Here is a 60948-nt window from a genome sequence, read left to right as displayed (position 1 = left end):
CACAGCTACATTCTGAATTCTCACTAAAGGATTTGGGCTCTCTTAATTATTTTCTTGGTATTCAGGTTACACGTGATTCTACCGGCTTACATATTCGCCAATCAAAATATATTATGGATGTTTTGGATCGCGCACACATGCTTGGCGCCAAGCCATATTTGGCTCCTTGTACTTCTAACTCCAAACTCTCAACTACTAGTGGTGATCCTCTCCCTAATGCTACCAAATATCGTCAAATTGTTGGGGCCCTTCAATATTGCACTCTTACACGTCCTGAAATTGCATTCTCCGTAAATCATCTTTGTCAACATCTCCACTCTCCTACTACTACTCATTGGACGGTTGCTAAACGTGTTCTTCGATATCTCAAGGGTACCATTGATCATGGTTTAAAATTTTCTAAAGGGAGTCTTCGTCTACAAGCTTTTAGTGACTCTGATTGGACTGATGATCCCGATGATTGTCACTCTACTACAGGTTTTGGAATTTTCTTGGGTCCCTGCCTTATCTCTTGGTGTGCCAAGAAGCAGCTTGTCATCGCTCGAGCCAGCACGGAGGCCGAATATAGAGCTTTGGCTATGATTGTGGCTGAATTGTATTGGATTCGTATGGTGTTAAAGGATCTATCTAACCCCCTCTCTCATGTTCTTACTATTTGGTGTGATAACTTAGGTGCTATTGTTCTTGCTTCGAATCCCGTCTTTCATGCACGGACCAAACATGTAGAAGTTGATGTCTATTTTATTCGTGAGAAGGTGGTTAACAAGGACGTTGCTGTTCAGTTCATTCCTACTTAGGATCAGATTGCCGACATCTTCACCAAGGGTCTTACTTCCGCTTATTTTCTCTTTCTCAAGGACAAGCTTTTGGTCAGCCTCCCTCCCATTAGCTTGCAGGGGGATGTTAGTGAGAAGAGTTAAAGCCCTCCTTTGGACACGCATTCAAGGCTTAATATTACCTGATTTGATTTTTTTCTGCTCTTTCTAATTGTCTCCTGTATATTTAGCTACCTTTCTTTGTTGTCTGATTTTATTTCCTTGTACAGCTTTTAGCTTCTAGTCTGATTTTCTTTCCTTGTACATCTTTTAGCTTCCAAACTCTGTAATGTAAACTCTGTATATAATGAGAATCAGCACATGGTATTGTATCATTGAACAATAGCTTTCATAATCTACGATGGAAACGTGTTGTACTCTTTGTTTTGACCTAGGGCCTGATGTGTAAGGAAGAAATTGTTGATATTATTCCACGTCGATTGTGAAAGAGATTGGTGGTTAGTTTATAAGTCTAAGGAAAAATCAGACCGTTAAACTAACTTTTGAAATTAAGAGAGGACCATGCAACACCTTTCATAAAATGCCATAGAAGAATCAAGTTGCAGCGTCCAACTGGTCAGATGTTTCGGCAGTGTTTGTTTGCCACGTACGAGGTCTAGATGAGTATTAATAGGTGTATCACTTGATAATGAGGGATCATTAGGTAGCTCTTCGATCGGTCAACACTGCTGCCGTTTAACAATTTACGTACACCTATGTTGTTTGTCAATTTTTCCAGTAATAATTATCAAGAATTTGTTGCCTCCAAGACGTGACTGTCGTACTAATTTTCTTCCTCAAACCTTTTGGACTCAAATGAAGGAGCCCTGCACCTATAAATTTATACTAATAATTCCTTCACCAAGAGCAGAACCTGACTAACAAGATCATGGCTGCTCAGAAACAAGCATCCATCTGCCTACTATTCTCCCTCTTAATCATCTCCCCATGCAAAACCTCACAAGCTGTTGGTATTGCCATTTATGGGGCCCATACACCGATGAAGGCTCTTTGGCTGACACTTGTGCCACGGGAACTACCAATATGTGAATATAGCCTTCCTATATATATATATATATATATCCGCATTCGGTAATGGCAAACCCCTGTACTAAACCTAGCCGGGCACCGTAATCCCAGTGCCAATGGTTGCGCCGGTCTAAGCATAGATATCAAAGCTTGCCAAGCGAGAGGCATCAAAGTCCTCCTTTCCATTGGCGGCAGTGCCGGTAGTTACTCTCTATCTTCAGCCGACTGTGCAAAGCAAGTGGCCAACTACGTTTGGAACAACTTCCTTGGTCGTCAGTCCAATTCACGTCCCTTAGGCGATGCAGTTGTGGATGGAATTGATTTCGATATCGAGGCCGATTCAGGCCAACCGTGGGATGAGCTCGCTCGGTCTCTAAACATATTCAGCCAACAGAAAAAAAGTTTACTTGGCCGCAGCTCCGCAGTGTCCGTTCCTGGATGCTCATCTCGATACGGCCGTCAAACCGGGCTATTTGATTATGTTTGGGGTTCAATTCTACAATAATGCTCAATGCCAATACGCAGACAATGCTAACAATTTTTTAAGTGCTTAGAATCAATGTACCACGGTTCAAGCTAGCCAAGTGTTCTTAGGGCTTCCAGCTGCTCCAAGCGGCGGATTTATTACTGCGGAAGTGCTCAAGTCTCATGTTCTTCCACCAATTAAGAGTTCCGCCATGTAGGAGGAATTATGCTATGGAACAAAAGGTTTGATAGTGGCTATAGTTCAGCCATAAAGGACAGTGTCTATCAAGGAAGACAACTCACAAACAACTCAGACTCAATCAACAAGATTTGTGCACGCATGATTCTAGGATCAGTTTTTGATTTGGTTGTAATGTTTTAATTTTATGTAATTATTTACATATAAATGCTTCAGATTTATGTTACCACCTTCCATAGATAGAATATTCAAATTCTTGTATAAAAAACTTACCTTGTACATCAATAAGATTTGAGTTCAGAATTCTTCCAATAGCAGTGTTATTCCTTTTTATGGTATCAAGAGAGTCGGTCTCTAACGAGATTTAATTTTTTTTTCGGAAAAATGGCTGCAATTCTTGGGTCCTCTACTCATTCGATTATCAGCATCAATGCTTCCACTACCATCAATGAAAAACTCACTCCATCTACCTTTCCTCAATGGAGAGCCCAATTCGAAGCACTGTTGATTGGATACGATCTCATTGACTTTGTTACTTGTGAGCGTATATGCCTTGCCATCGATGCCGAAAATTCTGCAACCTCCAAAGCAGCGAATTCCCACTGGATTCGACAAGATAAACTCATCCTTCATGCTCTCCTTGCCTTGACTTCCACCGCCATTACTCCTCTTCTTGCATCCTGCAAAACATCTCACCAAGCTTGGACTGCACTCACCTATCTCTATGTGGGAAAATCTCGAACACATGAATGCAACTCAAAGAAGACCTCACATTGCAAACTCGCGGCAGCCGTTCAGTCACTGAGTTCCTCAATGCAATTAAGATAATTGCAGAAGAACTTGCCCTAATCAATCATCCTATCTCGGATGACGATTTGACCCTATACATCTTAAATGGGTTGGGTCCAGAATTTTGGGAGATAGCTGCTCCAATCCATGCTCGAGAAACCTCATTAAAATTTGAGGAACTTCATGACCTTCTTGTTGACCATGAAAACTATATTCGGAGGATGGAAACCAACTTTGCACAACACTTAATTGCCACTGCAAATTACTCGCATCGCCATGGAGGATTGAGCAATAATGACAACCAGAGCTCTTCTTCTTCTTCAAGCAAACGCCGTGACACCAAAAAGAAGTGGGCTTCCAATTTCAGGCCTCGAAAATTCAAACCCAAATGCCAACTATGTGACCAGCTGGGCCACATAGCAAAATGTTGCTCCAAACTCGGGTCCAGTGAAGTTATAGCCAACTGTGCAGCGTCTTCCAAAACCAGTGATAAAAAATGGCTTGTTGATTCAACAGCATCACATAACATGACGACTGATCTTTCCAATCTTTCAATACACTATGAATATGATGGTACTGATGAAGTGGTAATTGGAGATGGATCAGGTTTGCCTGTATCTCATGTTGGTTCATTATCTTCTAAATCATCGAATCGTATCTTTGATCTTAAAGATACCTTATGCATTCCAACAATTAAAAAAAATTTGATTTCTGTTCATCATTTCTCCAAGCAAAATGATGTTTATCTTGAATTTCATCCATCTTATTTTTTGGTAAAAGATCGGATCACGAGGGCGACGCTCCTCAAAGGCGCATGTGAAGATGGTGTGTACCCTTTGCCGGAGAAGTTAGCTATGGCTTCCAAAAATGTCGTTGCTTATGTTCATGAACGTATCTCCAAAGATGGATGGCACAAAAGACTTGGTCATCCATCTTCCAAAATTTTCAATTATTTAATTCGTGTTTTTTCATTACCTACCAATAAAATTGACAATAATGCTTTATGCAATGCATGTTCTCAAAATAAAGCTCATTGTCAACCCTTTCATTCTCATGATTTGACTAGCAAAGCACCTCTTGAGTTAATTTATACTGATGTTTGGGGTCCCTCGCATAATGTTGGTATCGATGGTTCAAAATATTATATCATTTTTATTGACCATCATACTAAATATATTTGGCTCTATCCAATGTCTCACAAATCAAATGGTCAAATCATTTTTCCTCAATTTCGAAATCTTGTGGAAAATAGATTTAACACTCGAATCAAGAGTATTTACTCTGACAACAAAGGTGAATACATTGATCTTAAATCATATTTCTCGGTTCATGGCATTGGCCTCACGCACCCCAGCAAAATGGCATGTCTGAACGACGACATCGCCATCTTGTTGAAACAAGGCTCACGCTTCTCTTAGATGCAAATCTTCCACTTTCATTTTGGCCCTACGCTTTTCAAATGGCTGTATATCTAATAAATAGAATGCCAACCGTCACATTGCAAAATAAAACACCATTTGAAAAGCTCTTCCATCAGACTCCTAACTATCTCAAACTCAAACTTTTTTGATGCATTTGCTATCCTTTGACAAGGCCATATGACAAGCACAAGCTTGAGCCCAAAGCTAAACCGTGCATCTTTGTGGGCTATTCCCTCTCTCAAAATACATATTTGTGCTTTGAGCCCAAAGCCCATTGTGTCTTCCACTCAAGACATGTTTTGTTTGATGAAGGGAAATTTTCCTTTTCTGAATTGTGCCCTAAACCGAGTGCGAACCCAGATGCTATCTCCTCTTCTCCCATTGAACCTCTCATGCAACTCACTCTGCCGACATCCTCAGCTTAGTCTGTGCCAACAGCTATTTCTCAAGCATTGGGTACTCATTCTCCGGCATCCTTGATGGAGACTTCTCCTCCACCGATTCCTCACCAAGTATGTGTTTCTCAACCATCCTCTTCGGTTTTGAATGATGTCTCTCTCCCAAATGTGCCATCAAATTCTGATTCTCTTGTGCCCCAATCACATAATATGGTGACTTGGTCTATGAATGATATCTATAGACCGAAAAAATCATTTCTTGTTACAAAGCATTCAATTCCACCGTCCCTGGAACCCAATACTATGAGTGAAGCTCTTTCTGAACCTTGTTGGCGAGATGCTACGTCCTCAGAGCTAACAGCTCTCATGCGCCATGGTACATGGCAGTTAGTAATTCCTTCAAAAGGATGTAACATTATTGGGTGCAAATGAGTTTTTCGGATCAAAAGATTGGTTGATGGGTCTATAGACCGGTATAAAGCACGGTTAGTTGCAAAAAGGTTTAATCAAAGACTAGGTCTGGACTACAAAGAGACTTTTAGTCCCGTAGTGAAACTTGTTACCATTCGCACTGTGTTGTCTCTTGCTGTTATGCAGGGCTGGTCACTGAGACAATTGGATGTGAATAATGCATTTTTGCATAGATCTCTTACAAAAATAGTCTACATGAAACAACCACCTGGATTTCGAGATCCCGAAAAACCAAACCATGTTTGTTGTCTTAAAAAGGCTATATATGATCTTAAACAGGCACCACGTGCTTGGTATTCAGCCTTTAAACAAGCACTGGTTGTGTTTGGCTTCTTAAATACTAAATCTGATTCTTCATTGTTTGTGTACAGTGCTTATTCCATAATAGTCTACTGCTTGGTATATGTAGGTGACTTGGTTGTTACAGGAAATGATTCAAAATTTGTAGCCAGTATTATTACTCAACTTGGACAACAGTTCTCCATCAAGGACATGGGACCCCTGCACTTCTTCCTTGGCATTGAGGTTATTCTTCCAATAGCAGTGTTATTCAACTAGTATATGGGTTTTTCCCTGCCTATCCTATATATATATATATGGGGTTTGGTATGTACTTTAACTAGCTTATCCCTTCACGACTTTTTACCATCGGGCCTGGATTTTTTGTTGCTCGACTATAAATATATATATATTTATATATATATATATATATATGATGGTTCTCATGTAAAAATTGAACGATAATATTTGATGTAACACTACAGAAAATTATTAAAATCTTCCAAAACAGTGTGACATCGGCCGGATCATATAATCTATATATCTCAAGAGAAGTCACGTACTCTGACAAGGTTGCTTCCAAACCAAAAAAAAAAAAAAAAAAAAAAAAAGAAAAAAAAAAAAAGAGGTTAACGTGGCATGAAGATCAAGCTCAAGAAATATATTCCGGCCTTCTCCTAGCTTTTGCTTGAGCAGATTTTGTTTTTCCTTTTTGTCCTTGAACAAGCCTCAAATTAAATGAAGGTTTTATTTATTTATATAGATAAATGATTTTCATGGGTTCGGGGGAGATCATCGCTAGCTTCAGTCGACAAAATGGCTGAAAACAGAGATCAGCTAATGCCCGATCGATCAGACTTTGTTAACCCAATGCCGCATTAATTAGACCGTCAGCTATCCTAGATCACTTCCTCAATCATGTATATGTGGTTGATGTTCAGATTCTGAAAAAGTTGATCTTAAACTGATCATCAGTTTTTAGCTGCATGCGTGCGTGCATGCCTACTTCTTGATCAAGTAACTTTAGAGGATAAGATAAGAGTAAGAGTAAGAGTAGAGAGTCCAGGATATGTGACTTTTCTTAGCCAGTCGCCGTTAATGTAAGTCATCATTTTCCGGCCCAAAATCATGTTGTTGCAAGCAAATGATATGGTTGCATTATTATTCAGTATATATAATCATGCTAGCTGATTAGACTGTCGAGTAATATCTGTGGATCAAGCGCCATCTGGTATTAGTTATATATATCTTGTATATTAAGTCAAGATTATATATATAGAAAAATAGTTCGAAGAACGTTCACCGTTCACGAGCAAAGCGATAAGGATGCATGCAATTACTTAATTGGTTTTGATTGAGATGAGATTATGGCTTTAAGCAAGCAATTATAACTTATTTTAGTAGTGTTGTTAGCCAGGCCGGTGCATTAATATTGGTCAATAGTACTGATCAAGCCTAGCTAGCTTGATAAAATTTTGAGCTAGCTAGCCAGCAGCATGGAGTATGGCGCAAACATTGCAACTTCTACGCCTTATGTTCATACATGATTACTTATATCTTTCACATAATTTCGTCTCATGAGCTACGATTGCTAGTGATGATCTGTCAATGGTAATTAAGCAAAAGTAACACTCCAAAACAGCAGTACCACTATTACTACGTACGCAACATATATGATCTATTTATAGATATATAATACATCATGATCATGTCTATCCGAGCCACGACATTTGCCCTGATTACACTTCTTTTTTTCTAGATTAATGTGATATCGAAAAAAAAAGGAATTGTTAATTTGATATTACGGTAATTTGGCTCGAGAAGGGCATGCATGTGTTTGCACGTTCTTAAGAATAATTGGTCAAACCTGATCTACTGCTCCATATGCACCCTGAACCCTATAAAAGGACCCTCCTCTCAACATTATGAAAGCACGAAACACCAAAGAGGTTAGTAAAAAAAATGGCTTCCAACGTCCTTCGAGTTACACCTCTACTCCTCTTTGCCATCTTATTCCTAACACTAATCGAAACCTCTCATGCCGGTGGCATCGCCATCTACTGGGGTCAGAACGGCAACGAGGGAACCTTAACCCAAACCTGTGCCACCGGAAGATACAAATATGTAAACATAGCCTTCCTCACCACATTCGGCAATGGCCGAAAACCAGTGATCAACCTTGCAGGTCATTGCAACCCAGCATCCAATGGATGCAAGATAGTCAGCAATGGCATTAGAAACTGCCAAAAGCGAGGAGTGAAGGTAATGCTCTCCCTTGGAGGTGGTGTTGGAAGCTACTCCCTAGCTTCTGTTGCAGACGCAAGAAATGTAGCACGCTATCTGTGGAATAATTTCTTGGGTGGAAAGTCATCCTCACGTCCATTAGGGGATGCCGTTTTGGATGGCATAGACTTTGACATAGAACTTGGATCCACAAAGTATTGGAACGATCTTGCACGGTACCTAAAGTCCTACAGCAGGCCACGAAGAAAGGTGTACTTAAGCGCAGCTCCCCAATGTCCATTTCCTGATAGATTCCTTGGTAAAGCTCTAAACACAGGCCTTTTTGACTATGTTTGGGTTCAATTCTACAACAATCCCCAATGCCAATATAGTTCAGGTAACATCAACAAATTAGTAAGTTCGTGGAAACAATGGACTAGGTCAATAAAGGCTGGGAAGATATTTTTGGGTTTGCCTGCAGCTCCTAATGCAGCCGGAAGTGGATATGTTCCACCCAATGTGCTGATTTCTCGAATTCTTCCTGTCATTAAGAAGTCACCAAAGTATGGAGGTGTGATGCTGTGGTCTAAGTATTTTGATGATAGGACTGGATATAGTTCCAAAATTGTGAAAAAGGTGTGAAATTGTGCTTGTAGTTTGAATAATGAGGAGCTGGATATCCTCGATCGTATGCTTCTAATTATTATAATTATCAATAAATGAAATTAGTTGATATCCTTGCATGTACGGCTTTGAGCCGAATGAAAATAAATGAATAAATGAATAATCTTTATTATGCGTTGTTGGAAAAGCACTTGATCATCTCTCCATCTCCACTTTCTGTCTATAAGTTTGTAGATATCACTATGTATGTGAACTCATTTATAACACCTCATTAAAAATAAAATCACTTATAAAAATTTTCAGAAAAGTTGGAGTGCTATCACTAACTGAGCTTGATTTAAAAATATTTTCTTTTATATATTCTGAAGAAAGCGTCAAGTACAAAATTCTTTGTAAATTTGTAATCATTGAAGCTATATATTGAGGCATACTGTAATCACTTATTCACTTTGCTGATGATAGTACTGCTCACAAATCAGAAATCAGGAATGATGCTTCAGGTTGTTCTCAGTTTTGCAGAAGATAATTTTCTTGTGTCTTGAATATTGAAGTTTTAATAGTAGTATATATTCATGGGGAGATTTTGAAAAGTGAAAAGACTGTGCAGTGTGCATATATTTCCTTGTATTTTGAAAAGTGAAAAGACTGTGTGTATGAGTGCGCGCGCATGCATTTCCTTGTCATCCAAAAACAGGGGTGCAAGTGAATGTTGTTAAATAGTTCAACATTTTCTCATTTATGTAACATATATGTATTACATATTTGTCTTATGTATATACTTATGTAGTAAAAGAAACTGAATACGTCTTCATGGTAGAAATACTAGTAAAAGAAGTAGAAAAATTATAAACTTAACTTGTTTATCAACAATCTGCACAATGTATCCCCTTCTTTATAAATATATCCTCACAAACCAGAAAATTATATGCCAACGTTAACAGTAAGATCAAAGGTCTCATCCTTTCTTTGTGATAAACTAATGGTCCGATGCATTTCCATTAGTTGGGGGGGGGGGGGGGGGGGGGGGGGGGGGGGGGGGGGGGGGGGGGGGGGGGGGGGGTGTGGTGGGGGAGTTGTTAAGCATAGTATACTCAAGAATACAACATAGACAACAAGCAAAAAAGATAGCAAACAAGACCAAGCCTTAGTAAGAGAATATCAAGAGATCACCATGATTAGGGCCAAATCTTGCTCAACTCCTGTTGCATCTAGTTCCAAGCTTTCTCAACATGAGGGAGAGCCGACAGTACTTGCTGATACTACTGAATACCGACAAATTATTGGTGTTCTACAATATTGAACCTTGACTAGACTTGATATAGCTTACTCCCTTAATCGATTGTGCCAATTTCTTCATGCTCCTATTGCCACTTATTGGACTACAACCAAGAGGGTTCTAAGGTATCTCAAAGGGTCGCTCACACATGGTCTCCATCTTAGCCAGCTTGGTCCTCTTTCACTAAATGTTTTTTGTGACTCAGATTGGGCTGGATCTGTTGATAATAGACAAAGCAACAGCAGCTTTGGCATCTATCTATGCCCCTCTCCTGTCTCATGGAATTCCAAGAAGCAAGTTGTGGTTTCTAGAAGTAGTACATAGGCTTAATACAGGTCCTTCCCTTGTGACTGTTATCAGACCCCTCAAGTCCAATGGGGTATTAATTACATTGAAACTCGACTGAAATGTATAAAATTTTTCAGCAACCAATGGTTTAGTAAAAACGTCCGCAAGTTGGTCTTTGGAATTGATGAAAGAAACAACAAGAGTCTTAGCTGCAACTCGATCTCTCACAAAGTGGAAATCAATGTCAATATGTTTGGTTCGGGAATGATATAGACAAAGCACCAGCAGCTTTGGCATCTATCTAGGCCCCTCTCCTATCTCATGGAATTCCAAGAAGCAAGCTGTGGTTTCTAGAAGTAGTACAAAGCTTAATACAGGTCCTTCCCTTGTGACTGTTATCAGACCCCTCAAGTCCAATGGGGTATCAATTACATTGAAACTCGACTGAAATGTATAAAATTTTTTAGCAACCAATGGTTTAGTAAAAACATCTGCAAGTTGGTCTTTGAAATTGATGAAAGAGACAACAAGAGTCTTAGCTGCAACTCGATCTCTCACAAAGTGGAAATCAATGTAAATATGTTTGGTTCGGGAATGATATATTAGATTGGTAGCCAAGTAAGTTGCTCCAATGTTGTCACACCATAAGGTGGGAGCTTGAGAAAGTGGAAGATCTCACTACAAGAAATTTGACTTTTAGGGACGAAATTTGTTAGGACCTAAAAGTCATTTTTGGAGACGAAATTACTCTGAATTGAAGTAATAATATTATTGAATCATTAGAACTATTTCCATATTTCTTTTTTAGTTTCTAGTCACATAATTTTTTTGAATCCTTATGACTTTTTTTCTTCCATTTCTTTCTTTTTTCAAAAACATTCCTATTTTTAGTTTTTTTTTTTCTTGATTGAATCTATTTATTCATTCAATATTCAATTTATTCATTGAATAAATATTTCATTCACAATTACAAATGAATTTCGTCTCCAAAAATGCCTGAGCTACTAAATTCATTCGAACAGAAAAATATCCATTCGAACAAGATATTTTGTGACGAACAAAATCGTTTCAAAAAAGGAAAACCGTTCGAACGGAACAAAATATATTCGAATATGGAATTATTATCCGTTCGAACAGTATATAATCTGTTCAAATAATAATATTGGCCGAAAATTAATTTATTTTTCCTGAGGTAAGTTAATAACCGTTCGAACTTAAATTTCTTTGTTCGAACGGATAGAGATTCAATTAATTTTTTTATTAGTATGGATTTGTGCATATATTTTTTCATTAAAGTAATAAATATTTTTTCCATTAATTTGTTATCATTTTCAAAATATAAAAATGTATATATATTATATATTATGATTTGCGGTGAGTTAAAATATTTATAAATTCGTAAATTACTTTTATGTAATTAACTTCAAAACTTTATAATGATTTCTTTTATGTTAAATTTATATAAATATAACTTTAAAGATAGTATCATTTTTTATATTATCATGAACGGCAAGTAAAATTAAAAAAATAAACAAAGTAGTAAACACGAGAAATAAAAACCATACATTAATTACATCTCAAATATATAATGTTCAATACAACATAAAAATATAAAATAATAACTAAAACAATCATAATTATTGATTCCAGATCCCTAAGCTTCTCCATGATGAGCTCAACAAACTCCACAAATAGAGCTCGTACCTGATCTAAAGTAGCCCCAGGAGGCTGTCTCTCAACAGCGGCAACACTACTAGAAGCTGGATTTGTGAAAGGATCATTAGGCTGTTCTGGTGCAGTCTTCCAAAAGTGCCCCTGGCTCTTACTGAATGTGATCTTGTTAAGGGGCCCCATCTCTGGCGACCTCCACTCAGTGGCCGACACTGTAACCCGCGATCGGAATAAGAGGTTAGATATCAGCAATGCAAATGGTAGACTACCTCCACTGGAAAAGCGTAACTCCGATCGAATGCAGAGGAATAAATACAATGCCAGATCAATGGGATCCCCCATGCTATCCGCAGCAAAAATCTGGCTCGATCGATCCCGAAATCAGTCTTGTATTTTTTCGGATCGATGTTATAGCCAACAATCAAATTAAGCATTCTAAAAAATCCTATACAATCGGCCTGTCGGATCACCTTGCTCCCATCATATGGAAGAGCCGATGGGTCTCGCACTAGCTGACGCACCTGATCGTCTGTGAGACCATCATCAGGTAGATCCTCATCCTCACTACCATTCTAAGTAGCATCCGAATCTACATTTGGGGCTAGCGTGGAGGATGCGGTCGGTGTGTCGGAATCAGATGGTGCAGCTGCTGGTCCCTGTGTAGCCGCTGCAGGATATGCGTCTGCTATACTGGGGAATGTCAAGGAACTCAGCAATAATGCGAGGAGAGAAATTAATACTCACTCCCCGGACTGATATGGTGTAGAACAGAGCATCAGCGCTAAGTTCTCCCATGGCAAGGTAGAACTCACTGACCATCTCTGGATATGCAGTCCCCCGCTGCTCACAGATCGGTATCCATCCCCGCTCGGTGAAGATGGACTGTATGCTTTGTCCCTCCCATGAAAGATTGGAAAAGTCAGACAAAATGACTGGACGCTCGACAAGTGTAGACCTCGTCTCCAGAGCATGAGCTGCTGATCCACTACTTTGACTGGGCTGATCTCTTGCATGTTTTCTTCTGCTGGATGCCATTGATATACTGTTTAACCATAATGAAAGTAAGAATATAATTAACCATAATATTTAAATTATATTATTGAAGAATTATAATATATTGAACTGAATTGAAATAATTCGTTCGAACAAAACATAGTCTGTTCGAACTACAAAACTCTATTCGAATGGACTGTTCTGTTCATTCGAATAGAGTTTCTTTGTTCATTCGAACGAACTTATTTTGTTCGAACAGAAATAATGCTGTTTGGCAACTAGGAGTTCGAACGGACTAGAGTTTGTTCAAACGGAAGAAGCCAAACAGCTATGGCTGAGTCGACTCAGCCCCGAACTGAAAAACTTCCTATCTAGATGTTATCTTTTGTTTTAATTGGTAGAAATGATTAAGGAGTGAAGTCCAATTATTTCTACCGATTATTTTGATGTTATTTCCACGGAATACACCAAAATAGGTGGATTTCGGATTCGAAATCCATACCTCCTAAACATATCACATTCGTGCAAAAAACTAAACAATAGAGGTGAAGAGTTGACCTATACCTCTTAGAAGTTCAAATGTGGGGTTCCTAAGGCGGTTGAGTGGTGGTTTTCGCGGTGGAGTTAAGGGGCGAACTCGGAGGCTCTCGGTGGTTGCTGGTTCGAATGAGGGAGTTTTGTTTCATTGTATTCAAATTGGGTCTGTAATGACCATTGCGTCTCGTTCGAACTGGATAAATATCCGTTCGAACGGTTATTATATTAATATATTTATAATTATATTACTAATAATAATATATAATAATAATAATATTACAAAGTATAAAAGTATAAAAATGAAACTAATAATAGTATTATAATACTTTTAATTAATATATTTAGTATATTATTTTTAAATATATTGTTTCTATTATGCTAAGTACATACTAAGAGCATTAATATTGGATCCATCATTTTCATCTTCAAAATTTGGTGAAAAGTACATATTTTCCATAAACTCAAAACCTCCCTATCCATAACCCCACGTTGAATTAGCCATTGGATTCATCAAAATAATAATATAATATGGTTTTTTTAATAATAATATTTTTAATTTATTTTTTTCATATTTTACAATAACTATATGTTAATTAATAATTTAATTTGATACTTAAATTATTGTTTCCCAACTTAAATATATTGTGGCTTAAAATTAGGAAACAATAATTTAAGTAAATAAAATAATAGTTATAGAGTGTGAATGATGACTCTTCAAATTTGAAAATGAATTGGAATGCACAATTCGTCAAAGTTTCGGATTTTAATGTTTGGTGAATCCAATGCAATGTTTTTAAACATGAATTCATCAAATTTTGAAGATTGAACTCATTTGATGAGTCCAATGCCAATGCTCTAAGTACTTAGTATAATTACAATGGCTGAATTATATAGGTACTATATATAAGTTATGATAACTATACTCCTATAGTTTATATAATATTATAACACTAACTATAGTTTCTAGTTATATAACTGTAGTGTAAGTATTATATATAGTTATTATACGGCTATAGTAGTGATTAACCATAGTAGCTATACCTTATATGGCTACTACAGTGTAAGTATTATATATAGTTACTATATAGCTATAACTATTATAAGTTATGATAACTATACAAGTTAATATAATTAATATAAATATAGATATACTGGATATTAGCTATATAGCTACTATAATGTAAGTATTATATAGTTACTATATATATATAGTAGCTATTAGTTATGTAGCTACTACAGTGTAAGTATTATAAGTTATAATAACTATACAAGTTAAAATAATTAATATATATAGTAGTTATTAGTTATATAGCTACTACAATGTAAGTATTATAAGTTTTGATAATTATACAAGTTATCATAAGTACTATAGTTAAAATAGTTACTATAGCTACTTCAGTGCAAGTATTTTAAGATATGATAACTATACAAGTTATCATAACTATAGTAACTAGTTACTATTATAAGTTACCATAACTATAGTTATTATAGATTATATCACAAGATAGTAAGTTATATAATATATAGTGCAAAATTAGAAGACCAAAAGTATATATATATATATATATATATATATATATTAATAAGTACTATATATTAATAGTTAGTATATAGTATAAGTATTATATTAACTACTAGACTTGTAGTACATTATATATTATCAATTATAATATAAAATAGTTGGTAAAATATATAGTTATTGTATAGTATATAATATTAAAATATTTTGTGATTGGTTCGAACCCAAAAACGTCCCGTTCGAATGGTGTTATCTCGTGGAATATGTTTGGAGGGAAATTTCGCGTCAAATACTCTGAATGTAAAATTATTTTTGTATCATCTATGCTAATAACTGTAAAATTATTTTTGTTGCGTGCAGTTCTCGGCCATGGCCTAAAAATCCCACTCCTTTCGGCTCCTAGTTTTTGGTGTGATAGTCTGAGTGCCATAGCTCTTGCCTCTAACCCCATCTTTCGTACTTCTAGCAAACATGTTGGAGTAGATTGCCACTTCATTAGAAAAAGGAGCGTATAACACATGGGTCGATTGGGTCATTGATAGCATTAGGTCCTGTTTGGATGTTGAGTTGAGTTGAAATAATTTGAATTTTTTATAAATAATAGTGAGTTGAAATGTTGGAGTGAGTTTTGTAGGGTCTACTTAAAATGAGTTTAAATGTGGTTGGATGTTAAGATGAGTTTAGATATATTTATGGGAAGTTAGAAAAAGATTGTGAGTCTTGCGTGTAAATAGGTGTTGAGTCGAAAAAGGTTGTGGGTTCCACATGTAAAAATATTTTGAGTTGGATATTTGGATGTTAGACTTTATTTAAAATTAATCAGCTTAAAATTAGACTGTTATTTAGACTCAACTTAGTGATTTGAGAGTTGGATGTTTGAGACAGATAATGAATATTGCTATTTTGAAACATTGCACTTACATAACAACACTCTTACTAGAGAGCTGCCCAAGTCATTGATGAAATGTGTTGTTTTGACGGTGTTAGATGTTGGAGAAAACAAATTGACTGGGAGAATACCAACATGGATACGGACAAGCCTATCAAGTTTAGTGCTTCTTTGTGTACCATTAAACTTGTTCATTGGTAGAATTCCTTGGCAATTATGTCTTCTAAAATCTCTCCAGATCCTAGGCCTGTCTCACAATTTTATTGTAGATATTTTACCACGATGCTTTGATAACTTCGAAGCCACGGCTCAAAAACAAAGTCCAAATACTTCATGTTCCTTTCTCTGATTATTCTCTTCTTTCAAATACTTTTGTTTTTAAGATTAATCAATGTCTTTTGTAATTGTAGCTGATTTTTGTCATACTATTTACTTCTGCCTCTACTTTTTATTTACCCTAAACAAGATATATATAGATAGAATAAAAGGAGCAGCTAATACAGAGCTAATACAGAGTACAAGAGAAATCTATAGGGGATCAAATCCTGTGTAGGTCCAATACAATGAGTCATATGTGACAGGATCTGGATCTTGAGTAATGCTATTATACCAGAGTGAGTTAGCAATCTTTTAATCAAACTCGATGAACTGACTGTTTAACACCCAGGTCCAGTACCAAGACATTTTCTAAAATTTTTTATTTTATTTTTAGAATAAGGGATTTATATGTATGAAGAACCCAATTAATTTTCAAGTGTTAGTTTTTTATATTGATTGCGGGTCCAAAATGTAATTTGGCGGATATCGAATACATTTTTTTAATAGGCTTACTATTTTAGTAATTTCCTTTAATATTTTTGGGTCGGATGGAAAATTTTTTTATGGGTCAAGAAAATTGTGAAATAAGTGTGTGTATATATATATATATATATATATATATATATATATATATATATTTTTAAAGGATGAGTCGAGGCCCATAACTCACGGAAGACCCAAACCACGTACGTCCAAAACCCAAGTTGTGAGAACCAATTTCAAATTCCACGCCCATGCACGTTTCTCCCTTCCCTTTCTCCTCTTGGGTTTCCAATTTTCTATATTTATACACAAGTTACAAATTCCTCTTCCGTTGACCCCTACGAATTTCTCTTCCACGTACAAACATATATATCTCCCTCATTCCCATGTACATACATATCTATCAAATCGTGGCAAACCTTCCATGACAGCCTTCATCCATGCACAACAGCCAACCCTTTCCTTTCACAAATCACCGTGAACCACCCATGTCCCCACGTCCCCATGTCTAGGAAACAAGCACGGCAACATATCAGTGGCTCTCTCTCATAATCATGGCAACAAACTTGTACTACCTTTCACGTCCAACATAGGCCAAGGTTGCACCGTTGCCTCCTAGCATAAGGAAGCTGCATGCCTTTCTTGAACCGTTGGTAGCAACCTCCACGATAGCTCCTCTAATCGCGCACTACCATGGCACACTAGGGCCAAACCGAGAGCCACCCCACTACCGAAACTCCTCCACACCGTGAGCCCTCCCCCCACTCAAAACCACTGTGTGATAGCTCACTGCCCGACCCACGTTAAACTGAGAAGCACCAAACTTTGCACTGTCCAAAACTCAACCCGCTTCCCCCATACAAAATCGATGCAACCCATGTATGAAGGCCCCCTATTTTTATACAACAAAAACAGAGCAAGTTTTCTTGCTCAGCCCTCCACCGTGCATGACTGCAGCGCCACCATTGGAAGGTTCCCACGTTACTAAGTGTTTCAAGGATACACACAGATGAACCATCATAGCCCCTCACCTCCACACTTCACACTCAATAGCGACATGGACGAGCTGACGTCAAGCTCTCTTCCTCATTGTTGCTCTCTCTCTCTCTCTCTCTCTCTCTCTCTCTCTCTCTCTCTCTCTCCCAGTGCCTTGCCGCCGCCCTCACCACGTCGACCAATGCCCAGCTCGCTACCCCGTCGCGCCTTTCCATCCCTCATGGTGAGTTTGTCACGTTGCACCCATGTCGACTGTTATCTTCATCCAAGTATTTTTGGTCGTGTTTTGTAAAAATTATTTGGGTTGAGCTTATCTTAGATCATTGGCTTGTTTATGTACTGCTTTATTGTTGGAGTGGGTTATGTTAAATTATTACGAAGTTAAACATGTGTGTTATTGGGTTGGACTCGGGATCTAAATTATTTTGGGCCGGATGATAATACTTTTATTTATTTATTACGATGACTGTTTCATTATTTAAGTGGGTTGGGTTGGATTTCTTAAATAGACTGGTGATTGAGTTGAAATTAGGTTAAGTAAATTAAGTGGATATTGATGGATTTGGAAAATGATGATATTTTAGGATTATGAGAATTTTAGATATTGAGGAATTGAAATAGGTTAGTTTTTAGCATTTTTGGTTTAAATATCGAGATATGTGTTTGACCGGAAATTTACGAAAATTTACATGATTTATATTTTCGGCATTGTTGAGGAAAATTTCTAAAAAGCCAATAAGTCTAGGTAAGCGGAGTTCCTACACTAGTCTTTACATTAAAGAAAATGACTGAGGTTAATTTGAAAATATGCATGTTTGTTTTGAAAATAAATCTAAAAAACAACCTCAGATATGTGTTCTGCATACGCATGAGATCTATTTAAGCATGAAGTATTTTCTATCATGACTGATGTAGACATGAACAATATCTTGACATGTTGTTGTCTGAAATACGTAAAAAGAGCGAATATGAAATTTATAAAAATTTGTGCATGTGAGGCTTCCGAATTGGTTTTTGAATATTTGAAATGATTTGAATCTGTCCAGTACTCTGTTTTAATATGATGTACTATCTGAAAAACCTTGGCATGAATTTCTGATTCTGTATCTAAATATGATCTGTTCCGATATTGCCTTTGTTCTATCTTTGTTAAGGTCTCGCCATGGGCATAATGATGGTTTATAACCCTACCACGAGAGTTAAATATGATATACGGCCCCGCCATGGGTATAATAGTGGTATATGGCCTCGTCATGGGTATAATGGTAGTTTATAATCCTACCACGGGGGTTAAATATGATGTACGATCTCGCCACATGTATAATGATGATTTATAACCCTATCACGGAGGTTAAATATGTCATCTATTCCAATGTGATGGTTTGATATGATATGAAGATAATGCTTTAGATTTTAATATGCCAAAGGATTTTATTTTTGAATAAGAATGTTTATGAAAGTTTCGCTCTAATAGTTTTGACAACTTGTTTTGATTACACATTCTGAAAGCAAATATTCTAATTCTGCATTCTGAAAGAAAATGTTTTGTTCTGCATTCTGAATTTTGTAAATGCTCATATTTATATACTTGTATATGTTCTCTATTTACTGAATTATTGATAACTCACCCTTTATCTCCACAATATTTTTCAGATAATTTGAATATTTGAATTGAGGTGATTTAATCATAATGGATTAAGCACAAAAGGTTCCTATGAATATTAGTGATTTTTATTAAGAAATTTTATCCTGATCTGATGACTTGATATTTTGGAGGTTTGATTATATTGAGGTAGTTGGTTTGAAACAATAATTTTTATATGACATTGAGAATTTGGGAGTTTATAAATATATTGTTGGAATGAGAGTTTAAGTGTAAGGAAGTAGCTCTCCGACCCCAGCGGGACCGGGGCATTACAGACTGAGATGTTGACGACAATCCTCAATGATGCTTTGGGTAGACCAATCTATATTGATTGCTTTGTGGACTAGTTGTGAATCGCCTTCTAGGTAGATGAATTGAGCTTTGAGTGCCAGAGTTTCTTTGATAGCAAGCAAAGCTGCTTGTGCTTTACCATAGAGAGGGGTAGATGCTTGGATACTTTTTTCCCATGACTTAAGGATTTCTCCTCTAGATTTGTCGCACATGCCTACAATAATGATGAAGTTTTTCCAGATAGTTGGCATCGTAATTTACCTTTATAAAACCAATTGGATGTGCTGTCCAGCTAGCAAGATGGGGGGTCTTCGATTTTTGCTGCAAGGCTATGTCATGTTCTTTGGAAAGGCAATTGGCTAGATTTGAAATATCTACAGCGGAATGGATGGTTTGTTCTAGGTTGGCTTTGTGTTGGAACATCTAAGTTTGATCCATAGCTACGGAGGAAAAGATTTGGAATTGATGGATTTGGTTTGGAGAGAGGTTTAGAGTGGGATTAGGGGAGATGACGATGTTGATTCATTTTTTAATGGGCTATAATGAGAAAGTTTCTATATTGAGTGGCCATGAAGATTTGCACCAAATAACACGAGATAAATGGTAGCTGAGGAAGGTATGCTTTAAGGTGTCAGGGGTGGTATGGCAAAGTGAGCAAGAGATGTCAATTGTGGTTGGAAAGTGAAGGCGAGAGGCTATAATGCTTTTTGTGGGAAGGGAGTTTTAGTTGATTTTTCATAATAAGAGTTTGAGATAGTGTTTTTAATTTCGTACCGGCCATCCGGCCGGTATAGGTACTATATCTGTTTTGTACCGGTCAAAATACAGGTCGTACTGGCCTCAATTTCGGCCAGTACCGGCCGATATTTCGACCTGTGTGTTTTTTTTTTTTCATTTTTTCAAACTACAAACTTATTTTTTAACCCTCAATTTAGACTAGACTATTTATAATTTATATATATATGTATTTATATATAATTTATTTATATATAGACTACTATTTTGGAATATAATTTTTATATATATAATTTATTTATATATCGACTATCTCGAAACGTTATCCCGAAACGCTATCCCAAAACGGTACTAGTACCGAAATATTTCATTCCAGTATATTGACCGATACGGTATTCAAAATATTGATTTGAGACAAGCTTGTAGTTAGAGTTATTAACCACTTTTGCCTCCACTTAGTAAGTACAGAAGTTATTTTATTTTTTGTGGCAGAAGCTCATGTGCCATCGTATACTGCATCAATTTCTGCCGTTGTGCTGCCGTCTGTCATGTGTTGAACCCTAATTCAGTTTTGGTATGCACTGTAATACGTACCGGGCCTAGTAGGGATGGGCTGCTTCTTAATTTTGGATTACACACGCACTGGTTTCGGCCCATTAAATACTATATCTGTGGCACAATATTAATTTTTAGAATAATGCTACGTACAGTTGTGTAGTGTGTAAACGTTATGTAGTTATTTAAAAAAAAAATAGAATTTATTATTAAAAAATTAATTTCTTTTCATGTAAATCTCATATTTATTTTTTATTTTTTCAAAATAATTACACGATGTTTATGCACTCACGACTGCAACTATTATTTCTTTAATTTTTATTCACTTCAACCGCACCATTTCTATTGTGATCTCCTCTTTCGTTAGATTTTATGGATTTTTTTTAAATTTTTTTTTAATTTTAAGCTTCGTGATATGATCATGAGCAATCTTTCACTAATAACAACCTTGTTTTGACCTCTTTCCTAATTCGCTTTGTACGTAGTCGACCATCCCATGTAACAACTGTTATGCATGCTAGCTTTTGGAATATGCTGGCAGGCATTCAGCGACCTTTCATTAGAACAGACAGATCATGATACTCCTTGTATTATATATTCATGAATGAGTTGCATATTCATTTCCTTCCGCTTCCGGTAGTAAGAGCTAAAAGAATTTTTAAATTATTTATGATAATGATGATGAAGTCAGATCTTGGCCCCCATCAACCTTGAAATCTTTGAAAATGCTGTATCGCCGCCGCCGGTAGAGAAACTGGACGGAGAATTTGTGCAGTATTACATGGGCAAATTTTAAAATGGCCCTTTTCCCTTCCTTCATGATATTTTAGAATGGGTTATATATTGTGTTGAAGGGGAAGGGGCACATGATCAGAGGGGACCAGTTCACTCCAAGTCACTCTCTATCTCTGGATTTTGTCACAAAAGCCTTGTTCTGTGTTCATTTCTTTCTCCGACAACTCCGGGACCAGTGTCTGCAATATTATTTCTCTATTTTTATTAACCTTTTTTAAATACACTATAATACTTAATTCAATTGTGTATAAAATTAAGGACATGATAACTCTCTCTAACATTTATAAGCTTGAGGATGTTCGAACCGAACACAACCAACATTTGATCTCTCGGGATCAGAATCTGTTCTTTTTTTTTTTAGTTTACTATACATGTAGAGTAGTCTCTTATTCATTACCTTAGTTCGTGATATGTTTTATTCTAAAGCAAATGAATTTAATTTCGAATATAATATAGAAAAATTCCTATATTTTGTTCCTAAGAAAAAAATTTGTTACAAAGGTCTAATTATTAAGTAGGTCTAGTTATATCTGGACTCCCCACCTGTGCATCATTCAGACTCCAATCCCCTAGCTCCATCCACATCGACGCATGTAGCACATATGCCAGCTCCGCCGCGAATCCCTCTAAAAGATCAGCAGCGATTCGGACTATTCGATTCTAGCTATCTGACTATGTTACTATTTTTCCTAACTGAGAATCTAGGAAAAAAGGATATGAAGACCTTCGTCAATGACTCCGGATCAAATGGTTGCAATACTGCTTTCACGAATGCGGATCACAATCACATTTAACAAATCCACCAGTTGGATTTTAAAATAGCTATTGCAAGAGTCCCCTAAGTTTGGGTCCAATTTATTAGTCTCATCGACCGTTTTTATTTTGTTTACTATTGTATGCACTGTGTTTTTTGTGAAGGGATTTTTGTCAGGGTCCCTAGGCCTCTCCTCTTAACATTTTCTTTTTTACTTCAATGCAAGTTTGATTAAAAAAAAAACCAGGGCATTCATCGGCAACTTACCAACTTAATACAATCAAATTAATATCATATCATTGAGGTTGAGCCTTGTCCTGAAGTCGCTAGGATGTAAGCATCATCATATTGGTGAAATCGTCCTTTCAAAATGGTCATACCCACTCCAAAGTTTGGCACAAAAATAACATGAAAAGATGAGGACAAAAGAGAGCAAGCTAAGATAGCCTCATCCAATGGTCGAGAATGAATATAATATTAGGATTACTAGAGGAAAAAAAATTAAATTAATAAAACTGATTGTGCTCTGTTTATTTTCTATTTTAGAGCAGTTAGGAAAATTAATGCAACAAGCATCATGAACCTGCTTCCAATGAACACTGATTTCCTTCTAATTACTTTACTCCTATGAATTATATATAGGTTTATAAGAATTTAAAAGCACGACACTTGATCAATCTCTTCTTATTTTAATTTCTAAGGGTCATGCATGGAGCTGATTCTGTTTCTCATCTCATCTTCATAGTGAAGTTACAAGGAAAAAAACAACGATAAATTGAAAGGAAAAAAAAAAAAAAAAAAAAACAGTGGGGTTAACTATTGATGCAACAGTACATTGACGGGGGGCTCACATTTCTGTTTCTTTTCTCTTTTCTCTTTTTCAATTATTAAAACCCCTTGTCTCTAAGCAAGACATTAGACAACCACACAATCAATTTCGTGGAGAAATAGGAGATGAAATTATTCATATCAAAGATATGTTACATAATACATGATATATAAACGGTAGGAGGGGCCTTTGCTTGCTATAAACCAGCTTGTTCATTTTTCCCTTGCTTGTAGTGTTTATATTTGTTCTTGTTCTTGTTCTTCCTTCCTCGTATTCCTTACATACCTTAATAGGCCGACGACATTCATGGAAGCTTCACATCCTCTTTCAATTGAAAGCTTTTCGTACAGTTGGTTGGTGAACCTGAAACCATCTCTAGATTTAAGCCTAGATAACTCCTTCAGATCTTCACTGGACGCCTCCGATGAAGCTTCTTTCATCGAGATGGACCCAACAATGACAGCCTCCAAGAGATTCTTCAGAAACTCTCAAGATTTCAAGTTTGACTTCCCTATTTCGCAGTCTCCTCTCGCTCTTGTTCATGCAGATGAGCTCTTCTCCGATGGCTATCTTATGCCTCTTTTTGTGGACACCTTGAAGATGGATGCATATTGCGAGGCCAGCTCAGATCATTCCACTTCTGCTCTGCCATCGGCCTATTCCCTGCATGCACCAAAACTCCTTGTTCCTGCAGCTGAAAATAATCCTTACTGCTCTTCCCTTAGAAGGTCATGTCGAAGAATGTCAAAGCACATCTTTCAAAAGTACTTGGATTTTCTTAGGCCATTGCTTCGAAGACTCGGTGGAAACAAATCAAGAAGTTCTAAAGCTGAAGTTGTTGGTAAGAGAGTTAAGAACTGGGCATACTCGTCCAGAACATCTCCTCGAATTAGTGTAGCTTATCCATCGGATCATCGACGCAGATCTTGTGACTCTGAGAGTTCAATTTACGAGGCAGTTCTCCATTGCAAAAGATCCATAGGTATATATAAAACCATATATGTCTTCCTTTCATTCCATAATCATTCAGCAAACATTTTTGGGCACCATTTTAAAATCTTTCTAAACTTTTTCTTTTCAGGAAAATAAATGGTGGGTGTCTTACAAAACAAAGGAATGAAGACCACAAAAGGTATGAAGGGAAGAGGAGGAAGTGGGAAGAAATTATGGGAGCAATCCAAGATACACATGGAAAGAGACCAGAAAATCATCGGCTACTTGTTCTTTGTCCCTTGCCACCATATTTTTGGGATGATAATGCAATGGTTTTGTCCTCCAAGCTGGGATCGAGAAGAGAAGCTGTGTGATGGTCGGCAATGGAAATTCTGGCCTTGAGGTAGAGGAAGGCCGGTACGGTAGATGAGGGCGGGGGTGAGGGAGTGAAAGTTGAAACATTATCATTTTGTACGTATTTTTAATTAATTATGGATGTACGTAGCTTACTACTGCAAATTAACCATTTTTCCTGCCTGGTGTAATCGAGTGGACTTTGATTGAGTGGGAGGTTAATTTCTATTTGTTGTAAGTTTTATTCGAATAAAAGTTAAATTCGTGTTTAATTTCGAGTTATATTTTATATTAAAAAATAATTTATGGAAGCACGAGTTATTTAATTATTTTTACTAATAAAAAAATAATTTATACTTTATCTATATGTTTCTTAATCTGAAACTAGAAAGATTAACCCACTTTACCACTATTCAATGTATAATATTATTGTATCGTTGGTTTTTGTTTTCCCATAAGCTAGACATTTTGACATGATCGATGCTTATTTCTACGCATCGGGCACCATGGTCTCTCTCTCTCGCTCTCTCTTCCTTGTGATCTAAGGAAAAGCTTGCCCATTTTGCAATGCAACAATAATGCTAATAAAAGTTGGAAAAATTAGCTTCGTGATTATATTAAATAATTAATTTTATTAATTGATTAATTAAAAGAAGAGGATGAAGTCATGCGAACAGCTGACCTACTCTCGGAAAAGAAGATAAAAGTACTATAATCTCAGCATTATTACTCTTGTATAAAATGAAAAACTGAACTCTCGTCGTTCCAGAAAAATCATGCATGCATCTTATTAATTACATTTTCCTATGTTTTTTTATTTTTTTTTTATTTTTTTTATTTTTTTATTTTTTAACTAAAAGATCGAATCATCTGACTTTTTCCCCTCCTTTTAAAAAATGGCTCTCCAAATTAAGTTGAACTAGCACTACAAAAAAAACAAGGATTGCCGGCGTTCCATAAGCGCCGGCACTTTGTCATTTACTCAATTCTAATAATCCAACCTTTCAGGTAATGAAAATGGATGACAATGGAAGAAGTGAATTGGGCCATAAAGTCGTAATGCATTCTAAAGGTCCCATGCAAGTTGCCAAAGAATTTAAGCGAATTGTCATCAATGGCACAAAATATCGCACTAGGAATTACGAAAATGGGAAGAAAACTCAGAATTGTGGTGTTAGTGTGTGTACTGAAGATGGCCCTGCTTGGTATGGCCAATTAACACGCATGATTGAGATTATGTATTATGATGGATCTCGATATGTGTTATTCAAATGTGATTGGGCAGACGTTACTAGGGGTAAAGGTTTCAAGGAGGACGAGTTTGGGTTTAGTCTTGTAAATTTTTCTCACCTAGTGCATACTGGTAATCGGATAACTGATGATCCGTTTGTTTTATCTTCCCAAGTATCTCAAGTATATTATGTGGCAGATGAAAGATGTCCAAATTGGGTTGTTGTCGTTAAGACAAAACCAAGAGACGTGTATGACACTGGTGAAGAGGAAGTGACTGACGAGGATGAGGATGAATATTTAGTCAATGAATGTTGTAACACTTCCAACGATGAAGCTATTGAACCTGCTACTGACGATGTTGTGTGGATGCGAAATGACATAGACGGAATGACGATCGAAGCTACTCAATAGTGTTGAGTAAGAAATATATATTTAGACTTTTTAACATGATATCTCTTATAACTTTACTTCTATCTCATATCATGCTCTAAATATTATTATTTCTATTAATTTGCATATATGTAATCTTGTTTTTGTATAGGTACAATGGGTCCAAAAAAGAAGGCAAAGACTATCAGGCCACACTTGCGAAGACAATCTACTTCAATACCAGCTGTTCATAGTGAGACGCAATCATACCCATCTCTTGATAGGGCGGCCCATTCATTACCTTTTGTCGATAGGCCTCCCCCTTCCGTTGATAGGATGGTGGAGTCATCACCTTCTGTAGATTGTCCTTCCCAGCCATCATTATCTTCACAGAAGGGGACCTAACCTTCTACATCGATACAAATGGGAGGCCAACTACCCAGACGTATAGAGATTAACAGAGAGACCCAATCATGCACACTTGTACCAATAGAACCACATTCGGAAGCAGAAAATGTCGACTTGTTTTCCGACATTGGAGATCGTTTTGTTGTCATTGTTGGTATGTTTTTATTTTTCTTACTTCTTATTTATTTTACTATGAATGCACATTTACAAAATAGTAATAATGTCATTAAATCCATTTTTGCAGATAGTAATGGAGGTAGAGTAAAAAGACCATTGCACTCGATTCATGACATTTGGCATCTTCCAGAAGGGGAACGAATTGATATGGAGCTCAATAATCTTGGTCAACCCATCAAAAAGCAAGACTCAAAGGTGGTAAGGTTTGGTGGCCTGATACCGAGAACTAATAAGTTGGTTCCAATAATTTACAAGGATTGGAGGTCGGTGCCTAAAACCATAAAGGAGGAAGCGTGGAGTCTTATAATGGTATAAAACTTGTATTAAACTATTATTATTAATTAAATAGGTATATTTTGAAAATTTTGTTAGAAATCAAGACATATACTTGTGTAAATTTATTTTGACTGTAGGGCAAGTTTAAAGTTCCTGATGACAAATTGGATGCATTCAAAAAATGGATACTGAAGGACCTGGGGAAGAAATGGAAAGACTACAAACACGAATTGAAGAAAAAGTTACTTCATGAAAAAGACACATATGCAGCACAAGTTGTGGCAAGGGCAAGTCCCGATATGGTGGATTTATCGCAACTAGCGGAGTTGGCCAATCTTTGGTTCGATCCAGAATATAAGGTAAAAACGCGCGCATTTCTCTTATTGATTAGAAAGTCAACCAACTAGTTATTCTAATCATAATTCTCATAATTTTTGTGATGTTGTAGTCAAAATGTAATAAAAATAAGGAGTGTCGTAAGAAGCAGTTGGTTGTTCACAGCGGAGGATCAAAAAGTTATGCAAGATATGCCCATGATGCGGTATTTATTTAATTAGTATTTATTTACTATTGAATATTTGTTAGTTATTTGTTTTCAATATATGTGTTTAATATAAAATTTTGGACGCAAAAAAATCAACTGGGACATTGCCAAGTCGAGCCCAGTTGTTTGTCACGACACATAAGAGAAAGGATGGCACCCACTACAATGATGAGACGAGGAAGAAAGTTGTATGTTTTTCAAATTTATTACTTTTTAATTTTAATGGATTTATAAGATGAAGAATGTGTATTTTTTATTATCTATTACAGGCTGAGATGGAGGAACTTTTAACACAGGACATAAGGCCGATAGAAATGGGGTCTGGAGAAACCATGACTTGGGCAACAGATGATGTTTATTCTAAAGTTATGGGCCCAGAACGGCCTGGACGTGTGCGTGGTTTGGGGTTTGGGCCAACTCCTACAAGGCAAACTTGTCAACATTCATTACCAACTTCAACGCAAGAAGATGGTAAATTAAAGGAAGAGCTTGATAAAATGCGGAACGAATTAACTGAATTGCGAAATTTCGTAAACACATTCGTGCATGCACAGGTGAGCACCTCACATATATTTAGTTGATATCAATCAATCTTATTTTGAAAATTTTGAACTCTCATTTGAATTTATTTTCAGGCTTCAAGACAAAATCAAATAGAGAATGAAATGGAAGATAAAGATGAAGAAGAGGAGAATGATGAAGAGGAAGACGAAGAAGAGGAAGATGAAGAAGAGGAAGAGAACGACGAGGACGAGGATTGAGGGGATTATAAGTGAAGAATCTCAAATTATATTAATATTTTAATATTTTAGTTTAATGGTATTTGCAACTTTTTTAATTGAGATAATACTAATGGTTATGTCATATATCTACGTTTGCTCTGTTTTGCTAAGTTGGAATTGGAACGAATTATAAAAGTTTTGAAATCAGGTGTTAGGTGAAGTGGTGAATTATGCATTAGTTTTACTACTCTTTTTGTAAGTTGTGAATCTTAGCAAGATGCCCTTTACTAGTTTGGTTCATGACCCATTCTTTGAATAAATAATTAGTGATTTAAACATAAAAAATTATTATTTAAGTCCCTTGATCAATTGTCGGCTTTTTTTAAAATGCCACCAAAACTATATATTATTACCGGTGTAACAATATAAACGCCGGAACACTACTAATTTACTGGCGTAAAATTAATCAATTGTCGGTATTTTGTTAAACACCGCAAAAGCTATAGATTATTTCCGGCATAATAATATAAACGCGGGAAAACTCAATTATTTACCGGCATAAATTTGATCACTTTTCGGCTTTTTTTTAACGCCGCCAAAACTATATTTTATTACCGGTGTAATAATATAAACGTCGGGAAACAACTAATTTACCGGCGTAAAATTGATATATTTTCGGCATTTTTGTAAACGCCGCCAAAGCTAGATATAATTACCGGCGTAACAATATAAACGCCGGAAAAATCAATTATTTAATTGCGTAAACAATAAGCGCCGGCAATAATATATTTTTACCGGCGCATAAACAACCGCCGATAATATAAACGCCGGTAATTCTTACTTCTTTTGTAGTGTAGGTCCCCCCTCCCCCGTCCCTCAGAAAGATGTTTGATTCTTTGAATATATTGTCATGTTCAGCGACAGCTATCGTTTATATATATTGGCGTCATTCTAAGTAACTGCTACTGCTAGCTAGTCTGGCACTACAAATTCCAATCTCATCATATATATATATATATATGTATATCATTGTACTACAATCATCGTTGTTATGTGCTCGATCTACTACTACTTGTGCTCATGCCCCATGATATATATATCTACAATATTATTTATACTTCACCGATATATAATTAATGACTAAATTAATTATGTTAGTTTGCTGCTTTTGTTCTGATGTACAGTATATTGTTTAGTTAGTTTGGATGTCTGGATTTGGTTTTCAAGTTAGTTTTGAATATGTAACTCCCAGGTGTCGAGATGTAAACATTGTTTTCCTCCGTCATAAGTGAGGACTAATAATAAAATTAGGTTACCGTCCTCTTCTTAAAAAAAAAAAAAGATTAAATTAATGCCTTTTGAAGTTTGAGATCATCACATATATATAATATTGTCATACTCTTACCCCAAAAGTTCATAGGCAACGACATCCCCAATGTAAAAACTTTCTATAAATCAAATACATAATTGCAAGCTAATTTCCCTAGAATTTACTGCATTGTTAACATAATTTTACCGTAGAATGGTGACATATCCTTCTTGCAATAGTATGGTGGTGTCATTTCCTAGCAGCCGTTTTTACAAGATAAACAGAACTTTTAGGACCATTCTGTTTTGATAAGGGTGGATAGCCATAGATGTTCTGCTCTGGGTTCCCTTAGTCATGGGGTCCAGTATGTGACAGGACTTGCTCTTCAAACATGCATGTTGATGTTCTTTATAATCTTGAATTTGCATTGCAATTCGTTCCCCTGAAACCTAAATTCAAGTTTAGGTGGTCCAATGTTATCCAAGTGGGACTGCATGGGAAAGAGAAGTGGCTGAGAGTAAGAAGTTTGTCACATGTGACCTGGCATGCAGGATAGGGAGACATGGAAAAAAAGTGTTGGAAGATAATGCCAAAGTTTGAAAACACTGCTTTTGCATTTCCTTCTACATCTTTTTTTGTCTTACCTGTTGGATTTTCTGCTTCAGTCCGAAGGAAGCACAACCAATTAGCCTTGTTGGAGGGGACCATAGTACCTCAAACATGCTACTTGTCGCTGCTATTGAACCTTGGGTCACTTTAGCTTGTAACAAGACCATAACCAAGTGATAACTCTGCCTGTCCTCGTTACATTGCATAACCTTGCAAGTAGAGGATGTGTGTGTTTCCAAGACAAGTCCTTCAAATGTTGACATGGGAATCAGTGTGCAAAAGACATTCTTGCGGTCCCCTTTCATCTTGAATACACAACAAACACAAAAATTCGACATGGTTTTTGTCACATTGAGAAGGTCTGCCATGGCCAGTGATATATATACTTCTACAAATGTATAACAACCACAAACCATATAACAAAACGCTACACAACTTTTTTCACACTATACCAAGCAGGATCACAACTCATTTACATCGTATATGAGGTAGACCCCCTCTTTCCACTTCCATCAAACCTGACACCTCCTTAGGGGACACTCCTCCGATCTATGCAGACCCTCGAAAGCAAGAGATATAACCGTTTCATTCTTACTGCTGTAAATGACATAGTGTTCTGGACGTACTTGAGTTGTAACATTTGAATTTCTCTTATTATCCAACACAAAACGACTAGATTTTTGTTGTGTTACTTATACATATGGAAGCAACCCATTCCACCGCAGAGAGAGATCGAGCCACAGATAATAATGGGTCTAAAATAAGAACATGTGGAACAAAAATGAAAGAATCAAACTATGTGCTATTCATATGCACCATGAATCTCAGTTTCCATATATCAACTGCTATATATGTCCTTTTTATCCCTAGGAAGTCTAAGTGCATGTCACATAGATTGATCTTGGAAGAAAAAATGAATTAATAAACTGATTATGACGAAGATGTTGAGTTAACCTCCTTGTCAAGAGACTTCAGAAGGCTTCTTTAGAACAACCTGTAGACAGGTTGACCCGAACAGACCAGGGGACCACAACCTTGTTACATGCCCTATGTCGAAAACAATCCTGCCTAAGACCTTTCTTTCAAGTTCAAGGACAATGAATGGTACATATGACTTTTGTGCAGACCTTATATTGCACTTAATATTCATTGCACTAGAACAGGTTCCATATCACAGTTGCTTAGCTTCTGCCATGAAATCTTTTCTCATGGCAGCCTTGTAACATCTATAGCATTAGAAACTCGTACTAGAATCAGGCAATGTGGGTTTTTTTAAAATCCAACATTTGTTTTCCACTCGCAGGCTCTTAAGGACGGCAATTTGCTTCAGGTCATTGGGGTTTGTGTCGAATTTGGGTCATAAAATTAACAATCAACTAATCAGACCTGAATAACTAAATGTATGTGTTAGGTTCAGGTCATTCAAATTCGTGTCAGGTTGTATACAGATCGTAGCACTGAAAATGAAATGATTTTGCCTCCTAAACTACCAAAAGTTTTCTAATAGGCATCTATCTAGTATATTGTCCGAGTTAGTTCCCACCCCATCGTGGTTTAGAATGAAGTGTGTGATCGGTATGCTTAAATCTAATGTTTGCAGTGATAAATCCCAGCAACTGAAATTGCTTTCGTGAACAAATTGAAAAGGCAAACGTAATAGACACTTCATTTCATTTACATACTCTGGTTAAAGATTAAAGTTCCCCATATGAGCAAGCAAGATTCCTTACCATCATACGAAAGTTAGCGCAAATAGAACTACTCAGGAGCCATCGTTCTTTAATTCTTTTGAGCTATAATGGAACATTGTTGCACAAGATATACACTAATAGTGTATTCCCATCAAACCTTCTCCTACAATTTACAACTCAGCTTCTGTTTGAGCATTACTCTCCTCTTACTACTAAATCTTCGATCACTCTGTTACATGTTCCCTGGAACTGCCAAAACCCTTGCTTTTGTTCCTCCCATGTATCAGTAGCGAACGACTCATTGAATAATTTCACAAACCTCTTAACGTTTAAGGCCGTTGAATCACGGGCCTAATAGTGGAAGCTAGCTTAAGACTCTCTACGTCGAGAGCTGGAATATTTTAGAGAGGCTTCTATATCGTTGCTATCTGAGCCTGAAAATTTTAAGAAATTCTCTACATCTCTGGAATCTGAGCTACTATGTCTTAGATGGAACCACTTTCTCATTGTTTTTGGCCTTTTGTCACTGATGGCAATGGCAATGTCATTAGGGAAAAGGTCTCGTAGAACAAAGGCATGCAAAATGGTTGTTATAAGCAGGCCCGTCACTGAAAGCGTAGCAGCGGAAGAGAGTATGACAGATAGAGCTTGGGTCAAGACACTTTTGACTTCATTTGAGTACCTGATGGTTGCAATGGCAGCACCAGTCATTGGAAAAGTGTAGGCCCACCATGCTATTGAGAACCTGTGGATTCAAATAAAATAGAATATCAGAAGGTCTAAAAAAATCAGGTGCACCGATATTACTATCTCAGGTGACAAATACAAGTCAACAGCATCATACTTGAACCCTCTGAAGAAATTGAGCCGAACTGCCTGCAAAAGCACAGAAATATCAAATAGTTCAGAAAACCCATCATGACAAAACAAGGAACAACCCCAAAGCAACATGGTTTAGACTCAAGTATTCCATGATCATCAGTGTTCTGTATTAGAGGGCGGCCATCTTTCTTGCTTGGCTTTATGCTTTGTTAATGTTTTATCAGTCTTCTTCCTCATTGTTCTGCTACCCCCTTAGACCTGATCTATATTCTTCTTTCTATGGGGAAAAAAAAAAAACTATAAAAGATGGCATGCTCAGCCGTACGTGCATGGCAGGGACTTGAAGTGAAAATTTATACTCATTTGCATTAGCGAGGACAGATACTTACCAGTGAGAAATAAAGGAACAGGGAGATGAAGTAAGCAATCCGTGAACCATAATCAAAGGTGCCTTGAATCTTTGCCCATGCCATTGAAGCAACGCTTGGTGCTGCCACAAACAGAAAGAATACCGGATGAAGCTCTTTTGGGAGTGTATCATTTGTTGGAAGTCTCTGGTAGAGAGTTACAAATAGGACCGTGTAGTGAGCCAAACCAATGGCAAAGAAGAAGATAGGACCTTCTTTTAGCCCCATTGATGCACCCAGTAATGCACCAACAAAATTCCCAACTACAGAAAGATGGTTTGAAGGATTTGCGACCTTCGATAGCCTCCTTTGGCCTCCTGACATCCACTGTCCATAGATCTTAATCTCAAGACAGAATATTGGTGCCATGAGAACATACCAAAGAGCTGAAGGCAGGTTGTTAGCAACTAGAGGTGGCACTCCAAGAGCTAAGAACAATAGGGATATCCATGGGGCAAAGAAGAAGTTGATACGTATAGGGTGGTAGTACTCACGCCGAACTGCTTCAAAGTAGAGAATTACTTTTAAAAGGTAGATGGAAGTAACAGTGGCTATAAGAGCAATAGAAATGCACCATAAAACGAGATTTACTGTCAGGCTTATGTGAAGAAATTTTGTGGAGGAAGAGGTGGCCAGGGCTTTCCACATAATTGCCTGGCTGCTAACACCAAGACAGATACCAAATGAAGAGATAGGATAACGTAGAAGAAAGGGCCATATCTTGTCATGAGGAAGCACCATTTCCTCTGAAGCCTGTTAAAAAGAACTGATACTATGACGAAGAAGCACGGAGCACAATTATATACAATATCTGACTATGTGAAATATATAGGTACGTTGCATAGTGACCACAATTATAATAGCATGTAAGGTTAATTTCTTATTCTTTATATACACAACAGTCCCTTAATCATTAGGCACTGGAAGACAGCAGTATAACTTGATTACGCTAGCTGCAACTGACCAAGAGAAATATTTCCTCATAGTTAATCATGTTATGGGGATATAACTTTCAGATTTCTTAGTTGCACCAGCACTCTCCATGCATGGTTAAGCAAACAAGAAAGTTAGAAACTAGGTAAAACACTGACAGGAACAGTAGCACATGATTGGTTTGTTAGATTAGACACACATTGTTTTGATAATTCATGAGGTAAGGCTGGCCTTGTTCAATATAAAATCAAACCTGTAATCTTCATAAAACAAACCTCTTATCAGAATCAAAATTCATTTTAGGAGGATAGCCTGACATCATGAACCATGTTTTTCCCAGATTTGGCCACCCTAAAATGTTGAGAGAATATATATATAACAAGAATTAAAATGTGACTAAATTTTGGGGAAGGAAAACACATACCTTCAGGGTTTCCAGCTCTGGCCCTTCCAAGGCATCGAAGTAGCGGTCCACAGGTAAATTTCTCTCAACTTCTCTACTCTGCACTGTATCATCCTCGGGTCTAGAATCTAGTGTTGGCTTTCCACGCAGTAGTGTGATCTGCCTTTCAAGTCTCCCAGACCATGTTTTGAAAGAATCATATCTCTTGTCCTTCAACCTTCTAATATTTTCGTGATAGGCAAATTGTCCATCATTGATCGACTTATCATATGCAGCGCCTCTTAGCATTGGTTGAAAATGATGTTTTGGCGGTTTTAGTGGTTCAGTCTTGGATACACGAGAATCATGATCTGGAATCCCACGCTTAAAAATGGTTTCGCCACTGAAGATAACTCTTCTTGGAGTCTGTAAGTGAACTCCCCCTGGAGATGAAGGCATGCTGATAGAAATAGACTCCACCCTTTTATGATGGTAGATGGGTTCAGTTTCATCGCCCTGGTTAATCAAAAGTTATTTCAGTTCCCAGGTAATACGCAAAATACAAATATAAAACAGCATGACATGTCGGTGTTTATTAAATATTTTCAGGCATTCTAGTCCTGTGGAAATTGTCCGACAACTTACAGTGGCAGATGGACTGAGAGATTGAGATTCAGTTGACTGATCATTGATATTGATCAAGCTTGCCGAGCTAGCGTCATCAAAGCCGGCCACTTCATTTGATGATATATACTTGATGAGAGATGGAATTTCAGAGGAATTCTCCTGTGCAGAACCCTGATGTATGTCGAATTCCATAATACAACAAAACCTGATCGAGGATTCTTATAAAGTACTGCAAAAATATAAAAAGTTATAGATAATTAACTGATCATGTAGCTCATCATCATGTGTCAGTACTACTTACTATCACAGGCCAATTGATTTACAATTGCTAGCTTCAACCAGGAGTACTGTAGATGCTGCATGGGGTCGTTGAGGAAGTTAAGGAGAATGAAGGAATTGATCAAGTAGCATCTAATAAAAAACTAAAATTCAACTTAACTAATTATTAATTTGATAATTAAATTAATCAGACTTTTTCCCCCCTAGTGATGATCAGTTATCACTTATATAATACTATTTAACGTGTCGGCTGTGATATATCATGAGTGGAACGAGCAAAACAAAAGAACAGAAAATCAAGCAAACACACGCTAGAGAATGATAACGAGAGTCACACTAACTTTTATTGCAATCGGTTCATGTTAATCTATCCACTTTTCAATCATTTACTTTTTAACCCTGCTGATGATGATCTATATATGGCCAAGAATCATAATAAAATTAGATGGATAGGGTTAGGTTAATTTGGGGTTGACCAAAAAGTTTAAATATGATATATATTAGTAAATCTTAATTATTATACATCATTCTCTGATGTTCATGAAATACTATATCATTTTAGTTTCCAATGCCATAGTATTTATGGACAAAAATGATAATAAAAGATGCATGTAATTAATGGGTTCAGGGATAGACTAAAAGACTGAAAAATATTATTCATAAGCTTTTTTAATTATCATTTTCCGATAATGTGACATCGATCATATGATTGGCAGTAAATAGAATATTAAATTTATCAAAATGAAGGAGATAATAAAAAAGGATAATTATTAAAAGGCTTTTGGAAACCATTCCTCCAATCAATTAGATTTATCAAATTGCAAGCATTACTGCCTGCATGCATCCTGCATGATTTCAGTCTCATCCCTTGAATTCTTATTAAAAGAAGCAATCAACCACTGCTGAGTCACTGATCAGGTGACTTTCCAGCTAGGATCGATGTTGAACATAACTACCGACATCTAAATAGGAATGCCGAAAGAGGAATATTTCTGGAATAAAATATTAAGAATCCTAACCTCAAAGCTACTGCTATTGCAAAACTGACATCTACAAAAGCACTTCTTGCTACTCAGGCGGCAGAAACTCCAAGTTGTATTCAATTAGCAGCGAAGATACGGTCACGGCCTTTTCTCTTATCTGGAGCTAGCAGATGATCATGAGTCACAAGAGAAGTTAGAAGAAGAACATATTTAGGTGTAAAGAAAAAAAGGGAACTCGGAAAACGAATAAGTGCATGCATGCAGCTACACAGATCTTCCAAACTTATGATCGAAACAGCAATATATATATATATATATATATAAAGTCTGAAAGCGGGCGGCCATGTGCACGTCAAAAGCAGTACTCATGATCTATGTTGGATAAGTGGGAGAGATAGAAAAATTAAACTATTCCTGCAGCCTTGTCAGAATATGCATGGAAAGTGAACAGATCGAAAGTCTCACGGAATGCAGTGTAATAGAAAGGGACATATGAAAAGGGACAATAACAGTGAAGCTGCCACATGACAGCAATGTGGAAATGCATGGCACAAAGAGGAGCTGCACTGCAGCAGGCCACTCACAATGGCAGTACAACCTATTCACAGCAGCACTACATGACACAGGAATTGATACAATGCACTGCACACCTGTAACATTCATACAGGTGTACACGAATATTCTTTATAATTCTCTAGAGGATAAAACTAGCTAGCTTTCTGTTTATTTTCTGCATTATATATATATATATATATATACACACATACACACTAGGCTTTTGTATGTCGGGTACCTTGAATGAGAATCAAGAAATCCTCTGCATATCTTCTTCATTGCAGCTTCTTGTTCCTCTTCTGACATGGTATCAGAGCAAGAATAGTTTCCTGCTATACTTTCTTAGTCTACAATCAACCTTCAATCTATAAGCCATGATCTCATATTCTTCAGTCCATTTTTCTTGCAGTGACAATGCAAACACTGTTATTATTTCACCACTCTTAACTGGCTCCAACTATATCTATTGAAGCAGATCTTTTCTACTCTCTATTTCAATAAAAAAACAAGTTAGGTTTCTTGGATGGAACCATTCCCACTCCTGACCTATCAGACTCCTCATATGTGTTTTCAAGGACATTGCCTCTAATATGTTTTTCATGACCTTAGCTAAACAGGTATGGGACAAACTCAAGGAGGGTTTTGCACAACCTGATGAAGCTAGGATATATCACCTTCAACACAAGCTTAATGCCATTTGAGAAGAACTGCATAGCTATAAACCTTTCCCTTGTTGCTCTTGTGGTTTATGTACCTGTGATGCTTTAAAGAATGTTGGTGAAGTTCAACAAAGAGATTATGTGTTTAAGTTTCTGATGGGTTTAAATGATAGCTATGATGTTGTTAGAGGATAGATTATTTTCTTAAGTCCCTTATCCTCTCTAGACAAAACTTTTTCACTGATTTTACAAAAGGAGAGGCAGAGGCAAGCAAGAAACATGGCCTTACCTACAACAAAACCCTTTGCCCTACTTGTTTATCAAACTCATTTGAAGAAAAAGGAGAAAATAAATTTAGTTTGTAACCATTGTGGAAATATAGGACACACAAAGGATAAATGTTACAAACTAATAGGGTTCGCACCCAATTTCAAATTTACCAAATCCAAGTTTGGAAATGGTTCTAGAATACTTGTTGCACCTTATTTTGCAAACCAGGTTGCTCTTGGTGGTTCTTGTGTGGTTCTGATTGCTACTTCAGGTCATGAAACATCTGCTCCAAGTGCTTTTTAGTTGACCCTCTCTCAAGCATAAGCACAAGTACAACACCTTATGACTCTTATCAATGCTCAATTCCCTCAACTGAACTTGGAACAGACTAAACCACTGCTGCCTACCCCTGCGCCTCCCTCACTGGCCATTTCTGAACCTAATCCTCCAACCACATCTTACTCAAACTTAGAAGGTAATCGTCACTGTTTCTCTAGTTTTAGCATACCTCATAACCCTTCTCTTTTCAATGTAAAAAATCATGACAAACTCACTTCATTTTCACAACATCAGCATGCTAATTTTCATAACACACCATGGATCATCGATACAAGAGTCACTGATCACATGGTGTGCTCTACATCATTCTTTACTAACTCTTCCTACTGCATTCAAGCCTTTGTATAATTTCCTAATGGCACAAAAGCTCAAGTCACACACAATGGCACTGTTAAGCTCTCAGATTCCTTATGATGTCCTATGTGCTCCCTCATTCATATTCAATCTCATCTCAGTCAGTAAACTCACTCAAAGACTATATACATGTCTATTTTGCCTAAATGATCCTTGCTTCATTCAGGTCCTCTCTTTATGAATGACGATTGAACTTGATAAATTTCATGCCAGTCTCTATTACCTACTGCATTCACCACCTGTCATCACCAACATCCCATCTTCAAGTCTATCCAGTCCAACTTGAGTCAATCAAGCTGTTGTACATCAATATTTCGACCTGTGGCACTTTAGATTAGGACATTTATCTACACAAAGAATGAATTTAATTCATTCCCATGTGCCTAATGTAAAGTCCAAGGACCAAATCTCATTGTACAGTTTGTCATTTAGCTAAACAGAAACATCTTTCCTTTCCTTCAAGTGTTTCCAGCAGTTCATTTTCTTTTGATTTAATACATTATGATATATGGGGCCCATACTCTCAAGCTTTCATTCAAGGATTTCATTACTTTTTAACTATTGTTGATGACTATTCTAAAGTTACTTGAGTTTTTTTTAATGAAACTGAAATCAGATACAAGATCTCTCTTGCAATCTTCCTTTCCTTTCATACAAACTCAATTCAATAGCATGATTAAGAAAATCAGAACTAATAATGGACTTGATTTTGATATTGCTGATTTTTACAAAACACATGGCATCATTCACCAAAAATCATGTGTGTATACCCCTCAACAAAATGGTGTTCTTGAGAGGAAACACCAACATCTCTTGAATGTTGCCCAAACCCTCCTTTTTCAAGCATCATTACCAACCCCATTTTGGGGGAGATGCCATCTTAACTGCAGCTTATATCATTAACAGAATTCTCACACCCTTCATTTCCATGCTTTTCTCATCACCACCTTCCTACACTCACCTTAGGGTATTTGGCTGTCTATGTTATGCTAGCACTTCCAAACAAAACAGAAGCAAGTTTGAACCAAGGAAAACAAAAGCAAGTTTGAACCTAGATCTAGACCTTGCCTTTTCTTAGGATACTGGCCCACTAATGTCAAAGGTTACAAACTCTATGAGACTCATTCCACCTTCATCTTTAGAAATGTCTTCTTTCATGAATCTGTTTTTCCTTTCAAATCTTCCACCTCTACTCCCTCTCCAGATAATACTCTTTCCTCATTTCCACAAAATTTGGTCCTACCTCCTGCACCACCAGATGACATCTTTTCTTTTCCACAAAATTTCCCCACATTCACTCCCTCACAATTTGAAACACCCTCTTCACCTGCTATCTCCTCCACTCCTTCCCCTCCTTCACCTAATCATAATATCACTACTATTCCTTTCCCTCTTTGAAGGTCCACTAGAAATAGAAACCAACATGCTTCTCTCCATCAATATTACTGCCAAATTGCAAAATCTCAACCCCTCACTCCCTCTTCAAGAATTCATCCCCTCAATGATTACTTAACTTAATCTCTCTCCATCTCACAAATCATTTTCTGTTTCCTTATCATTGCTCCATGAACTCAAGTCCTATAGTGAAGCTGTAAGATTTAAGCATTGGCAAGATGTCATGAAAGCTTAACTCAATGATTTAGAGGAAAACAACACTTGGACTATTACCAACTTACCCCCTAACAAAGCTGCAATTGGTTGCAAATATGTCTATAAAGTCAAATTCAAATCAGATGGATCTTTTGAAAGGAGCAAAGCAAGACTTGCGACTAAAGGGTACACTCAAAAAGAAAGTTTTGATTTTCAAGAAACTTTCAATCTAGTTGCCAAACTCACAACAGTTCGTGTCTTCCTTGCCCTAGTAGCTATTCAAAACCGGTCATTATTTCAAATTGATGTCCATAATGCTTTTCTACATGAAGATTTTGATGAGGATATTTATATAGAATTACCTTCAGGTTACCACATCAAGAGTGAGCAGATTGAGGGGGAGAAACTGGTTTGCAAATTAAATAAGTCCCTCTATAAACTTAAGCAAGCATCTAGGCAATGGTTATCAAAACTTTCCAATTCACTCACTGCCATTAGATTCCATCAATCCAAATTCAAACTACTCTTTATTTACTAAACGTAGACACAGTGGATTTGTAGCACTCTTAGTCTATGTAGATGACATCATAGTTGACAGTAACTCTCAAGAAGAAGTTGATTCACTCAAGGCTTACCTTCATAGCAAGTTAAAAATCAAAGACCTTGGACCTCTCAAGTATTTCCTAGGATTGGAGGTTGCTAGGTTCTCATCTAGAATTAATCTTTGCCAAAGGAAATACACCCTCAAAATACTAGAAGATGCAGGGTTACTTGGCACAAAGACAGCTTCTACACCCGTTGAACTGAACCACAAATTGAGCCACACTACAAATGAACTTCTCCAAGACCCTTGAACTTCTCCAAGACCCTATAGCTTATAGAAGACTCATTGAAAGTTTAATTTACTTAACCATCATCAGACCAGACATCACCTATGCTGTAAATGTTCTAAGCCAGTTCATGGACAGACCCTCACAATCTCATTTGCACTCAGCCTATAGGATTATCAACTACCTCAAATGATCCAATGGTCAAGACATTTTCTTGTCATCCAAATCATCTCTACATCTAAAGGCATATAGTGACTCTAATTGGGTTGCTTGCCTCGAGACTAGGAGATCTGTTATAGGTTTTTGCATATTTATTGGAGACTCACTAATAAGTTGGAAATCTAAGAAACAAGTGAATGTTTCTATATCTTCAACTGAGGTAGAGTACAGGACACTAGCTTCTACAAGCTGTGAAATCATGTGGCTCCTTGATTTGTTAAAGGAATTCAATGTTGATTGCACAATCTGCTCTCATATTCTATGATAACCAGGCAGTCATTCACATTACAAAGAACCCAATTTTCCCTGAGAGAACTAAGTATATAGAACTAGACTACCATTTTGTTAGAAAGAAAGCCCTAGCTGGGATCATCACACCTATGCACGTACATATATATCCTCAAAATTCCAATTGGCAGATATCTTTACTAAAGCCTTACCAGCTTCTACTTTCCAGTTTTTGTTATCCAAGATGAGAATTGTTAATATCTATGCCCATCTTGAAGGGGAGTCTTACGGAATGCAGTGTAATGAAAGGGACATATGGAAAATGGGGACCATGACAGTGAGCTGCCACATGACAGCAATGTGGAAATGCATGGCACAAAAGAGAAGCTGCACTACTGTAGCAGGCCACTCACAGTGGCAGTACAACCTATTCACAGCAGCACTACATGACAGTGAATTAATTGATACAATGCACTACACACATGTAACATTCACACACGTGTACATGAATATTCTTTGTAATTCTCTGGAGGATAAAACTAGCTAGCTTTCTGTTTATTTTCTGTAGTATATATATATTTATACACACTAGTCTTTTGTATGCCGGGTACCTTGAATGAGAATCAGGAAATCCTCTTCATTTCTTCTTCATTTGAGCTTCTTGTTCCACTTCTAACAGAAAGCAATTAAAGACAGGCTTGCATGATTTGTCTCGACTTAATGATCATCATGCATGCTTGCAATATGTATCCTATTCATCTTTGATAACAAGATAGATAGCCTGACTACATAGTACTGCAAACAAGAGCTACTAGCTTTGACTCCGCACCAGCTTATATATGCAATATTGCTGGGGACAATACGCCTATTAATATATATATAACTACTACTACTAGAAGGCTCCATGCAAATCGGAAGGCAAAATACCCCTAGCTAACAGCTAGCTCCTTCACAGAACTCTCTCTATATATATATATATATCGTAAATATCAGAATGAAGCAATAACAATTATTTTCCACGCTATAATATAATATGGTCCATTTTTTTTTTATAAAATGTAAATTACCATAAAATAAAAAAAAGTGACAACAAAAAGTAATAAATAAGTGATAATATTGTTGAGAGGCCAAAAAAATATATAAACAGATTAATTATGGTTTGCTCCATCTAATACATTAATTTTAATATACAGATTGATCCAATATACATCTTCTAAGCCACGTCCGTAATCAGGCCAGGAAGCTTAAAACAAACTAATTTGTTCTTAACATGTTAAGAACAAATTAAACAAACTTCCAAATTAAGTCAAGAGATTTGCAGCAGAAACATATATATATAGAGAGAGTTTTGCTACGTACAAATAAATTTGTGTATTAATCTACGTATTAACATTGTTACCTTTATATTCTAAATTTAAATTAGTATTGTTTTCAATAAAATTTACTTTCTGACCAATCATATCAAATGAGTGCATGTATTAGTATGTAAAATCGCTTATAATTAAATTTTTTTATATATATATCATGTAGTCCAAATTAAGGCTAAAAAAATATATTTTATGTGAGAATTTGAAATTATTTATTATATTTTATGTAAAAATTTAAAAAAAATTTAATGATATGATAAAATGAAACGAAATAGTAATCCAAATCAGGGTTAAGAAAAAAAAGTGCCGGATGGATGTTATTTATTCAATTATATTATATAAATGGCAGGCATGCACGCATATATATGCAACGTCAATTTAATCATGACGAGTACGCAAGACCTGCATGCATGGATGCATGTGATGATAACCACATTAATTAATATATATAATTGCAGGTCAAAAATGTGTTGCTTACTATTTTTTTTTTTTAAATGTCAAGATTAATGTATTAATGCAACCTGTAGTAGTAGTAGTAGTACTACACCACGGCCACTAGTATATATATAGTCCCCATGCACATACAGCTAGAAATATGTAAATGTAACACTAATTTAGCAATAAATTATATATATATACGACCAACTTTTAAGGCTATCATGACCTTCTTTTCTAGTACGGATAAGTATGTTGGTCTCTGGTCGGTTGCAACTTGTAACACGGAGAGTATGTTTCGTACCTAACAAAGAATTATATTTAGCAGATCATATAATAACATATTATATATATATATATATATATATATATATATATATATTACAGAAAAACTAGTGGCCGGCTTCTGATGATCAAAGTCATGCATATGTAAGTACTCTAGGAATTACCATTAATTAATATGGTTATAAATGAGATGAGATAAAATGAAATGAAATCATCTCAACATCTAAATAACCTCTGCTAGGTTTGGATACAAAAATATTTCATTTTATTTCATCTAATCATTACAATTTTTATAAATTTTTTCACAAAATAATAAATGAGAATGAAATGAAAATGTTTTAACCTATATTTAACTTTATAATACTTGTATTCAACTTTTATAACTTTTATAATCCAATCCCAAAATAAAATAATATTAAAAAATTATATTCAAATAATATTTTAATTTTATAATATTTGTATTCAAGATTTTCTTTCTCATTTTTCAAAACCTCATAAAACATTTTAACTCAAACCATTTCTAACCCATCTCATCTGTATTTGAATATTGAAATGAAATGGATAAGACCGATAGAAACATATTTATCCAAACTAGGCCTTGTCAACAGTAATATTTCCGTACGAGTAGAGAGGTTGTCATGGAAGATTAATTTCATTTGGCGTTACATGTATAAAATTTAAAGTTAAAAAAAAATTTAAGTTTATTTTTTTAAGATTTTTTTGAACTATTTAATCTAATCTCATCTCATCTAATCATTATAATTTTTTTAAACTCTTATACAATAAATAATTTAACTTTTTAAAATCTTAAAATAAAAATAATATTAAAAATAATATTTTAATAATATTTTATTAGACATGATGATGCTAATGCAGATCCAATGAATCCAGCATTGAAACTGGACCAAGCCAAGTCAAATTTCAATTCCATATTTCATTTTATTTATATTTAGTTTTCCTTTAATTGGAGTACTTGCTAGCTAGGCCAAAAACCTAAGCTACATTATTAATCTCATTAATTAATTAATTTCATTGCATTGGCATGATCTAACCCAAATTCAGAAGCAAATCAATTGAAATGTGTAGATCATGATCTAATTCCCCTTATCCTAATAATCATGCATCTTTAATTATCACAATCATAGTGAAACTGAACTCATGATTTATTAATTAACCAACATTGTATATATGCAGGATTGAAAGTGAAAGGAAGATCATGTCCAAGTCAAATGTAGCCTAAAAGCTTGAAGGAAAAAGAAAAAGCTACAACATTAGCTATCGCATGGTATTTTATATTTGAATGGTATTTAGAAATGATCAAATTATGAGAATTATTATATATAGTAGTGTCCAAACATGTCCTAAATTAGTGTTTAGCCCAATTACTATATAGCTAGGAATGGAATGAACCTTAATATATATATATATATATATATATATATATATATATATAATCACAAAGGCTGGAAGAATGGGTGTGAAATTAAAATTCAGAAAAGATAAAAGATTAACGATTAATGTAATAATAAATATATGATGAGCAAGGGACTAGAAAATCATATACCATATAATGGACGAATTCTCTGATCTTCTGCAGTCGATCTTTCTTAATTTCTATGTTTCCTTGTTTGGAGTAGTGAAAGCCAGAGATCAAAAGAGGCAGGCAGGGGAAAGTTAGAAAAAAAAGGTACAGTATTTAAAGAGATGGAAGTTAGTGTTGCATTTTATGGATGGAAGAGAATTGGAGAGAGAAAAAATGGGAGAGAAATTCATGAATCGTTTTAACTACTTTTCTTAACGTCTAGACTCTAGACTCTTAAGTTTTTGCACAGAATTTCATTAAACTATGGCAGGTCCGAGTTTTTATGAGTACGTGGTACGTTAATTACTTGGAAAATAAAGTTCAAACTAATTTAATGGAAACTAATTTACTTGGAATTTTTTGTTTCAAATTAAATTTATATTTTAGTCGTATGATTGAATGATTTGGATATTTCCTCTCCTTTTGAGCTTGCTTTTTGGGTGTTTTTTTTGTTTTAAACGATGGATTCATGTTGTAGACTCGATCAATATTGCAGTGTACTGCAATTATCATTTTTTACTGTACGATTGTTTCACTTGCCTCAAAATTCGATTTCGCATCAATTTGGATCGGTTTTAATAGAGTTAGATTGTATTTTAAGTAAGTTTGGAGTTCGAATTTCAATTTTAACTGAACTCAAATTTTCTTAGGGGTGAAATTTAAACCGAAACCGGACCGGACTGGATCGATTTTACCAGTTTTGAACTGGTCCGGTTCGGAACCTGTTCTTAGAATGTAAAAACCAGCCAGTTCCAGTTCGGTTCCGGTTTTAAGATTTTTTGGACCGAACCGGACCGGTTGGTAAAAAATATATATATAAAATAATATTTGTATTATTATATATATAAGTTTTATACAAAATATTATATATATATATATATTAATATATATAAGTTTTATATATTATGTATAATTATAAATTTTTATGTGAAATTTTTTTATATAATATATATAATTATATATATTCATATATGAAATAATTTCTTATTATAATTTATAAATTATTACATAAAATGTTAATACTAAATCACTAAAAATTTATAACTAATACTAATAGTCTAATATAGACTAATGACTATAGTTATACTTATAATTAATACTACAAGTTTTTACTAAAATTTTATAACTAATACTAATATTAAATATATAGTTTATAACTAATACTAATGTATAACTTATAACTATACCAATAGTCTAATATTAATACTATTATGTAATCTAATATATTAATAAAAGAATAAAACATATTTTTTTAAATCATTTTTTTTTATAAACAAATTTTTAATGATAAATTGTGAAACTTACATTTTAAAAAAATCTAAAAACCAGACCGAAAACCGGTAAAACCGGAAGTACCGGTTTAGAAGGGTAACTGGTGCGTAATCGGTTTTAAAAAATACAAAATCGATACATATCAGTTCGATCTTAAATTTTATCCAAAATCGAACCGGACTGAACCGGTTACACCCCTAAATTTCCTAAATACCAACTCCGACTCAAGTCAATGCTTATAAGCCATGCAAAGAATTAGTCGTTTGATTGTACTCTATTCTTTTCCCATTTTTTTTTTAAATTTAAAATTTTATTTATTTATTATTTAAGTTTTTAAAACATTATACATGATCGGTTTTTATCCTTTATAATCTACTCTATTTTCAAATATTCTTTCGTTACAACAATATATTTTCACGTCTTTTTTCCCCACTAAACTAATTGGTAATGGCCGACCACGTTGGTGAAATACTTAAGTTGACAGCTTATAATTTTTATGTTACAATTTTCCCCACTAAACTCCAAAAATGTCTATGCTGCATGCATGCGTGTGCTCATGTGTTAAATAATATCGGTCGGGTGATAGAGATTTGTAGTATCAGCCACATGATTCTTGTCAAATAAATACAAACGAGTTGTACAGTAGTAACCCTATTAATAATATATATATATATATATATGTATATATATTATAACTTCAAACCACAAATCTTGTCGTCCCATGCATGCTATATATCGATCATTAATTGCACGCGGATATTTGAGTATATATATCTTATAAGAAAGCATAAGATTTTCTTTGTGGGATTCAAAGTCTAATACCGCATGATGATATATGATCGTTTTGATATTGCAGATGATCATCTAGAGTGCGACTTTGAGGCAACATTTTGTTTCGAAATTAGATCAAGTTGGACGCAATTGCATGGAAATATCTGATTGGAAGAGATATTCTCGACGATTAGTTTGAACTCAATATACATTTTCCATGGGAGCGCACCAGACTTGCATAATTATGTTGCCTTGTCAATTTCTCTTTATTGGCTATGCTTCTAAACCATCAATATTGCCACTTGTTAAAGTTGATCTACATGCACGCGCCAATCAAGATTTTCAACGCGTTTGAGAAGAGAGTAATGTCGATATCCACACAATACATTTCATAACATATTTTACAATATATATTTTAAAATGAAACTATTTTTATAAAGTGATTTTACTTTTATAACTTAAAATACTCATCATTTTAAAATATAATTGTGTAAAATATTGTAAAAAAATGACGTGTGTTCATCATTTTTCTTGAGACAATGAGCTACCAGCATCGATCGTTGAGAAAATGACAAGGTGACAAGAAGAAAAATAGAAAAACATAATCAATTATATATGTTAAGTTTGACTAGTACTTGAGCACTATATATATATATATATATATATATATATATATATATAATAGGTACATGAAAGAGAATCTCAATTCTCACCCCTCAAGAATTCTTAAGTTGGAGTGTGCTTGTATAATCCTTAGTTAGCAACTTGTGATTGGAGAAGTAATAGTTTCTCTCTCAAATTCCTTGGGGGTGTGAGCAGAGGAGAAGATTCCAGTCCTGTTTTCTGAGAGGGCAGGCAAGTCACTGATCACTAGAATGGTAGCCGTGGAGGGGGATGGAGGACCTTGAAGGGATGTGGGAGAGGTTGAATCTGAATGAGGAATAAAATTCATCTATAGACCTTAAGCTGGGAAACTTGGAGAAAATCAGTAGTAGAGGAAAATGCAGTTTACTAGAGAAAGTCTGTTCGAATAGGAAGGTGGGGAAGGATGTAGTGTACTCAACAATGACGAAAATCTGAAGAGTTAGTAAACCCCCTACTTTTGTCGAGATTCAACCAAACACCTTTGTGAACCAAGGAGATAAACGGCGTGTTATGGAGGCTGCCCATGGCTATTTGATAATTATATGTTTGTACTGAAGTTGTTTGATGGTTTCTCCCAACCAAATTTAATTAACTTTGATGTTGCTCTGTTATGGGTCTAGATGCATAATCTGCCTCTAGGGTGTATGACATATCAAATAGGAATGCAGATTGGTAGTTCGATGGGTAACATTTTGGAGGTTGATGCTCCTGGGGATGATGTGAGGTGGGAAAATCATCTACGGGTCAAAATTGAAGTGGATTTGAGGAAAGTAATAGCTAGAGGTAGAATAGTGACGTTGGAAGGACAGAAGATGTGGGTGCCTTTCATCTATGAAAAGCTTCCAAAGATGTGTTTCAAATGTGGGTGTATCATCCATGGAGATCTGGGATGTGATGGACAAGGTTTAAAACAAAGCAATAATGGTGAAAGGGAAAACCAATTTGGTCCTTGGCTGTGGACTAGCTTAAGTCCACAGTGTAATTCAGTGGGGGGGGGGGGGGGGGCGTTAAGAACCAAGGACGTATCTGTGGAGGTGGTTACAAGGCATGGCAGCAAGACAACATAGAAGTTAAGACAAGTAGGAAGGAAGGCGTGGAGGGAAATGGATTGGTAGATGGTGATTGTGAGAAACCTAGTCAAAAGGAAATCCAAGGGGAAAATGGAGGGATGAGAGATGGGAATCGTAAAAAATAAGTGTCAATGAACACGGGGAGGCAGTAGTGAGGGAAGAAGTAAGTGTCCCAATGGAAGTTGAATCTGAAATTAGTGATTGACTAAATGAAGTATTGGATGATGGAGAGGCTAGAGCTGCTTCGAGCAAACAAACTACAAAGGGAAGCTGGAAGAGAAGGGCCCAAAACAAAAGCAAAGGTCAGCCGCATGTATCAATTTCTCATTCGAAAAAAGAAATGTAGAATTTAATGATGAGTTGTTTAGTAAGGAGAAGGAGGTAAAGAAGTTGAAATAATCTGTTATGGAGGAAGAGATTGTGCTTGAAATGCCAGAGGTGGAGGCTGTTATTCAGCCAGCTCACCTAACCAAATGATTCTCTTAAGTTGGAACTGTTGAGGGCTTGGGAATCCTCGGGCAGTTCAAGATCTTTGTTGTATGGCAAAGGACAAGAAGCCAAAATGATGTTTCTAATATAAACATTGATTGCTAAAAAAACGTTGGAGGGTGTGAAGAGAAGGTTGGGTTATGACAATTGTTTTGTTATTGAACCAGTGGGGAGAAGTGGTGGAATATCTATGCTATGGAGAGAAGATGTGAAGGTGGAAATACAAAACTACTCGCAGTGGCATATTAATGCTTGGGTAATGGAGGAAAATGATAAGAAGAAGTGGCTTATCACAAGACTTTATGGACATCCTAAGATAGTGAAATGAAGGATCTCGTGGGACCTCATGGGGAGACTGAACCCATCTGACCAAGTACCATGGTGTGTAACAAGGGACTTCAATGAAATTTTATTTCACACTGAAAAGTATTGGGGAGGTAGAGGGGGAAACTCAGATGTGTCAATTTAGAAAAGCTTTGGACATTAATGGCCTGTCCGATCTAGGGTACAGAGGAGTCATATTCACATGGAGCAATAGACATACAGATGAAACACTCAACAAAGAAAGGTTAGATAAGAGTTGTAGCCAACAATTGTTGGAGAGAGGTGTTCAAGGAAGCTAGGGTGGAAGTTCTACTTGCATGGTGCTCAGATCACAACCAATTGCTGCTATCCATGCAATCAGCTCAAATCAGGAGCGTTTGTTTTAAGAGGTTGTTCAAATTTGAAGCCAGCTGGACAAAATATAAAGAGTGTGAGGAGATTGTGTCAAACCAGTGGTCAGGAGCAAGTGGAAGTAATGATCCCATGAAGAAGATACAGAGATCACTAAAGGAATGCAGTGTAGCTCTTGATGACTGGTGTAGATAGAGGACAAACTGTGAAGGTGAAATAAAGAAGCTACGGGATGATGAAGATGCACAATGCAGTGAGGAAATAAAGAAGCTACAAGGAGAATTGGGGATCCTGTTGGAGCAAGAAGATCTCAAATGGAGGCAAATGGCCAAAAGGAATTGGTATCAATATGGGGATCGCAACACAAAGTTTTTTCGTATCTGTGCTAGTCAAAGGAGGAGAAAATATAGAATAAGTCGTCACTGATTCAAACTCAAGGGTGCTAAGAGAACAAAAAGACATTGAAAAGGCTTTCAAAGGCCATTTTGAAGAAGTGTTTGCCTCTAATACACCTTCAGAGGGTGTGATAGATGCATGTTTACAATCCTTAGCCCCTCGGGTAACAAAAGAGATGAATGAGGGGTTGTTAAAGAAATTCATAAGGTCTGAGAGAAAGACAGTTGTTCAACAAATGGGGCCTTAAGTCACCTAGGCCAGATGGTTTGAGTGCAAGTTTCTTCCAAACACACTGGAGCATTATTGGAGATGAGGTTTGCAGTGTTGTCCTCAGTTTTTTACAGGGTGGAGGTATGACACAGTCCATGAATTGTACTCTGATTGCTTTAATTCCCAAAGTTAAGTCCCTTGAATTTGTGAATGAGTATAAGCCAATTAGTTTGTGTAACGTGATCTACAAAATAATAGCTAGAGACCTAACAAGCAAATTAAAGAGAGTTCTTCCTGCAATAATTTCTTAGGAGCAAAGTGCTTTTATTCTAAGTAGACTAATCGATAATTGCTGGCTTTTAAGTTGCTGCACTCGATGAAAAATAGACAAAAAGGGAAGATAGGGAGTATGGCCTTAAAACTTGACATGATAAAAGCCTATGATCGTGTGGAGTGGAGTTACTTGGAAGCAGTGATGAAAAAGATGGGTTTTGATTAAAAAAAAAAAATGGATCAGTCTGATTATGAAATGTTTATCTACTATATCTTATTCAGTTCTGGTGAATGGTAAGCCAAGTGAGAAATTTTTTCCCCCAAGAGGATTAAGGCAGGGTGACCTTCTATCCTCTTACTTATTCCTATTATGTGTAGAAGGCTTGAGCAACCTTCTCAATCTAGTAGAAAATAAAGGGGAAATCAGAGGTGTAAATGTGGCTAAGGTGGGACAAGGGTTAACAATCTGATGTTTGCAAATGACTACATTCTTTTTTGTACAGCCACTTTGGAGGATTGGAAACATGTCAAAGAGGCACTGAAACTTTATGAAAGTGCTTCCAGTCAGTGTCTTAACAAACATAAGTCTCTAATATTCTTCAATGGTAATTCAAAGGAGCAGGTGAAGAAGCAGATAATGGAAATAGCTGGGGCTAGATCGAGTGGATCTTGTGAAAAATACTTGGGGTCTGCCATCTATGGTTGGAAGGTCCAAGTATAATACTTTTAGAGGAATAAAAAAGAGGGTTTGGTAGCGACTAAGTAATTAGAAAAATAAGTTTTTATCTCAGTCTGGGAAGAAAGTGTTACTGAAGGTTGTGATCCAAGCTATTCCAACCTACCACATGAGTGTATTTAGGTTGCCAAATAAGATGTGTTATGAGAAATCTGCACTGATGGCAAAATTTTGGTAGGAGTAGAAGAAAAATGAAAAGAAAATCTAATGGAAGAGTTGGAAAAAGATGGGAGCTTTAAAAGAAGCTAGAGGAATGAGATTTAGAGATATAGACATGTTTAATAAAGTTATGCTTGCGAAACAATGCTGGAGATTTTTGACTAACCCCAACTCTTTATCTGCAATCTTGTTAAAGGAAAAGTATTTCAAGAATCAGGACTTGTTGAATGCCAAACTGGGTTACTGTGCATCTGTGATGTGGAGAAGTTTGTGGGGTTCTTTGGACTTGTTGAGAAAAGGACTAATGTGGAGAGTTGGAAACGATAGAAGTATAAAGCTTTGGGAGGATAGGTGGGTGTTGTCTTCTTCTTCCTGTCGAAACATACAAGCTCCAGTTAATATTCTCAATAGAAGCTCAAGGGTGGAGGAGTTCATTGATGCTGATAACGGTGAGTGGAGGGAAGATTTGTTAAAGGCAGTGTTGGGAGAAAACGAAGTAGATATGGTAAAATACATTCCTCTTAGCAGACTGGGACTTAGTGATAAACATATATGGGGCTATACAAAATCAGGCAATTTCTCAATGAAGAGTGCATATCATCTAGAGATGAGTCTAAAGAGAAAGGTAAAAGGTGAATCTTCTAGCACAAACAGCGAGGGCAATATATGGAAGGAAATCTGGAAGTTAAATGTACCTGCTGCAGTAAAAACAATTTTGTGGAAAGCAGTAAAGAATTGTTTACCTACAAAGGAGAATTTATTAAGAGGAAAATTGTTGAAACACCCCTGTGTCCTATTTGCAATAGAGAAGTGGAGTCAGTAACTCACTCGCTTTGGAGTTGTGTAGTTTCTACAGATGTGTGGGCAGAACTTGCTAGTCTTGTCAAAAAATGGCCTAGCAACTAGATGGACTTTTTTAATCTCTAGAAAATGCCTGTTATCATGAGAAATATATGGTTGAGAAGAAATGAGTTTGTTTTTGAAGAGAAGTTTTCTAGTCCAAATAGAACTATAGGAATGGCCTTAGAAAATTTGGAAGAGTTTCAAAGGGCACAGAATGACCTAATAAGCAATCACAGAGCTACAAGGACTGATCGAAGTGCAGAAAAGTGGAAGCGGCCAGGAGATGATGTGGTGAAAGTAAACTAGGATGCTTCCTTTGACTCCTAGAACTTGAAGATGGGTGCATGTATTATCCTGAGGGATGGAGAGGGTGAGGTTCTAGTATCCTTATGCATGAGTAAAATGAATGTCAGTCATTCGATACTTGCTGAAGTTCATGCACTATGGAGAGCTATGGAACCATGCATAGAACTGAACATTGACAAATATAGTTTTTGAAGGTGATGCTTGGTAGTGAGGACTTAAGAAGACTTTAGAGGAGGTATAGGTGTGGTATGGCCAACTAATAGAGGACTTAAGAAGAATTTTCAGTAGCAAAACCGATTGGAAGCTACAACATACTTACAGAGAAAGCAATAAAGTGGTGCATGAGCTGGCAAAAATAGCTATGGGAATTAAGGGGGAGGCAGTATGGATTGAGAATGGTCCATTTGAGATCTTTACACTTGTATTGCAAGATAAACTTTGTATTCCTTGATTTTAGATGAAATGAAATTATACATGTTTACTTAAAAAAAAAAAAAAAAAAGGTACATGAAAGAGAAATCATGCAAAACTTATATGATCAAATAGATCTCACGGTCTGAGTTAAGGAACGAATTATCATGATCATAGTCTAATTATAGCATATATATATATATATATATATATATATATATATATATATATACACACGCATATAGATGATCATGTCTGTGAAAGGGCAAAGAAAATATTTGTACCTACTCGATTGGTCCAAATTTAGAGCCATCATGTGTCAAGAATTGATCAATTAATGTAAAAAAGCAACAAGTTAATTTCCTGATATAATAATATTGTACGTACTGTAAAATTCTATAACTTGAAGAATTAAGAGCAGAGAACTTGAAATGTAAAAGAAGAATTGAGAGCAAATTCAATGTGAATTTCTCATTAACTAGAATGAATGAATATTACATTTACATTGTTTCTATTTATAGACACATATGCTAACTAACTTGACTGTACAGATGTCATTACTCGGCACTTTAACTCATTTATCACATTTGCATTTAGACTTAATGTAGCTATATTACTTTTCTGTTTAGCTTCCCTTAACTTCAACTCCAAAGCTTCAAGATGAGTTTGTATATTCCAACACCCCCCCCCCTCAAGAGGGGAATGTATATTGATCATTCCCATCTTTCGGATCAAATGATGGAAATTGAGGGAACCAAGTGGTTTAGTTAGAATGTCTGCCAGCTGATGTTTGGATGGAATATGAATGATCTTGATCAAACCTTCTTGCAATTTTTCTCGGACCAAATGACAATCTAGTTAAATGTGCTTTGTTCTTTCATGCTGGACAGGGTTTGATGCAATATTAGAAGCTAGTTTGCTATTTGTATAAAGCAAAACAGCTTGTGGATGAGGAATTTTTAAGTCAGCTAGCAAGTAGATCAACCATTGTAGTTCACATGTGGTAGAGGCTAGAGTTCTGTATTCAGACTCAGCTGAGGATCAACTAACTGTTGGTTGTTTCTTTGATTTCCATGAGATAAGAGAGTCACCAAGAAACACTGTGAAGCCAGTAATGCTCTTTCTGGTGTCAATAGAGCCACCCCAATCATTATCTGAAGGCTTTTAGATGAAGAGGAGAATGGGCAGACAGAAAAATACCTTGCCCTAGTGTTTGCCTTGATATATCTGAGGACCCTTTCAGTAGCTTGAAGATGATTACTACTAGGATTAGCCATGAATTGGCTTAGTGCTTGTACTGAGTAGGATAGGTTAGGTCTAATTATAGTGAGATATAATAATCGACCCACTAATCTTATTTATTGTGCAGGATCTGTCAAAGGAGGAGATGAGTCATTTGCACTCAGCTTAAGTGTAGATTCCATAAGAAATGCCACTGGTTTACAACCTGAAAAACCAATATCTTGCAAGATATCTAAGGCATATTTTCATTGGCATATAATTATGCCTTTGGTTGATCGAGCCACTTCTATCCCCAAAAAATACTTTAGTTCTCCCAAGTCTTTGATAGTGAAAGAGTCATGTAAGAACTTTTTGACAGTGACTATATCATCAAGATTATTAGAAGCAAGAATCACATCATCAGCATAAATCAAGAGTGCTGCAAAGTTGTTTGAATTATGCTTGATGAATAGAGAGGAATCAGACTTCCCTTGAATAAACCAAACTGAAGTAGAGAGGATGATAGCTTGGAAAACCACTGTCTTGAGGCCTGCTTTAGACCATATAGGCTTTTTTTGAGTTTACAAACTCTTGGATCAGTTGGTGAGGAGTACCTTGGTGGTAGTTGCATATACACCTCTTCATTTAAATCACCATGGAGAAAAGCATTGTTTACATCAAGTTGATGTAAATGCCAATGCTTAATGGCAGCAATGGATAACAATGTTCTCACTGTTGTCATTTTAGCCACAGGTGAGAATGTGTCAAAATAATCAATGCCTTCTTGTTGGGTGTAGCCTTTTGCTACTAATCTAGCCTTGTATCTATCATTTGTGCCATCAACTCTGAATTTAACGCGATATACCCACTTACATGCAATTGCAATCTTATTTGGAGGTAATATTATAAGTTCCCATGTTTTATTTAATTCAAGAGCTTTGATTTCATTGGACATGGTTGCTTGCCATTGTAGATAAGAATTGGCTTGTTTGAAAGTCTTAGGTTCAAAAGTAGATGACAAAGCAGAAGTAAAGGCTGCATGTCTAGGAGACAGTTTATGTGTTGAAAGGAAATGAGCAAGAGAGTATGGCTTACCAGAAGAAGGAATGCAACAACTGAAGGCTTTTTGAGGTGCTGAAGTAGATTGAGCCATATTACCACAATGAAAATGCTGTAGATATGAAGGAGTATTCCTTATTCTTTTAGATCTTCGAAGGCTTAAAATTTCAGGATTAATCTATGAAGCAACAGGTGTTGGAATTTTAGAAGATGGATTTTGTGAACTAATAGGATTAGTCTATGAAGTAACAGATGTTGGAATGACAGAAGATGGATTTTGTGAAGATTTTGGAACCTCAGAAGATTGCTTCTGTGAAGTAATAGGTTTTGATATTGCAGAAGGTGGATTCTGTGAAGTAATGGGTACTGTGAAGTTATGTATTAAAGGGAAATCAGGATAGACAAAGGGTGTGTGAGTAGTGTTTGGAATAGAAGGAAAAACATTCTCATGAAATATGACAATTTTGGAAACAAAAATTTTAAGAGTGAAGAGATCAAGCACTTTATATCCCTTGATATTTGGTGGGTAACCAAGAAACAAGCATTTGGAGGCTCTTGGATGAAATTTGCCTCGACTGGTGTGGAATGTGTTGGCAAAACACAAACAACCAAAAGCTTTAAGATAGTTATATGAAGGAGATCATATGGTGTGTTATTACCTAGCACAGATGAGGGGGTTTGATTTATGACATGTGTGGTTGTCAATACACATTCAGTCCAGTATGTTAAGTGCAGGTTAGATTGAAAAAGAAGAGCTCTAGCAACATTTAACAAATGCTGATGCTTTCTTTCAACTCTACCATTTTGCTCAGGAGTTTCTACACATGACAGCTGATGTATTATACCATTTTCTTGATAAAAAGAAGGCATATTGAATTTTTGGTCATTGTTTGTTCCAAGTGTTTGTATTTGAGCATCAAACTGAGTTTGAGCATATGCAATGAAGTTGGCAAGTAAACCTCGAGTTTCTGATTTAGCCTTCATAAGAAAAAGCCAAGTAAAACGTGTATGATCATCCACAATGGTAAGAAAGAATTTATATACATAATGAGAGATAGTGGAGAATGAACCCCAAATATCACAATGTACTAATTGATAAACTTTGAATTGCTTTGTGATACATGATATGATAGTTTCTTTTGTTTAGCTAGAGGACATATCTCACAAATATGTTTGTGAGATATTTTTACAAAAGAATCAATAGAACTAATGAGTTTTAGTTTGGCAGAAGATAAATGTCCCAATAAAAAATGCCATATGTTAGGACTAATGGTAGATATGTTAGCCAAAAAAGAGCTGTTTGAATCAGGAATTTCCTTTGTGTTGTAGCAGAAAAATTGATGAGGTGGTATAGACCATTTTTGACTTCAGTAAGCCCAATCATCCTCCATTTACTGAGGTCCTGCAATACACATTTAGATTGAAAGAAAAACAAAGCAACAGAATTTTCTTTAGTCAACCTGGAAGCAGAAATGGGATTGATATGAAAAGAGGGAACATAGAGAGCATTGTGTAAAATTAAATCATGGGAGATTTTAACAGTACCAGTAAAACTGATAAGAATTGAGTGACCATTTGGTAAATGGACTAAAGAGAGTTTTGTTGGGATTTTTATAGATGTGAACAAATGAGGAGAACAAATCATGTGATATGTTGCTCTAGTATCTAATATCCAAGGAGAAGTATGATTTAAGGAGGCATTAGCTAATCAAAGAATGGGTTTATTACCTGATGTAGAGGCAGTGTTAACTATAGGATTAGGATTGATAGAAGAAGTGGATAGGCTATTTGCAAGAGTAATCAAATTTTGTATTTGCCCTTGAGAAAAGAACATAGTTGGGTTGTTTAAGTTTTGCTCCATAGAAGATGCAATGTTTGCATTGGGCAGTCGTGTAGAATTAATTCTCTTTTCTCAATGCCCTTTCCATCCTGGTGAATAGCTTATAAGCTGGAAACACTTGTCCACAAGATGTCCAGAGAATCCACAGTGGGAACAGATGACATCTGATTTGCCTCTGACTTTGCTAAACTTAACAACATTTGAAGAAGTTTGTGTGGATGGTTGTGTAGCAACCATAGCATGAGAATCAAGGGGGATATGTACTGCATTAGTTAAGGAACGTTTGTTTTCTTCTTGTAGCAATAAAGAGAAAACCTTGCTCATTGATGGTAATGGAGAAAGAAGCAATAGTTGGCTTCGAATTCATGAAAAAGAATCATGCAAACCAATCAAGAATTTCATAAGATAGTCAGCATGTTGTTGATCAGCAAGGTTTTTCAACACTGCACAGGTACATTTTTCCATAAATCCATAATTACAAGTTCGAAGGGGACGATAAATAATATATTCATACCATAGTGCTTTGAAAATACTAAAATACTCAGTGATTGAATTCAAGCCCTGAGAAATAGAACTTAAGGATTTTTCCAAGGCAAATACTCTTGGACCATCACTACGTAGGTATCGAATCTTTAACTCATTCTAGATGTCAACAGCATTGTTGAAATAAAGAAGACTACCTCGAATCTCCTTTGCAATGGAGCTCATTAGCCAAGAAAGCATAAGATTGTTTGCCTCTAACCAGACAGTTTTAAATCGAGCATTAGTAGAACTAGGTTGAGGCAAACTCCCATCGATGAAGGCAACTTTGTTCTTGACTGTAAGAGCAATTGTGATGGACCGATTAAGCCACATAGCTGTCACCAGAAAAAATCTCAGATACAAGAAGAGCTCCAGAATTATCAGATGGATGCAGATAGTAGTAACTTGAGGAATCGTCGATGGATTCCCCAAAGGAGGAGAAGAATTATTAGAAGAACTATTAGAGGATTCTTCCAAAGAAGCAGAAGAAAGAAAGCAAGAATTGTGTAGAAAAAAAATCAAGAAGGCAGCGGAATGTTTATGGACAATGATACCATGTCAAATTCTGTAACTTGAAGAATTAAGAGCAGAGAACTTGAAATGTAAAAGAAGAATTGAGAGCAAATTCAATGTGAATTTCTCATTAACTAGAATGAATGAATATTACATTTACATTATTTCTATTTATAGACACTTATGCTAACTAACTTGACTGTACATATGTCATTTCTTGGCACTTTAACTGATTTATCACATTTTCATTTAGACTTAATTTAGTTGTAATTTGCTTTTCTGTTTAGCTTCCATTGACTTCAACTCCAAAGCTTCAATATGAGTTTGTATATTCCAACACGTACCGTGATTATAATTATAATTATCATCATGACTAGTCATTTGCATTAATATGTGGCTAATTAAATTGCTAGTTTACTGCAACAATTTATAATATATATTGTGGGGTCTATTTCTCATGACGCACATACACATGAATGATCATGTGCATAGACCTGGAGATACATGCATTAATTCACATCATTTACGTACTGCGCGTACGTGTAGAGATACTAATTCTTTGAGTTCATGAGAGGGTTTAAGAGAGGGAGGAAGATGGAAGGTGCAAGATATATATATATATATATATAATATGTGTATATATATATATATAGCATAATGAAATTAAGGAGCTAATTTACGATCGATTTTAGTGAAAGAATTATAGCTAGCTAGCCTTGTTTCCTCTGAAGTAATACTGATCATCAGGTCGATGTCATCATGTCAATGTTGTTAATGTTTGCCTGATTGAACTTAATCTGACCTACTTAATTATTATAAAGCAGGGGCAGATCGACCGAGGCTAGCTAATAGCATAATACATGATTCCTCTTTGAACTGGATTTTAGCCGAAGCCACTTGAGGATTTAACTCTTACAACATGCATTAACGTGCATGGTCTCTAGTTTTCACTTTGTTTGCACAGTACAAAGAAAAGGCCATTTTCCAACGATTTCATGTTCGCTGTAATAGAAATCGTTGCTAATAGTACTTTATTGAAGCGCAAGCAAAGTCACGATAGCAAATTTGGTTTTTATTTCGTTATGAACAGTTCCCAAACTTTTTACGTCGATATTTTGATCTTTTATGATGACTTTAGTGTATTTACGGCTATATTCATTTCCCACGATAGGAATTAGTCGCAAAAAGTGAATTTTACTGTAGCGTTGTTTTCTTTTCGGCAATAGAGGGAAAATGCCACAAATTCCACTTTTTATGGCGGCTTTTTGTTTTCGCAACAGAACAAGGGACAAAAAATAACAACGAATTTTGTGGCAGTAGAATTGTCACCGAAACTTATTGCGACAATTTTTAAGTTTTTACAGTGGTAATAAGTTTCTCCCCAAAGGGAAAGACTCAAAACTATGTAGTTTTTAGAAAAAACCCTAATCCCTCTCTTTCTCTCCCTTCCTCCCTCCGCCCCGCCCCCTCACCCACCTGTGTCGTCCCCTCCCATGACCCCCCAGCAAGCCTTCCAACCCACCTGCGTTGCCGCCGTCGCCGAACCCCTCCTCCCTCTCGTCCTCACTCTCAGATTCTCTATCTCCTTCTCTCAACATCTCCCTCTAGATCTCTCTCACCCTCCCTTGTCCTAAGCTGTCAGCCTCTATGAATGGCCGCAACGAAGCCGCACCACGAGCGAGCCACCATACCTCACTGGCTCACTACCCCCTCATTTCTCTCGGTCCACCATTGTGCGCCCCAATCCTAACTCTACTCCCTCTTTATTTCTTTGTTTTCTCCCCCTCCTTGCCGTCGTACACCATCATAAGCCCAGCCACCAGTGTCGATTTCCTCTCAGCCGTGCGAGAAGCTCTCTCACATCCACCCTTTGAGTTTCTCCCTCTCCCAGCCCCGATATCCCTTGGTTTCTCCCTCACTCTGTGTTTCTCTTATCTCACAGCTACCAGCCACTATCCACGACTAACCACCACCCCTCACCGTCCACGAAAACAAGCCTCACACTAAAGCCCAACTCCAACGCCTTTCTCCCTCTCAGGTTCCCTCTCGATCTTCCTTCTCCCTCTCAATTTCTCGCATCATTGGCAGCCACTCATGCTAGCAACCACCAACTGACGGCCATACTTCAGATAGCCACCAACTAATGGCCATAGGACTACCTTGCAAACAACCACTGCCTCACGTCGAAAAACACTCAGCCCACTATCACAATAGCTATGAAGCTCAGCCCCTAGATTTTGGTATAACCCTTATTTCCTTAGCTCCTAGATTAATAAGCTTACTTGATTAAATGGTGTTGTGTTTGAATATATGGATAGATTTAATGTATGTATCGTATGTGTTGGTCTGTGATTGGGTTATGTGAAGTTGTGTAGTGATGTGGATCATTGTGCAGTTGTGATGTGGTTGGATGTCATGTGAAGTGTCGGGATGAGCCATGTAGTTTTGGCATACTGTGTGAAATGTTCTTTTGGTTTGA

At 36.2% G+C, this 60948-nt stretch overlaps 3 protein-coding genes, 1 long non-coding RNA gene and 1 pseudogene across 4 annotated transcripts; 4 read left to right on the top strand and 1 right to left on the bottom strand.

Moving 5' to 3' along the window:
- Positions 1–1704: 1704 nt before the first annotated feature.
- LOC121257821 lies at positions 1705–2691 on the top strand (annotated as a pseudogene).
- Positions 2692–7728: 5037 nt separating this feature from the next.
- LOC121256893 (hevamine-A-like) lies at positions 7729–8822 on the top strand. The gene has a single exon (XM_041157684.1). It carries the CDS (start codon positions 7829–7831, stop codon positions 8729–8731), a length of 903 nt encoding a protein of 300 aa, XP_041013618.1. The 5' UTR covers positions 7729–7828; the 3' UTR covers positions 8732–8822.
- Positions 8823–23457: 14635 nt separating this feature from the next.
- LOC121258568 (probable membrane-associated kinase regulator 6) lies at positions 23458–24846 on the top strand. The gene is made up of 2 exons (XM_041160103.1): positions 23458–24269; positions 24369–24846. The coding sequence occupies exons 1-2, from the start codon at positions 23594–23596 to the stop codon at positions 24374–24376; spliced, it is 684 nt and encodes a 227-aa protein (XP_041016037.1). The 5' UTR covers positions 23458–23593; the 3' UTR covers positions 24377–24846.
- A 2148-nt stretch (positions 24847–26994) lies between these two features.
- Positions 26995–27578, top strand: LOC121258437. The gene is made up of 2 exons (XR_005939402.1): positions 26995–27396; positions 27486–27578. It is a non-coding gene; the product is annotated as an uncharacterized LOC121258437 (long non-coding RNA).
- Positions 27579–31993: 4415 nt separating this feature from the next.
- Positions 31994–36581, bottom strand: LOC121258161 (S-type anion channel SLAH2-like). The gene is made up of 6 exons (XM_041159548.1): positions 36382–36581; positions 35102–35312; positions 34499–34972; positions 33124–33894; positions 32757–32788; positions 31994–32657 (listed from the first exon to the last, which is right to left on the bottom strand). The coding sequence occupies exons 2-6, from the start codon at positions 35273–35275 to the stop codon at positions 32282–32284; spliced, it is 1827 nt and encodes a 608-aa protein (XP_041015482.1). The 5' UTR covers positions 35276–35312; positions 36382–36581; the 3' UTR covers positions 31994–32281.
- Between the last annotated feature and the right edge of the window lie 24367 nt (positions 36582–60948).

Source organism: Juglans microcarpa x Juglans regia, chromosome 3S, assembly GCF_004785595.1.
Source record: "Juglans microcarpa x Juglans regia isolate MS1-56 chromosome 3S, Jm3101_v1.0, whole genome shotgun sequence".
NCBI lineage: Eukaryota > Viridiplantae > Streptophyta > Magnoliopsida > Fagales > Juglandaceae > Juglans > Juglans microcarpa x Juglans regia.
This window is presented reverse-complemented; position numbering and strand designations above follow the sequence as displayed.

Coding starts and splice junctions, on each gene's coding strand:
- LOC121258161 (XM_041159548.1), bottom strand. CDS start 35,275: ATGGAATTCGACATACATCAGGGTTCTGCACAGGAGAATTCCTCTGAA. Junction 34,973..35,101: donor CTCTCAGTCCATCTGCCACT/GTAAGTTGTCGG, acceptor TTGATTAACCAG/GGCGATGAAACTGAACCCAT. Junction 32,789..33,123: donor TGTTCCTTTATTTCTCACTG/GTAAGTATCTGT, acceptor GTGCTTTTGCAG/GCAGTTCGGCTCAATTTCTT.
- LOC121258568 (XM_041160103.1), top strand. CDS start 23,594: ATGGAAGCTTCACATCCTCTTTCAATTGAAAGCTTTTCGTACAGTTGG.
- LOC121256893 (XM_041157684.1), top strand. CDS start 7,829: ATGGCTTCCAACGTCCTTCGAGTTACACCTCTACTCCTCTTTGCCATC.